The following is a 72,089-nucleotide window of genomic DNA, read 5'->3' on the forward strand; positions in this document are numbered from 1 at the left end:
GATAATGATTATGGAGATAGTGATATTGACAGTGATGGTGATGGTGGTGATAGTGATGGTGGTGATGATAATGATTATGGAGATGATGATAATGACAGTGATGGCGATGGTGGTGATAGTGATGGTGGTGATGATAATGATTATGGAGATGGTGATAATGGCAGTGATGGTGATAGTGATGTGATGATGGCGTGGTGATGGTACATGATAGTGATTACAAAGGTGGTGATAATGATAGTGGTGGTAGTGTTGATGGTGATGATGGTGGTGGTGATGATAATGATGGTGATAATGATGATTATGGTGATGATGCTTATAGATCATATTATCTGTACCTTGTAAAATCCAGAGATATCAAGAAATTTCCTGAAGTTCTCAGAGCTGGTGAATGGATGAGGTCTGGCTTAATTCAAAGTCAGTGCTCTTTCTAAACACCCTGCTGCCTTTTCCTGGTTTTCATTTCAAATGTCAACTCGCTTCTCATTCTTCTTATTCCCTCAGCAGCTTGACACAAGTCCTTCCCCGTCCATCACAATTTTATTCACTCTTCCTTTTTCGAGCATCCTTGCCTCTGACCTTCCTTACACAGCCCCGGAATAATGAGCTGCTGCAGGGGCGGAGCACCGGAGTGTGACTAGCAGAACCTCCTCACATCCTGAACATCTGGGCCTGCCACACTCTGAGGAGTTAATGAAATATGCAGAGGCGGCATGCTACAAATTGGGATTCAGAGGTCCCACCCTCCCTTTCCTTTCAACTTCCTTTTTGAGAATTTAGTTCTCCAACATCAATTTCTGTTTGTGATAAATATTTAAGCACTTTGCCTGCCAGGCTTATAGCTCAAGGATGCTCTAAGCCAGCAGGCCCCAGAGCCTATGGCCACCCCACGTGGCCATCCTGGGCCCCACCCAGGGAAGACTTCTCCAGGTTGGCTAAGCTAGGTGGCTTCTAATGTCCTCTATTCCCACAGCTGCTGTAAAGGACTCCTCCCTTTGGTCCATCCTCCATGTCTAATCAAGGACCACACCGCAGCCCTGAGTGCCTCCCAAGTAGCTCTCCACCCCTCTGGTTACTCCCTCCCCATTGCTGAGCCACTGTTCACTTTGCTAAGCTGGCTGCCCCGTCTCCTTCTCAGTTTCCATGCCTCCAGCCAACCTCCCTGCAATCCACGCTCCTTCAGGTGTCAAATCCAAATCTGACCATATCACTCCCCAGCTTGAAGCTCCTCTACAGCCCCCCTCTGCAAGAGAAAGTTTAAACTCATTAACACACTACCCAGGCCCCTGTGTGACATGTCTCATCTCCCAACTCCACACTGCCCTACCTCATTGCCCAACATTGCTGACACACACACAGGTTGCACTTCCGGGCCTTGTTCTGCCTCCTCTCCTGGGCTTGCACCACTGCTGCCAGTGCTCTGGGCTGGCCAGGGTCAGTGCCTCCAGGAGACCTCCTTGACCTGCTTCCACTGGAGATCCCTGAGGCTAGACTGAGGCCTGCCACTGCATCTTCTAGCGTAGCCTCCCCTGAATAGCACAACCCCGGCTCCATCTCCCTCACTGACTAGGCTCACCGAGGGCCCAGTGGCAGGTCATTAAGTGGTTGCCGAAGGAACCAGAGCAGGAGCACCATAGCAGCAGGCTGCAAGGCTGGAGAAGACATCCTGGGAGCCGAGCCCAGACGAGCCTGGTCTGGAGCCCAGTTTCACTCCCTCCCTGCCTCCTGATTCCTCAGGGCTGCTCAGGGCTCCCGGCCTGGGCCCACTCTACCCCAGACTTTCTCTCTACCCTTTGTAGAAGAAACGCATCCGGGATGCTTTGAATCCCCAGAAGTCTGCTCTGGGCATCACAAGGCTATAGGAGCAGAGCCCATGGCTTGTGGCTGACCATAGAAGGACATTTAACCACTGGCACAGGAAGGGCCTGCCTGCCTGCATCACCCAGTGGCTGCCCTGTCCAGAGGGATTCCGGTCAGGACTGTCTGACTCTGGACCAGGGAGCTAAAAGGCCCCTCGTCACAGCCGCACAATCCCGCAGCAGCCCATACAAAACCCAGGCCATCAAGCTTGGAGAACAGGGCTGCATTTGTCCCAAGAACAGAGCAGGGTGAAAAGGTGACAGCCCCTCTTAGAGAAGGCCATCCCGGCCACACTCACTTTGTCGGGGTGTGGGACGTCCCACCACCCAGCGGTGCCCCGCCATCAGGAGGGTCCCTAGTGAGCCTGCCCATAGGTCACCAAGGAGGTGGAGCCTGCCAGGCCCTTCCTGGGCAAGTACCCGTACTGCAAACCCTCCAGACTCTTCCTGCCAGGCTAGGTCCGCAGAGGCTCAGGCCTCAGAGCTCTCCACCCTCATTTCCTCCTCTCTGAGACAGGGCAGCCTGCAAGTGCGGCTGAGTGATGGGAAGGAAGTGGCTGCTGGAAAGGTCAGATGCCTACATGCCCTGACATGCCCTCCTGAAAAGCAGCTGCAGCTCTGCTCCACCATCAGTAGGGAAAGGAAGGCGGCCCAGCTCCCAGGAGGGCAGTGCGGGCTTGAACCCCAGCCCCCCAGCATGCCAACGGCTGAGGGAGGAGTCCCCTAACACCAGCTGCTCCCTGGTCCTCTGAAGGTCGAAGGTGGGGAAGACCAACCGGCCTCACAGGGCATGAGACGGAGATGCCAGCCCTTTGCACTCTTACTTTCCCGACAGCCATGCTGGGAAGGTCAGATGAGGCCAGAGAAGGGCCTGCAGGAAGCTGATTTTGCACATCCCACCCTGCCTCTGCTGAATTCAGGAGCGGAGACCTCTGGGATACTTATGACCCAGAGCACTTGGCTCAGGGATCCAAAAGAGAAATCCCACAGGGCAGTGACACCTGGGGACAGAGGTGTGCTGGTCCCGCTGTCCCATCCACTTTGGAGATCTGTCCATCCACATTACTATTACTGAGGGAGGTGTGTCATTATCCCATTTAATAGATAAGAATATTGAGGCCAAGGACCCCGAGCCCATGCTTGAATCTAAAAGGTGCGTGGCGGGTGGTAAGAAGCTAGGGTTGCCATTACTCGCTGTGTACGGCTGGGCCGTGGAGCTCCCACGGTCTGGACTGCATGGCTGCCATCGTAGGTGACCTCACAGGTGCCACCGAGCGCACACCACCACCCACGGGGTCTCTGCCTGGAGCTCTGGCTGTGTCGCTACATCAACATGTTCAGCAGAGCTCCATGCTGGGGACCCTGTAGGCACTGAGGATATAGCTGTTGACAAAACAAACAAAACACTGCTCACATATTCACCGTGCAGCGGGGTAGACTCAAAATGCAAATGAACCAGGAAATATAAGCCAGGCCAGCTACGAACAAGTGCAATGGAGAAAAACAATCAGGAAAAGGCAAAAAGGAGGGCTGGGGGCCATGAGCACAGGTGGGACCTGACGTGACTCGGGTGTAGCAGGTGTAATCTGACAGGTGGGAGGCCCCAAGGTCATCCAGGCGAGAAGCTGGACGCTTGGCCCATGGGTGAGTGGGGAAGGCAGGAGGGAGCAGAGGCCCAGTCCTGGCTGTATATGCTGATGGGGAGTGAGGGGAGAGGAAGGCCAAAAGGCTCCGGGCTTTGGACCTGAGCCCTTGGAAGAACGAGATGGCTTCACTGAGAGGAGATTCCTGGGACCCACCGCCAACACCCAAGATCCTGTTTTCTTCCTTCTGGAAACCTGGAGGGGCCGTCAGGTCCTACGGTCATCCGTGGGGGTCCCATGGGGCATGCCGAGAGCCCCTGGCAGAACGCAGGGCCAGGCCCTGTTGTCAGCCCGGAGTCCACCACAGCCTCCCTGTGGGACTTGGCCATGACACATCTTCTCAGTGTGTGGCTTTTGGAGCTCCTCCTGGGCCTTGGAGCCACTGACACCAGGTTTGTGTGCTGGGGGGACACAAATGGGACAATCACTTCATCTTTCTGAGCTGCCGCGGTGGGATGAGCTCCACAAGACCCTCACCGCCGACCATTCCAGGACCAGGGATCCTGGCTTCCGCCAGCCCCAGGTCCCACACCTTGTCTTACCTGAGAGGGGGCCTGAGGAGGACAGGTACCAGCCACAGCTGACCGAGTGCACGAAGACCAATGGCCTGCCTGGAAGGGGCCACCGACGGGCAGGGTCCACCAGGGACAGGGTCCACCCAGGGACCGGGTCATTGGGCTTCAGGTCACACAGTAAGATGGAGAGGGCGCTGAGTTCACATCACACTCAATCTCAGCAAATGCTTATCTCTACTGAAAATTCCACAAGAGCATTCGTGTTCTGCCCTTTCCCATAATCGGCTCAGTGTTTTGCAGCCACGGCTGAGGCGGTGAAATGCTCTGGTGATTAGCTGCATGACTGGGGTAAAAGGTGAATGACCTGTGTCTCACATCCCATAAAGCCATCGCAGTCAGGGAAAGTATAAGCCGTAGCCCACAGCTGCTCGGGTGCCCAGGACACCTTAAAGGCAGGAGCGTCACCAGCCCTGGGTGACCACTGGACTCTGTCCACAAAGTTTCCATTTACCTCCCATGCAGCTGTTCCTGGGGCTGGGTTGCTGGAGTAGAAACGAAAGGAAGGCAGCCACCGTCACAGCCAGATGTGCGGTCCTCCAGCCATGCGCTGATCGGCCGGACGTGGGCCAGGCCTGACTACAGGAGTCTGGCTCTGCGGCTGGGATTGCTCCTGCTGCTGGGGCCTTCTTCTCCAGAATCTGCCCTTCCCCCTGAGCCTGCAGAGGGCTCAGAAATCCCAGCCTGTCTCTGTAGACTAGGAGAAGCACAAACACAGGCCACGGAGCCAGTTAGGCCAGCTTCATTTTCAGGGCTTGAATCTGGGTGGGTTTTCCCTGAAAGCTAGTGTCCACTTCTCCAGTTTCCAAGCCAACCCCAATCCCTCTGCTCTGGGCACCTGGCGCCTTCAATTCCTGAGCCTTTCTGGGTTTTGTATCAATTCATAGATCTTAGCTTTCAGCTTTCTCAGGTTTGCAAAGTCCTTTACTATTTATCTTCCACTTTCAGGTTTTCAAAATTTTCTGAACTTTTTTTAACTTACATTTTAGGTTCAGGGGTACATGTGCGGGTTGGTTATTGGGTAAATGGTGTATCGTGGGGGGTTGCTGTACAGATTATTTCATCACCCAAGTAATAAACATAGTATTCAATAGGTGGCTTTTCAATTCTCACCCTCCCACCATTCTCCACCCAAGAAGCAGGCCCCAGTGTACACTGGCCTCCTCTTTGTGTCTGTATCTACTCAGTGTGAATGTTTAGCTCCGACTTATAAATGAGAACATGCAGTGTTCGGTGTTCTGGTCCTGCATTAGTTCACTTAGGACAATGGCCTCCAAATTCATCCTTTCCACCAAGGACAAGATCTTGTTCTTTTTCATGGCTGTGTAGTATTCCATCGTGTATATGTACTACATTTTCTTTATCCAGTCTACACTTGAGGGGGATTTAGGTTGATTTCACGTCTTTGCTATTGTGAATAGTGCTGCAATGAACGTATACCTCCATGTGTCTTTATGGTAGAATGATTTCTATTCCTTTGGGTATATTCTTGTGTCTAATATGTGTCCTCCCTGCTCTTTTTGTGCTTCTGAGTTTATACCCTTTTAACTCCTGCACTGTTACTTAAATGACATTTTGACAGGAGACAGGACGTGCCTATGTTCAATTCTCCGTGTGTGAAAAGAATCCTCGTCCTGCCTTTTGTTAAAGGTTTCCCCAAAGATTTTTCACTGTTGTGTTGATCCATTCATCCATTCACTGCACAGGTATTATGTGTGCACTGTGGGCCCGGCCTCGTGACACGTACAAGGGCAAATTGGGGGTAGACCAGATACAACCAGACCCAGCCTAAGAGGTAGAGTGGACAGGGACAGGTGGCTTAAAGGAAGGCAGAGGGACAGAGAGCTGCAGAGGGCACCATGCAGCACAGGGCCTGCCCCTAGCTCCACCGACTACCTAAGCCAGGCAGGAAGGGTCTGCACAACCCACTCTTCCGGGTCGGGAAACTAAGGGCAGCAGTGGCCGAGCCAGGTCCTGGCCCTGTTCTCTGGCTTCTGGCCCCTCTCTTGTTATCTCTGGGTACCCCTCATCCCCTCGCTCCCCCGGGTCCCCACACCCCCATCTCCTCCATCACTCCACTTTTCCTTCTTCCCCCAGAGCTCCCAGTGGATTCTCGTCTTGTCGACACAGCAGCAGATGCCTGTTCCTCTGAGAATCAGGGGCTTGGGCCAGACCGTCTTGTCAGCCAGGGCCCTGCTCTGTGGGGCTGCATCCCGGGGACTCCTGGGAGGCCCCCAAGCCTGCATGCCCCCCTCACCCGCCGGGGAGGCCCCAGAGGCAGGTGCTGTGAGCACAGTGCCCAGTGTCATGGAAGTGAGCCCTTGCCCACCCACCAGCAATATGGGTTCTGGTTTCTAACAGGGAATGGCACTGGCTTCAGGTCACCCTTGACTTTCATCCCAGCCTCCTCCACTGCACTCTGCCCTGCCTCACCCTTCTAAATCCATGGCTTGCCCTTCTCCCTCCTCACTCCCACGTTCTCTAAAACCAGCAGAATGCTACTCCCTCTTCCTCTGGAAGGGAAAAAAGTATCATCTGTAGGCGAGAAAGCCAGTTCCTCCAGACAGCGCAGGCAAAGTGCCTGGGCTGCCTGTCAAATCTGATTTCAAAAGACAATTCTATTTTGAGCAAAAGAATAATGAAGAGATATCCCCAGCTGTCCTGGAAAGAACTCTCTTCTCTCCTCCCATCAGCCTGCGTGGCCTGGCCCACCAGCATCTCTGCAGCCACATCCAGCATCCGCTGTGGCCACAGGTCCCTGTACCTCTCCCTGTCGTGCCCCCACTCCCCAAGCACTCACGGGGCAGCCCCCGCCTGGAATGGCTTCTCTCCTCCTTTTCCCATCTGAAGCATATCTGACTTCCAGGGACTATTAAGCCACCTCCCCTTGGTGCCCTCGCAGAGCCCCTACCCCTCCCACTCATCTCTCCATCGCAAATGAGGATGGCTGGCCACAGCCCACAGGCTCCAGCATGTCTGGCACGTGCAGTGCAGGGGCTTGCCCACTCAGAGATGGCACATCTGAGATGTTCAGCACCTATGGAATGGATGAGCCAGAGAATGGACCACCTCGTGCCAGGCCCCAGCAACAGGGGAGGAAGGCAGGATTTCCTGCTGGTAGGTAATTGAGGATGGAGGTGACAAAGCTAGTGGTGGGTGACACTGGCATCCACGCTTTGTTGCAACCAGGTTGCAGCTTTCCAGGAAACCCTGAGGAGCAGGGAGGACTCGGCATCACTGCCCCGTGGCAGGAGCTGCGATGCAGGAACACCACCAACCAGCCACGGAGCCCAAGCCCCAGCTTGTGCCTCTGAGCCTGCACCTGCCAGAGAAAGGGATTCCTTCCATCCGATGCATGCGGTGGAACCCAGGCAGGAGGCCCTTTCCTGAAGGCTGAGGAGTCTGTGTGTGACACCCTCCAGGACATTCTCCTGTGAGGAAGCCCAGGACTGCCCCCTGTCCTCCCAATCCTCCGTCCATGCCCAGCAGCACTGATGAGACAGCCCCAGAAACTCTTCCCTTCCTGGCATTGCCACTGTCTGCTCACCCTTCTCCCAGAGCCCATCTTGAGCATCCCTGTGCGGGGATTACATACCAGAAAAGGCTCCCATGCATCAGGGAGAGACCATGGGGTAACCAGGGAGGCTCGAGCCAGGGAGAGGTAGGATCCAGGTCAGTGAGGGCCCAAGGCCCCACTACATTCCCAGGCCCTCTCTGCTGTATTTTCCCCAGTACACTCACCACCTTCTGATACCAATACAACGAGGACGTGGAGTTTTCCTACCGTCCTGTCTGCCTCTAACTCCTCTAACAGCGCTCAGCTCCCTGAGGGCTGGGAGTTTTGTCTGTTTTGGTCACTGCTCCATCCCCAGGGCCTAGAACACTGTGGCTACTCAGATAAACAGCCCCTCTGTAAAGAGGGATGGGTGGAAGTGTGGATGCTTGCCTGGCCTGGTGGGAGCCAGGCGGGCCAAGGCAAGGACTCTGCTTATTGCATGGCACCCCAACTTTTTACTAGGTCTCAGTCAGCTCACGAAACACCACAGCCTGGGCGGCTTAAACAGCGGAGGTTGTTTGCGCACAGTTCTGGAGGCTGGAAGCCCACCGTCAAGATGCTGGTAGATCCGGCTCCTAGTGAGGGTCCTCTTTCCAGCTTTCAGACAGCTGACTTCTTGTTGTGGCCCCACGTGGTAGAGAGAGGGAGCAAGAGGGAGAGAGAGAGCAAGAGATGCTCTCACTCACGCCTCTTCTCATGAGGACACTAATCTCATTCATGAGGACTCCACCCTCATGACCTAATTACCTCCCACGGACCCCACCTGCAAAGACCGTTGCACTGAGGATTAAGACTTACACATTTTGGGGGGACGCACAGGCAGTCCATAACACCAGGTTTTCAAAAGGGTATGCTTGAGTCACATTCTGGACGAGCCCCAAATGATGCTGAGAATTCCTCATCAGTTGTGCGTAGCGTCTCCGTAAGGGCAGAACTCGCCACTGTGTAAGAGCAAGCACCGCATTGAGGACCAGGAGAGACAAGCCTGAAATCCAGCCTCACCCCACCAGCCCAGAACCCCAGTCAAGCCACTTTCTCTCCCCAGGCTGTGCCCACTCACCCCTCCTCCAGCCCAGCAGGGAGCTGGGGCTGCTCCATCCCTTGACTCCCTCGAGATCTTCGCTGCTCTGAAGAGCTGTGACTCCATAACCGTGCTGGGGAGGCAGACCCACCACTGGAGGAAGTGTGTTCCCTGAACATGGTGAAATGCTGCCCCAAATACTGACTATAGGATGTTGCTCCTCTATCTACCGAGTGTGCATCCACCAAGGGATTTCAGTGTATTTCAGGGGAAAAAAAAAAACAAAAAACAGATTTCCCATTGTTTGTGGCTTACTTATTTCAGCCAAAAGAAATTATATAAAATAGGAGAAAGGGGGTAGCTTCCAGTGAGGATGGGGAATGTTTCGAGAAAGGGTCATATACACAGACTGACGCCAAATGCAGAAGGATCCCGGAAACCGAAGTACAGACAGGCAAATCCAGTTTGCCGGGAGAGGAGGATTTACTGGGGAACTTATGGACAGAAGCGTGGTCTTGGGCAGCCGCAACACAGGTGGATCTCCACACTGTCACCACCCCCCAGGCCTCGGCTTCTGTAGTAAAGGAAAAGGGCTTACAGGCACTATCACGGTGACCTTCCAGGAAAAGACAAGAATGCTGTGTACGTCATAGCCAGTAACTTCCATGATAACATTAAGGTCGTTTGGGCCTAAGGGCAGCGTTTACGGTAAGCACACATGCGCTAATACAAGGAACGATAGGTAAACTGGAAATCTTAGAGGCGTTCTCAGAATTAGAGTTCATCAGAAGTCAACATGGCAGATCCGCTCCTGAGACAGAGTCACTTTAGCCTCCACCTAGCAGAAGGGAGAAGAGGGCTGTCAACACCTACTAAATGTCCCTGCACTTCACATATCTCATTTAATGCTTACTAAGTAGGGGCTGAGAGGAAAGAGAAGCTTGATTTACAGGGCTGGATTCAAGAAAGCCACTTCTGTCTTATTCAAAATTCAGTGTGCTTTTCATTCTCTTCTTCAACAGATATAAATATGAGGCACTGTGTGTGTGTGTGCCAGAAGTGAGCAGTTAAATGTATTTACAGTTTGCAAATATAACATTTACCAAAGCGATACTTTTTATTCGTGTGTGGTGAAACCACTAGTTGAAATTTGTAACGACTCATTGACAAATTAATTGCACTAAAGGTAAAAGAAAATTTGAAATCTCAGTGGAAGAATGATGTTCTGACTTCCAAGGAACGAACTAAGAGTTTAAAGGGCTTTTGAAGCTGAGCGTATATTTCTGCTGAGACAAACTGAAGAGAACGAGAGCTTGAATTTCTCAGGAAGCTCCCCTCAGTGGTGTGTATGCTTAAAACCAGGCTTTAAAATGGGCAGAACAGGGACCTCTGTTAATGCCAAGATTAGGTAATAAGGACTGCTTTACCCTTTCTCCCGAAACGAAACAACAATAAAAACTGTGCCGGGTGCGGTGGCTCATGCCTGTAATCCCAGCACTTTGGGAGGCCGAGACAGGTGGATCACCTGAGGTCAGGAGTTCGACACTAGCCTGGCCAACATGGCGAAACCCCGTCTCTACTAAAAATACAAAAATTAGCCGGGTGTGATGACAGGCACCTGTAATCCCAGCCACTCGGGGGGCTGAGGCAGGAGAATCTCTTGAACCCGGGAGGAGGAGGTTACAGTGAGCCAAGATCACGCCACTGCACTCCAGCCTGGGCGACAAGAGTGAAACTCCATCTCAAATAAATAAATAAATAAATAAAGCTGACCAAATAAATGAAACAAAGACTTGGAAGACGCCATACTTAAGGCAACTAGTACAGTCTGGACATCTGTACCCTCCAAATCTCATGTTAAAATGTGATGCCCAATGTTGGAGCGGGGGCTGAGTGGGAGACGTGCGGCTTGTGGAGGCTGGTCCCTCATAAACAGCCTGGTGCTGCCCTAGCAGCAAACTAATGAGTTCTCATTCCATTAGTTTCCAAGAGAGCTGGTTGCTAGAAAGAGCCTGGCGCCTCCTTCCCCACGTTTTTGTCTTACTTCTTTTCTCTCCATGTGACACCTGCTCCACCATGAGTGGAAACGGCTTGAGGTCCTCACCAGAAGCAGATGCTGGCTCCATGCTTCTTGTATAGCCTGCAGAACTGTCAGCCAAGTAAACCTCTTTTCTTTATAAATACCAGCCTCAGGTATTGCTTTAAAGCAACAGAAAGAGACTAAAACAGCAACAAAGGATCACGATCACTGAAAGATGGGAGAAATGAGGTGAGCCCTCAAATTGCCCCAGTTTGTTATCCTGAGGATTTCCAGGCCAAAACCCACAGACAGTACGTTCAGGAGGAGCCTGGCAGACTCCCTGTTGCAGAGATGAGCTGAGAGCCCAAGACATCTAAGGCCTCCAGAGTCCACAGAACGGAGTGCTGAGAGGGAGAGAGCTGCTTAGGAGGAAAACTCCTCAGAGAGGATCTGCCGCAAGTCTTCCGCTGAGACCTGATCAGCGCACACTTCAGAGTAAACCACGAGAGGCCAGGGACAGTAACACTCTGAAGAATCAGAGGTAACCGTTCCCATCAACAAGGTAACAAGGCTGGGAATAGTGCCTGGGCGCACCAACCCTCCTGAAAACCACAAGATTCGTGGGGCCTTAGTCATGGGAAACACCGGGCTTAAAATGATCAATGCTCCTAACAAATCTCAAAGTCAAGGCCCAAAAGGATCAAACTGTTTCCAAGTACTTAACTGTGTCCCCAAACAAAGCTCAAGACTATGTGTAGGAGTACAAAAATATCCAGCACCTAACAATGTAAAACTCACAAAAATCAGCGGGTATGCACAGAAACAAGAAAATAGAAGTGACAATGAGTAGTTCAACCAGTCACTCAAAACTGGCCCACAACTGACACAGCTGTTAGAATTAACAGGTAAGGACATACAAACCAGAGCCAGAACTAGGATGAGGCATGAGAAGCACAAGGGCACAACATTTTAAGAGGCACAGACTCTCAGGCTTGTGCAAATACAGACCATAAGTCAAAAGTGTACAGTCATGGACAGCATGAGGATGTCCCGGTCAATGATAGACCATATATATGATGGGGTCTCATAAGATTATAATGGAGCTGGGAAATTCCTATCACCTACTGATGTCTTAATAATCCCAAAGCCTAACCTGCGTAGATCTAGGCCAATGTGTGTGTTTGTGTCTTCGCTTTTAACAAAACAGTTTCAAAAGCAAAAAAAAAAAAAAAGAAAGAAAGAAAAGAAAAAAGACAATAGCTTATAGAATAAGGATATAAAGAAAAAGATATTTTTATACAGCTGTATGATGCATTTGTGTTTTAAGTAAATACATTATACATTACAAAAGCGTTAAATTAACTTTAAAATTTAATATTAAAATTAAAAAGTTTATACAGGAAAAAAGTTACAGTAAGCTAAAGTTAGTTTATTATTGGAAAAAGAAAAAACATTTTTATAAATGTAGTATAGCCTAAGTGTAGAGTGTTTATAAAACCTACAGTAGCACAGAGTAATGTCCCAGGCCTTCACATTCACTCAGCACTCACTCACTGACACACCCAGCACAACTTGTAGCTCTGGAAGCTCCGTCCATGGTCAGTCCCCTATACAGATGTATCATTTTTTATCCTTACAGTATTTTAACTGTACCTTATCTATGTTTACACCTGTTTAGATAAATGCTCACCGTTGTATTACAATTGCCTACGGTATTCAGTATAGTAACCTGCTGTACAGATTTGTGGCCTGGGAGCAATAGGCTCTACCATATAGCCTAGGGGTAGGTGTGTAGTAGATTCTCTCACCTATGTTTGTTTAAGTACACTCTATGATGTTCACACAATGATAAAATCGCCTAATGATGCATTTCTCAGAACATCTCTCTGTTGCTAAGTGATGTATGACTGTACACTATAAAACTTAAAGCAACCACAAAAATAACAAAACAAAGCCAAAATAGTAGACAACAAAATTACTTTTTAGAATATTTAATATATCCCAAAGAAGGCAGAGAAAGAGGTAAAAGAGACCAAGAATGGATGGGACCAACATAAAACAGATTTAAACTTAACAATGTCAATAATCTCATGATATATAAACGGCTTAAATACCCCCAATTAAATGGCAGATATTGTCAGATTGAATAAAAAATCAATACCTAACAATATGCTGCCTATAAGAGATATGCTTTAAGTAAAGACACAAATAAGTTAAAAGGACAGAAAAAAAGATATGCCATGCTACAGACACTAAGAAAAAGAAATCTGGAGTGACTATATTAGTATCAGATAAAATAGGTCTCAGGGCAAAAATATCTACATTACTATGGGCTAGAAAGTTTATCTTATAATAATACAGTGGTAATCTCATCACAAAAACATAAAAGTCATACCCATTTTTGCCTTCATAGCAGAGTTCCAAGTTACATAAATGAAAAACTGATAGAACTGCAAGGAGCAATAGATAAACCTACAGTTATAGTTAGACATTACAACACTCCTTTCTCAATAACTGATCAATTAAGCAGAACGAAAATTAGTAAAAACGTTGATGATTTGAACCACGCTGTCAACCAAGCTGACCCAAACGCTACTAACAGGATGCTCCATGCAAGAAAAGCAGAATACACCACATTCCACTCAAGCACACTCCAAACATTTCCTATACATATTCTTCTCAACCACACTCCGAACATTCCCTGCACACATTCCTCTCACGCACACTCCCAACATTTCCCGGATACGTTCCTCTCAAGCACATTCAGAACATTCCCTGTACACGTTCTTCTCAAACGCACTCAGATCGTTTCCTGTACACGTTCTTCTCAAGCACACTCCGAACGTTTCCTGTACACGTTCTTCTCAAACGCACTCAGATCGTTTCCTGTACACGTTCTTCTCAAACGCACTCAGATCGTTTCCTGTACACGTTCTTCTCAAACGCACTCAGATCGTTTCCTGTACACGTTCTTCTCAAGCACACTCCGAACGTTTCCTGTACACGTTCTTCTCAAACGCACTCAGATCGTTTCCTGTACACGTTCTTCTCAAACGCACTCAGATCATTCCCTGTACAGGTTCTTCTCAAGCAGGCTCCGAACATTCCCTGTACACGTTCTTCTCAAGCACGCTCCGAACATTCCCTGTACACGTTCTTCTCAAACGCACTCAGATCATTCCCTGTACACGTTCTTCTCAGACGCACTCAGATCATTCCCTGTACACGTTCTTCTCAGACGCACTCAGATCATTTCCTGTACACGTTCTTCTCAAGCACACTCCGAACATTTCCTGTACACGTTCTTCTGAAGCATACTCAGAACATTTACTCAGATAAACCGTGTTCTGGACCAGAAAACACATACACATCTGTATCAGTTTAAGAAGTTTCAAGGAATACAGTCTGTTCTCTGACCACAAATAAATCATGTTAGAAATCAAAAGCAGAAAGACATCTGAAATTATTTCAAATATCTGAAAACTAAGCAACACAATTCTAAATAACATAAAACAAAGAATAAGTCAAAAGTTAAATTAGAAATTTTCAACTGATGAAAATAAAAACAATATATCAAAATTTATGGAATGCCACTTAAGAAGTACTGACAGAAAATTTGTAGCACTTTATAAACACCCATACCAGAAAATAAGAAGAGTCTTAAATCAATGATTAGCACCTTGAGAAATTAGAACACAAAAGAAAATTAAGCCCAAAGTAAGTAGAAAAAAGGAAATAAGAGAAATACAGAAAACTATATATATATATAAATTAACAAAACCAAAATTCAGTTCTGTGGAAAGACTAATAATATTATCAAACACATAGCGGGAAGAGAGAAAGTCACAAATTACCAAAATCACGAATGAGAGAAGGGACATTATTCATAAATTAAAATGATAATAAAGGAATATTATTGTACTGTGTTAAATAAAATTCCAAAAAATTGTGTGTATCTGGAACCTGTGAGTATGACATTCTTTGTAAATAGGATCTTTGCAGATGTAATCAAGTTAATATGAGGTTATACTGGAATGGAATGAATCCTAAATCCAATGACTGGTGTCCTTATAAGACAGGAAACTTTGGACACAGAGAGACACACAGGGAAAATGCCACATGAAGATGAAAGCAGAGACTAAAGTACCTAGGAGCCACAGAAGGCTAAGGATTTCCATAAACCACCAGAAACCAGGAGAAAGGTGTGGAACAAGTTCTGCTCAGAGCCTCTGGAAGGAACAAACCCTGCCCATACCTTCATTTTGGACTTCTAACCTCCACAAACATGAGATTTCTGTTGTTTTAAGCCACTCAGTTTATGGTAATTTGCTACAGAAACCCTAGGAAAGTGGTATAATTATAAACAAATTTATGACAATACATTTGAAAATTTAAATGAGCTGGACAAATTTATTGAAAGTAACAAAAACCACCAAAACTCACACAAAAAGAAATAACCTATCTATCTCTGTATCTATTAAGAAAACAGAATTATAGTAAAATGTTTTCCACAGAGAAAACTCCAGGCCCAGAAAAATTAACTAATTCTACCAAACATTTAAGGAAGAAATAAGACAAGTTCTACTAAAAAGTTATTCCAGAAAACAAAAGAGGAAGGAATACTTCTTAACTGATTGTGTAAAGCCATTATTACCTGATTCCAAAGTCAGGAAAAGGCATTACAAAAAAAAAATAAAACTATAGATCAACATCCCTTGTGAACATAGATATAAAAATTCTTAACAAAATTTTAGTAAATCAAATCCAACAATGTATAAAAAGATCTCATGGCCAAATTTATCTGAGGAATGCAAGATTCATTTAGCATTCCCAGATCAACCAATGTAATCTCCATATTAACAAACTAAAACAGAAGAATTATATTTTCATCTCAATCGATAGAGAAAAAATGTTTGAGACAATCCAGCACCCATTCTTCACAAAGGCACTTAGCAAAGTATAAAAAGAAGGGAGCTTCTTCAACCTGATAAAGGATGTCAAAAAAAAAAAAAAACCCTACAGAAACATCATACTTAATAGTGACAGACTGAAGATATTCCCCTAAGACCAGGAGCGAGATGTCTGCTCACCACTTCTATTCTATTCAACACTGCACTGAAAGATCTCATCAGTACAATACAATAAGGCAAAAAAAAAAAAAAAAAAGAAAGAAAGAAAGAAAAGAAAAGCATTCAGGTTGGAAAGGAAGAATTAAAATTCTCTATTCACAGATGCCATGATCATCTATGTAGAAAATTCAGTGGAGATTCTTAAAATGCCTCAAACTGATAGGTGAGGGTAGCAAACTTGCAGGTTACAGAGTCCTATTAAAAAAAAAAAAAAAACATTGTATTTCTGTATGCTAGCAATAAAAATCATACATTAAAATTCTTTAAATACCGTGAAAGTAGCATCACAAAATACGAAATTATGTGATAAACCTGATGAAAGATTTGGAAACTACAAAACACTGTTGAGAGAAATAAAAGGAGACATAATCGTGTTCTTGGGTGGGAAGACTCAATAGTATTAGGATGTCAGTTCTCCCCAAATTCATCTACAGTTTCAACATAATCCCACTCAAGCAGATTTTTTTGTACATAATAACAAAATGATTATAAAATTTATATGTAAATGCAAAAGACTTTTTTTTTTTTTTTTTTTTTTTTTTGAGACGGAGTCTCACTCTGTCGCCCGGGCTGGAGTACAGTGGCCGGATCTCAGCTCACTGCAAGCTCCGCCTCCCGGGTTTACGTCATTCTCCTGCCTCAGCCTCCCGAGTAGCTGGGACTATAGGCGCCCGCCACCTCGCCCGGCTAGTTTTTTGTATTTTTTTAGTAGAGACGGGGTTTCACTGTGTCAGCCAGGATGGTCTCGATCTCCTGGCCTCGTGATCCGCCCGTCTCGGCCTCCCAAAGTGCTGGGATTACAGGCTTGAGCCACCGCGCCCGGCCATAAATGCAAAAGACTTAGAATATCTACAACAACTTTGAAAAGAAAAAGGACAAAGAGAACGAACACTCCTGATTTTAAGACTGGCTACAAAGCTCCAGTAATTATATGACAGAGTGGCACTGTCATAAAGACAGTCAAATAAGTCAAGGGAACAGAAGGGAGGTGGAGCCCCTCTACAGTAACCTTGCACAGCCCCTCCAAAAGGCTGCAGGCCAGCCCTGAAGCCCTACCTGAGCTCACCTGGGAATGGGCACCTGTGAGCTCTGCCTGCTCCAGGCAGCCTCCACACAGGTGCAGCTCAGACACCTCTGTACCCTCCTCCTGGATGGGCCTCTTCCACCCAGATCATCCCCAGTGGCCAGGGACACCAATCAAACTGCCTCCTTTCCTTATTTTGTCACCTACCCAAGGTCCTGTAGACTTGACTTTCAGTGTCATTGGCCAGCAGTTTGTCCTAAAGTCCTCTGTATTCAGAGGCCAAGAGACTAGCCTGACCCCGGTAAGGCTCCAGGGAGCTGGCCTGGCCTGGCCTGCCAGTCAGTGTTCCTGTGACAGGCACAAGGTGAGCACCCAGCCCATTCCCGCAGAACCCACCTGCTGTAGCGACACACAGGAAGAGGCAGCGAGGGACTGTGATTGAAAGCCCTGTCCACAGCTCTGTGGCTAGAGGCAGGTCACTGGCCTCACAGAGCCTATGGTGGGAGGGACACAAATGGGTCGACAGGTGCCCACATGGTTGCCAGGAACATTTCAGAGTGCAGGTGTGTGGTGCCCAGGCAGCCAAAAGGCCTCACCTGGCCAAGGTGGACCACAAGGCAGCCCAGAGGAGGTGGCTTCAAAACAAGTCCTGGAGGACAAGCAGGAGTCAGCTCTAACTCTATTTAAGTCCTCTGTGCAGAGTGTTGCTCTCTGGGGTCAATTACAAGGATGAGGATGAAGCAGAGGGGATGGGAGTGTGTGGTGGAGCCAGGTAGTCTGGTTCCAAAGTAAACAGCGTTCCCACCCCAATGCCAGGGAGATGTGGCTGTAAAAGTGGAGACCTGCCCAAAGAAAGCAGCACAGTGGCCTGCAATACTGTCCAGAGACCACTGTCATATACCCACGTCTGCTTGCTGCCCCAGCCTGGCTGCCATGCCCCACTACAGAACTATGCCTTGAACAGTTGGAATTAGCACCAAGGCTTGCATTAGGGCTTGTGTTAGGGGTGTGTGGTCTAAGGCAGTGCTCCCCTGGTCCTGTCAGGCCAGCTGGGCTTGTGGCTGGCCTGGTAAGCCTTTGGAAGTCCTCAGCCCCTCAACTGCTTGCTTGGACTTTGGGGACACCTAGCCATGTAAAGAGAGGGCTCTGCAGTAAGCCAGCCCTTTAGACTCTGGGTGCAACAGGCTCCCTGGGCAAGATGAGACCATTCCTGTGGTGGAAAGGAAAGCGTCCTGCTGTGATATGTGCCTGTCCTCACTGTCTCAATGGCTCAGACACAAAACCAGATATAACAGAGCCTCTGGCCAAGCAGTAGCAATGAGGGAATGATTAAAAAACAAACGCAGACACCTCAGCTAGGTGCAGTGGTTCACGCCTATAATCCCAGCACTTTGGGAGGCCAAGGTGGGTAGATCACCTGAGGTCAGGAGTTCAAGACCAGCCTGGCCAACTTGGCAAAACCCTGTCTCTACCAAAAGTACAAAAATCAGCCAAGTGTGGTGGCGGGCACCTGTAATCCCTGCTGAGGCAGCAGAATCGCTTGAACTCAGGAGGCGGAGGTTGCAATGAGCTGAGATCATGCCACTGTACTCCAGCCTGGGTGACAGAGTGAGATCCTGTCTCAACAACAACAACAAAAAAGCAGGTGCCTTTGCCCAGGCCATGTGGTCTACCTTACTTTATTCACAGCATGTTCCCTGGGCATGGGTGTGAGGATGGGCTGTCTCCAATGGCGTTATTGGGCAGGCACTCTGAAGTGCTTCCCCAAACCCTGTTGTCTATTTTCCTGGACTTGAGTAATGGTGCTATTAGTGGCTTTATTTGATCTTCATTAAATTTGGGAATTGTTCTCACCAACTCAGTCAGAGATAAAATATTGTTTTTCATATTTCCAAAGTTTCTTACAATAATGGTCCAGGGCTGGAGTCTGGGATTTCCTCTCTCATCCTCTCCTGATATTGGGTTTAAATTTTGAGAGAGTGAGTTATTTGTTTGTCTGCCTCAGGCATCGGACATTCTTCACTAACAGCACGAAAGATGAGAAGGCTGCTCTTCCCTAAGACCATGTTATTTGTGGTAATCACTTCTGATATCTTATTGTTTGAATATGGTAGGTTCTTTTGTGTCATATTTTATAGACAGCTTTTGTGATCAATATTTGATATCAATTGGTAGAATTATTGTTTCTCACTTTGCACAAGTGTCTAGCATAGATTATGCTTCCAATATAGATTAAAGAGCAAGTCTGGATTTTTTCTTGCCAAATTATTGCTGGCAATGAGGCACCTGGGACACCCGGATGGAGGTGGAATCCACTCACCCTCTCCCTACACGGCAGCACAAAGAGGCTTGGAACAGGGTGCGCATCTGGTACCGGCTCTTCCTTGAGGCCCTGTGGCTGGAACAGAGAAACTCCCGCCCTGGTCTTGGCCCCATGGACCAAGCACCTGGGAACCAGCATCCACCAGACTATTCTTGCCTGGACCCCATTGCTGAGTCCTAGGGAAAGGAACTGAGTGGAAATAAATTGGTGGGACATGGAATGTGATTGAAAAGGGGCAATTCTTACTCAGTCAGGAGAGAGGCAGTTACAATTCCAGATTTGCAGGGTGGGCAGTTGGGCGATGGGGACCCTGGACTCATACCGATTAAGGAAGAAGACAATGACATCACTTTTGGACGCGTTGGGGCTGGCTTGCTTGCTCGTGGCACATCCCAGCGATGCCAACTAGCACATAAGCTGTCAACCTCAAATAATGAGGTTCAGAAAATATGATTAACTATAGCTTATTTGAACACAAAGCTTGCAGACGGCCACCCGGGAGACCCCAACTTCGAACGAATGAGGTCAGTGTCCCAAAGTGAAGTTAAGGTTTCACTTACCTAAACAGAGGCAGGGAAATCTTAGCAGGAACAACATTTTCCATACAAGACAAACATACAGGGTGCGGGAATTGATTGGTTACAGACTGCTGCTTGAGGAGGGGCAGTGACTTGAGGGCTACTTGGTCTGGTCTTTATTATTTACAGGGGAAAAAAGGTAGAAGTTGCAGCCGTGTGACTCGGGCTGCATAGCCACATTCCTCTCAAGGCTCAGAACAATTTAAAAGTCCAACAGCTTTAAGTTTGAATTCTTCAATTTCACAGAGCCAAAGAGGTCAGATGTAACAATACAGATTTCAGAGTCATTAGTGCTCATCTGGCTCACTCCCCAGGCAAACATTGATTGAGGGCCATCTGGGCATAGGACAAGAATAGGAACTTCTTGAATAAGAAACCATAGTCGGCCGGGGTCCAGGCGTTGGGGGCAGCTCAGAAGGCAGAGGTTGGAGGGCTGGCAGGCTGGAAGAACTGTGGAGCTCTGGAGAGCGTGGTGGGGGTAGTGAAGGGCCAGCCATGGACAGTGAGGGATGGATTCCTAGGGCTAAGGAGTCCAGCAGTACCACAGCCAACTTTGGGGGAATTGTGGGTCTACAGCTTGGGAGCTGCTGGCAGTGTTAGGAGGTGATCAGGCAAAGGCTTAGTGAATCAGGAGGAGGGGAGACCACCCACGGGTGGGGAGCCTCAGAGGAAGGAAACCTGCAGGTGGCATAGGGGCCGTGCCCATCCCCAGGCAGCACTGTCCTCTGCTCTGTGTGTGCGCTGTCGACAACCAGGAGAAACAGCTCGGGGACAGGGTCCAGCAGGAGCAGGGCAGGTGGGAGGACGGCCACTAGGGCGGGGCCAGAGCTCTGCCCAGGGTCTTCCGGCCACCTGGATCTTCGGGTGACTGTGGAACATGAGGTGATGGAGAGGAGATGGAGGGACTCACTTTACACCTCACTGCCTCCAGCAACTGGAAGCCACACAGCAATTTAAGGAGGGTTATTCTGCCGTGGAGTTTCTCTAGAGTGGAGGGGAGGGAGGGAGAAAGGAAGCAAACTCACTTTGCCCTTCCCCGCCTCCAGCATGCATAGACAAGAGGTCGATTCTCTAGCTGACCGAATGTCTTGCTTTTTATATGATGTTGTCATGTCCAGTTAGCACAGTCTTCATCTGTTATCCAAGATTCCTAAGAGAGATTTATTCCTTTGTTTTTAATAAGTGGTCAAAAAGCCTTCAGGTCATTAGATAATATGAAACTGTTTTCTGGGTGTCTGACTCAGCCTGGCCTGCTGCAACAAAATGCCGTGAGCGGGGTGGCTCATAAACAATAGACTTTTATTTCTCACAGCTGAAGAGACTGGGTGCCAGCATGGCCGGGTTCCGGGAAGAGCCCTCCTCAGAGTTGCAAGCTTTCAGCTTCTCACTGTACCCTCACATGGTAGAGAGACAGAAGCGGCGAGGTCTCTGGGGTACCTTGTAAAGCCCTCTACCTCAAGACCCACTCACCTTCCAAAGGCCCCACCTCTTAACACCATCACACTGGGGGTTAGGTTTCAACATAGCAGTTTGGGGAGGACACAAATATTCAGACCATAATGCTGGGTCCAGAGTAAGGGAAAATATTTATTAGTATCTCAGGGCAAGACGACATACCTTATTAAGCTAGAAGGTCTTTTTCCCACTTATCCTTAATTGCAAAAACGAACTGACTCCGCACGCATGTGCTGCCTGTGGGAAGAGACAGGGCCCTGGGGAAGATGCTGCAAAGCCTTGATACTCAGACCAGCAGCGTCAGGTGAGCCGTGCCTGGAGGTAGAGGATCTCAAAACGCAGGATCTCCGGCCCCACCCAGAACTACGGATCCCAGTCTCCATTTTGATGAGACCCTCCAGGACATGACAGAGCACTTCGTAGTTTAAAAGCTTTGGACCAGACTCTGTGTACATCCCTGAACAGAATGCCTGTAGCTCCAAGGCTTCCAGGAGAAAACTAGTCCGGAAGCGCAAACTTAATCCTCAACAGTTCTCAGTCATAACCCTAATTACCATCAACAGTGTTGATGGCTGTTGATACACCTACATTTGGTAATCCTCCCAACCCTAGGAGCTGACTATATTATTATGGTCCCCTGGTCCAGGTGGAAATTCGGAGGCTCCTAGAAGTAAGGGAACTTGTTAAGGTCACCCAGTTTGTAAGAGGCAAACCTGGTCAGCCTGAATCCCCAGATGCCACAGATTTCCGGGAATGTAAAGGTATTCACGGGGTCCATGATACAGGACAGCTCAGTGACGCTCCTGAGCAACGCTGGACCATGCAGTTAATGGTTTGCTGCAATCATATAATGGAATGATATTCCATATGCAACAACGATGTTTTTAAAACCACCAGTGATACAGAGGAATCCTCATTTTGAAATAGTTCTTGAAAAAATATAACGTAAAAACATATACAATACATACACACATACAGAGACAGAGAAAGAGAGAGAGAGACCAGTCCAGTAACTCAAAATGTCCACACTAACTGAAGATGTGACTCCCGTGTGACTGAATGATTCTACCCCTCTGGGGAGAGGTTCAAGGTTACACTAGAGACATACGCATGAAGAGTCCTCATGTGCACCATTTTAACAGCAAAATATTGGAATAAACTCAAATGTCCAGTACTCACAGAATGGATGAATAAAACATGGAATATTTTCAGTCAGTGAAAGACTATCCAGCATGTTAATAAAAACCAGATCTGGCCAGGCGCGGTGACTCATGCCTGTAATTCTAGCGCTTTGGGAGGCTGAGGCAGGCAGATCACCTGAGGTCTGGAGTTCGAGACCAGCCTGGCTAACATGGCGAAACCCCGTCTCTACTAAAATTACCAAAAATTAGCCGGGTGTAGTGGCAGGCCCCTGTAATCCCAGCTACTCAGGAGGCTGAGACAGGAGAATTGCTTGAACCCGGGAGGCGGAGGTTGCAATGAGCCAAGATCTTGCCACTGCACTCCAGCCTGGGCAACAAGAGTGAAACTCCATCTTAAAAAAACAAACAAACAAAAACTAGATCTTTATGAAAGAGATCTTCTTTTTTTGAAAAGAAGTATCAAAATATCAATGGTGCGCACCTGTCATCCCAGCTACTCAGGAGACTGAGGCAGGAGAATCACTTGAACCCGGGAGGCAAAGGTTGCAGTGAGCCATTATTGTGCCATTGCACTCCAGTCTCGGCAAAAAGAGCAAAACTCCATCTCAAAATATAAAAAAAAAAAGAGAGAAGAAATCAAAATCACTGAAAAATCAATGGTGCACACCATTGATATTTCTCAAAAAAAGAATGTTTAATCAAAAAGGTGTGCTGAATAAAACTTTTAGTATAATATCATTTATATGCATTCTTAGAAGCATAAAAAACAATCTTCCAAATCACTCATTGTTACACCCATATAGACTGAAGAGGCTGAAACAGACTGAGAAGATACACATTGAATGACTGGCTGTTGCGACGGGCCTGGGGCAGGAGTGGCGGGCATCCAGGGGGCCTCAAATCTATACTATGTTTTAATTCCTTAGAAAGCAAAAAAGATTTGCGAGAGATGTAATCGATATTAACAGTTGTTAGAACTTCTATGTGGTAGATATACAAGTGCTTGTTATATCTGTAGTTTTCTGCAATTTTAAGATTTCTATATTTGAATTTATATATCCCATTGAAAAGTTTGGAAGAAAGTACATAATGTATTAACGATGTTGTCCTCTGGGTGATTTTGATTTCTTCTCTTTTTTTTTTTTTATTTTGAGATGGAGTTTTGCTCTTTGCCGAGGCTGGAATGCAATGGCACAATATTGGCTCACTGCAACCTTTACCTCCCGGGTTCAAGTGATTCTCCTGCCTCAGACTCCTGAGTAGCTGGGATTACAGGTGCTCACCATCACGCCTGGCTGATTTTGTATTTTTAGTAGAGACAGGGTTTCACCATGTTGGCCAGGCTGGTCTCGAACTCCTGACCTCAGGTGATCTGCCTGCCTCGTCCTCCCAAAGTGCAGGGATTACAGGCGTGAGCCACAGCACCGGCCTCTTCTTTAAATTTTTCCGTATTTTCCAAATTTTCTGTTAGAATCTGTAACTTTCATAATCAGTAGATAAATAGATCCACCTCCCAATTTTCCAAGAACAAACGCACTTCCCGTCTCTGGGCTTTTGATACAAAGCAGAGCATACTGTTGAAGCCAAGCATAGTGGAAAATCAACAAATGAACAGTGCTGGTATCTGACAGCACATTTTCTTAAAGAAAACAACTAGAAATTCAGGAGGTGCAAACTGTTGAGATGAAAGAATTTTAGCGCAGCTTCTCTATCCCTATTCGATTCTATCTCATGCCTATTCTGTGGCAAAACAAAGGCAGGGACTACTTCCTAGACATCTGGGTGCTTCTTGCATGCAGTTCATTTTTACCTCTGAATGCTAGAACTGGGCCACGCATTAGAGGTTATCTAGTGACGCCCATCATTGTACCATCAGGGAAACTGAGGCTGAGAACGACGAACAGGCTTGTAGGAGGTCAGACTGCGGCGGGAAGCTGAGTCTGACTCTTGTTACACTGCCGCACTGAGTGCTGCTCAGCATACCGTGGACAACGGGGGTGAAATCACACTCGCGCCTAAATATGAGAAATAAGATAAATGTCAACCAAGCAATGAATTCACATTCTCTTAAAAAGAAGTAAACATAAATTGCGTTGCAGGGCAAAACTAACATAGCTCTCTTCATTAGGCCCAGATTCCTATTTCTGTCCTCAAAGTCTAATTGCCGGCTTGAGTAGGAGTCTCCTCCTTTACTGAATTCACTTGGTCCTGGATGATGCATTTGGATTTCAGCAGGTGCAGGTAAATTGCACAGCTGCCTTTCCACCAAGCTTTCACTCGCGCCATGCAGGACTTCCAGAAAGTGACCTGCATCAAAGCAGAGGGTCTCACTGAGCGACAGTCAGGGAAGGAGGACCCTTCACCACTTCTGCTCATTCCACGCAGGATGCCCGGGCGGCTGCTCTTCACGTTTCCATAGGCGCCTCGGAGAGTTTTAAAGAAATAAAATAATGCAGCGACGGTTGAGGTTTGCCCTGTACCCCTCCCCTGTCCCACTCCCTTCCCAGCAAGCAAAGTCCTCTCCTGAAGTTAGCATGCATTCCTCCCGTCCTGAGAAAATACTTTAATCTGGTTGTGCATCTAAAGAGTGCAGAGTGATGCTTTCTTATTACTATTTACACCAAGTCACACTGAATTTATAACACGGAAACATGCTTTCTTCATTCACCATTGTTGCTCTAAGTGCTCTTGGAGTGGAGACATGTAAATCTAGTTCATTTATTTTCATTGCTGTTAGAATGTGTGCATAGGAATATACCATAATTTATTTAGCTAATTCCCCCCAGTGGGCATTGAGATATTTCCCTACTGTAAACAGGGCTCCTGAAACCTGTTCCTATCTTCCCCTCTCATGGAGGTGCTGCCCTGGGGAGGGTGCCTGGTGATAGACCCTCCAGTAGTACTTATTCAGCCTCATCAGGGCTCACCTGGCTGTTCTCCAAGGCCGGCTGAGGTCCTCTCCTCCCAGCAGCACAGCCTGTGCTAGCCCAGCCCACGTCCCTCTTGTCACTGCTGCAACCTGTCCAGGGGTGTCCCGTGGCTATATGAATGGGCACTCCCCAGCCCCAGCTGGGGTAAGCGAGCATATTTTTCCATGCGTATTAGCCACTAGGTATTTTTCTTCTGTGAAATGTGTGATCATGTCCTGTGACCATTTTTCTGGAGGATCATTTGTCTTTCTTCTGTCCTTGGGTGACAGGCTCATACCTGAGCCTAGGACTGAGGGTTTTTTAATCTTTTTAAAATCTTTCTTTAACAGGCCCCACTGTGAGATCCACACAGCTCATCATACCAAAGCAATGTCCTAAGCGGGCTGGGTGGGAACGCTGTCCCCTCAGGACAGAGGCAGACGGCAGTGTGATCAAGGGCTTGTGTCTTGCATTTGGAGCTCTGTGGCTGACTCCGCTGTCCCTGGCTCTTCAGATAAAGGAGGGATAGTGAGCAGCCCAGCCCATCCGAGGAGCCCTGAGGCGCTGGGATAGCGGAGGTGAGCCAGAGACTTGACCCAGGCTTGCTAACTGCAGCCATTGTGAATAGCTTGTGTCACATCTGATCAGTATTAAGTGAATACAACTTGGCTCGACTTATTATGAAGTAGAGATACCCTCAACATAAATTTCAGAAAGTAATGATGAAAAACAGGGAGAGCTGAAGTGAGATGGAGTCATCACAGTGAGGCTCGGCGCAGTTCTGTGTAGCTCCCTACAGACCCACAGTGGGAAACAGACCCGCAGAGAGGGCAGGGGGAGCCCTCCAAAACACCTAGAGTGGAGGGGGGTGGACACTGAAGACAGCATGCCTGCAGAGGAGCCGTGGGAGAGGAGGACTCTGATTTGAATTAAAGTCCTCCAGCAGAAGAGAACCCTAGTGGAAACAACTTCCCAATGAAATAGCAGGGCAGAGGTATTCTTGGATCCAGATTGGATCTAAGAGTGGGCTGACCACAGCCCAGCACCCCCACCTCCCTCCGCACAAGCCCCATATCCAGCTACAGGAAACCATGACATGCCTAGCCCTCAAAGTGAAACTCTGAGGGGAAGAAAAAATAACATCCAATAAGATGCAAAGCGAAGCCAGGAGGCATTTCCCACACCATGTTGAAACCAATGGGAAGTCTTTTTGCGTGTGTGTGAGGAGTCTCACTCTGTCGCCCAAGCTGGAATGCAGCGGCACGATCTCGGTTCACTGCAACCTCCACCTCCCGGGTTCAAGTGATTCTCCTGCCTCAGCCTCCCAAGTAGCTGGGATTACAGGCACCCACCACAACGCCTAGCTAATTTTTATATTTTTTAGTAGAGATGAAGTTTCACCCTGTTGGCCAGGGTGGTCTCAAACACCTGACCTCAGGTGATCCACCCATCTCAGCCTCCCAAAGTGCTGGGATTACAGGTGTAAGCCACCGTGCCCAGCCAACCAATGGGAAGCCTTGATGGAGCTACGTACATTAAAATGAAAAGAGATGGCATAGCTATGGAGGGGTCCTCAAAAAGTTGATGGACAATGTGTATTATTTAAAAAAAAAAAAAAAAACTATGCAGGGATTTCAAATTCTTTTGTGCCAAAATAAACTTGTACTAACTTGTTATAACATGTCTGAACAGAATCTAGTTTGGGGAACTAGGAAAGATAAGACAACAATTTCAAGAGTCTCCATCAGAGCAATATGAATCTGCTAAAATTGAAGCAAGAACAAACAGCAAATTTCCAGTGAAACTTGGGTGGAAGAATAACAAAATCATGGAAGCTTTAGGAAAAGCTTATGAGGACAATGCTCCAAAGGAATCAGCAGTTCACAAATCAATAACTCTTTTTAAGAAGGAATGAGATGATGTTGAAGATGAAGCCCACAGCACCAGACCATCTACATCGACATGCCAGGAAAAAGTTAATCTTGTTTGTGCCCTAATTGAAGAGGGCTGGTGATTAACAGCTCAGATAGCCAACACCATAGACCTCTCAATCAGTTCACAATTCTAACTGAAAACTGAAGGTTGAGCAAACTTTCCACTTAATGGATGCCAAAACTGTTGCACCAAGATCAGCTGCAGACAAGAGCAGGGTTGCCAACGGAAATCTTAAACAAGTGGGATCGAGATCCTGAAGCGTTTCTTCTAAGAATTGCAACAGATGAAATATGGCTCTGCCAGTATGATCCTGAAGACAAAACACAATCAAAACAGTGGCTACCAAGAAGTGGAAAGGGTCCAGTCAAAGCCAAAGTGGACTTGTCAAGAGCAAAGAACTTGGAAACAGTTCTTTAGGATGCTCGAGGCATTTTGCATGTTGACTTGTAGAAAGCCAAATAACAATAACATCTGCTTATTACGAGAGTGTTTTGAGAAAGCCAAAGCTTTAGCAGAAACACCTGGGAAAGCTTCATGAGAGAGTCCTCCACCACAACAATGCTCTTGTTCATTCTTCTCATCCAACAATGGCAATTTTGTGAGTGTTTCAGTGGGAAATCACTAGGCAGCCACTTTGTAGTCCTGATTTGACTTCGTCTGTCTGCTTTTTGCTTCCTAACCTGAAAATTTATTTAAAGGCACCCATTTTTCTTCAGTTAACAATGTAAAAAAGTCTGTACTGATATGGTTAAATTCCCAGGATCCTCAGTTCTTTACCGATTAACTAAATAGCTGGTATCATCACTTACAAAAATGCCTTGAACTTGATGAAACTCACGTTGAGAAATAAATTTTATATATTTTAATCTTTTAGTTCTATCTTTCTCCCAACTTTTTGAAGTCAACTCATATAAGATCACAAAAATAAATAGATAAAATATTAAAACATTCTAGGAAAGAAAAAAAAAGATGAATAATCAACCCTTGCATGGAGAGGGAAGGAACAAAAAAATGGTAGAAAATTCCAAGAGTGCTTCATGTTAAAGAAAATCTTCCACAGAACAGAAAGGCAATGAAAGAACTCAAAAACAGATGATTCTGCTAGCGTATCTGGAGGAAGCATACTGATGTCTGCAACTTTGAAATGCAAGGGATTGAAGAATGGAAAGAAAGAGATTTAGAAAGAAAGAGAAATAGTAAAGCAAGTGTAATAAAATATTGGTTGTAGAATTTAGGTGTTAAGAAGATGGGAGTTCACTGTAAAATTCTGTCATCTTTCCTGTATGTGAAAAGTTTCTATAGTAAAATACTGAGGCAAGAAGATAATATCTATTCTTTAAAATTGTCATAAGGATTACATGAGATAAATGTGGAAGGGCTCTGTACACTATGGCAGATTTACAGATTTTAAAGATGATTAAAATGGTAGAATGACATAACAAGGGGAGATGAAGGAGCTAAGGAAACAAAGAGCCTTTACAGAACTAATAAGTAAATTAGAAACAGAAGAGAAAAGACATGACTGATTACCAAGTTTCTGGCATAGAGGAAATACTGAATATAATCAAAATTAATGCAGAATGAAAAGATAACATGATTAAAGTAATTAAACAGATATCAGCGGACATGAAAAGCAAACAACTAGTATCCAACTTATGGATAAATGGTATCCCTAAATGAGGGAACCTACCAAATGGAAATTAAAATATCCAATGCAAATGAGAAAAAAAATTACTGAAAAAAAGGAAGAATTTATAACTAAAGTTGAATGGACACACATATTTCAGAAGATAATGATACAGGAAAATCAACATCAAATCATTTGCTAGGACAAAGAAGAAATTCTTTAGGCATCCAGGCCCCCCACTCCACCCCCCCACACACACACAAAAAAGTTCCTTACCTAGAGAGAAATCAGGCTGCCTTTAGGTTTCTCCTAATACCACCAGATTCCAGAAAACCACAGAAATCGGTTTTTGAAATTCACAGAAGTAAGCTATGACCAAAAACTTCCTAGTAAGTCACGTTCAGCAATGGGCAATCTTAAACATACAAACATTCAGAATATTGGCTACTGAAAAAAAAAAGACAATAAGTGTTGGCAAGGGTTTGGAGAAAAGGAAACCCTTCTACATTGTTGGTGAGAATGAAAATTGGTACAGCCATTGTGGAAAACAGTATGGAGATTCTTCAAAAAATTAAAAATAGAACTACCTTATCATCCAGCAATCCCACTTCTGGGTATTTATTCAAAGGAAAGGAAATCAGTATCTCAAGAGATATCTGGACTTCCATGTTCATTGAAGCATTATTTACAATACCAAGATATGGAATCGACTAAATATTGGTCAATGGATGAACGGTCAAAGAAAATGTAACACACACACACGTGCATAACTATATGAAGTGATGAATATACTAACTAGCTTGATTGTGGCGTATATTTCACAATGTATACATACATCAAATCATCAAATTGTATGCCTTAAATGCATCCAATTTTTAATTATCAAGTATACCTCAATAACGTTAGGGGAAAAATCCCTCAGTATAACGTAATATTAAAAAGATGATAGAAGACCAGACTTTCTTGATATATCAACAAGTATGATTGAATAAACTCACATTTTAAAGATTACATTTTAAAAATTTGTTTGCTGAAAACAAAGAGATCCATCTTCAGCAAAGTCACTGAGAACCTGAATGTGAATGGCTGGGCAAAGCCAGACAGAGTGAAGCCAGGGCTGTGATGGGGGGTCATCAGTCAAGGCAATCCGAGGGAAGGCACTGTGGAAAGGAGAAAAGCGCTTCCGAATGATAAAGACTATAATACACAATGAAGTTCCAACTGTCAGGAAAATATATATGCCCAATAATAGGGCACCAAATTATAAAAGGAAAAACTACAGTAAATACAAAGAAAATAGAAATTCAACAGTAGCAAACAGATTGGACTCGCCTCCCTCTGCCTATGACCAATCAATCCTATAAACAACTACAATGACAAGAGATTAAGGATGGGGGTCCATGTAACAAATTGAATAATTACATCTCACATTATGCCCGGCGAACAGAATGCCACCTGCTTTTCGATATCTATGGGACATTTACAAATGCTGGGCCTCAACCTTGATGGCCGACCTGCTTACAGAATGGTGGGCAGGGTGAAGGGAACCAGGGAGTGAACCTGAGGCACCCAGAGAGCAGCAGCGGCCACAAGCCCTCCCCACTCTAGGAATGAAGAAGCAAGAAACCTGGTGAGGGCAGGAAATTCCAGCAGAGCGACAGGCAGGGTGATCTGGAAGGAGCCCCTCCTCCTGCCCTCTGCTCCCCTCCCCCATCCTGCCTGGAGCCCACCTGGAAGCCAGCCAGCAGCAAGGTTGCTCAGGTGACACAGCCACAAACACCAGCCTCTTGGGGCCCAGAACGGGGCAGAAAAAGGAGAAAAACAGATTGGAGAGGGGCAAATGGAGAATTCAAAGCACATCATTCCAATTGAATCAGAAAAAAAAATTGTAAAACATAATAGAAGCATATTTTGCTCAAATCTATGCAATGCACATAAAACCTGGAAGAAATGAATTACTTTTCAGGAACATACGAGTTATGCAATTCGAATATAAGAAAAAGTATGTAGAATGTAGAAAAATAGTAGATAAGTTACCATAGGAAAATATCTCAATTCCATTATTTTTGTTGAATCCCCTTGTTTTACCAGTAAGTTTTCACTAAATTCTACTTTTTTCAGGTATACAATTAAGCCACCTGAAAATAATGATAATTTTGCTCCCTCCATCCCAGCTTTTATATCTCATTCTTTTTAAATTTTCTAGCTGTACTAGTTAGTCCTTCCCACACAAGCTCAAATAATAGTGGTGGAAATAGTAGTAGAAATACTATTATACACTATAGAAACAGTAATGGAAATAGCCTTATTTCTGCCTTTAATGGCATATTCTCAGCATTTCCCTATTCAATAGGAAGCTGGTATCTTGTTTGAGTTTGTTTCTCCTGATACGTTAAGGAAGTATTTAGCTATTCCTGTTTTAGGTATGACTAAACACTTTTATCAGATACCATTTTGGCTTTAATGGAGATCGTCATGGGTTTTTTCCCCCTCTAAGGACTCCTTAATATGGGAAATTATTTCCTAGGTTTGGGGGGGTTTTTTGAGACAGGGTCTCACTCTGTCACCCACACTGGAGTGCAGTGGTGTGATCTCAGCTCACTGCAGCCTTGACCTCTGGGGCTCAAGCAGTCCTCCCACCTCAGACTCCTGAGTAGCTGGGACTACAGGTGTGAGCCACCATGCCCAGCTAATTTTTGTGCTTTTTGTAGAGACAGAGTTTTGCCACGTTGCCCAGACAGGTCTTGAACTCCTGGGCTCAAGTGATCACCTACGCCTCCCAAAGTGCTGGGTTTACAGGGGTGAGTCACTACGCCTGGTCCCCAATCTTTTTTTAGTACTAATTATTTCCAAATAGTAAAACACTTTTGCATTTTTGAAATAAGCCTCTCCTGATTGCATTGCATTGTTTCTCAATTTTATTTATAGATTTGATTAGCTAACATTGCATTTCAAGTTTTTGCATTAATTGATATGAGTTTTTATTTCTGTGTTCTTTTTGTCTGGTTTTGGTGTGAATTTTGTGCTGACTCCATCAAATAATTCTGAAGTTTTCCTTTTCTCTCTAAATTCTTGGAGAGCTTAAACGTGCATTCAAATTCTATCCTTTGATGATATAGAATTCAATCTGGGTCTGGTGGTTTGATATACAAATTGGGAAGAAGAAAGCAAAATTATTATCATTCATATACCTGGAGGAACCAGAAGAATCAATTGAAAAACTATTTGAAAACTAAGAAAATTCAGTAAAGTGCCTGAACATGGAATTGATATTCAAAAATAATATCCATGTAGCTAACTATTATTTTTTAAATACAATGGAAAGAAAACAAAAGCCTTTCCCCAAGTAACCTCTTCCCACCTCCACCTTACTCACCACTCAAGGCAACCAGGACAAGCAAAAGCACACATCACAGGTACACGCTCTTATGCATACATGAGAGATTATTGTGGGCTTCTCTATTAATATGTGATAACATCTAACACTATAACATAGAACACTATGAACACTATGCACAATTATCTAAAGATCTGTTTATTTTAAAATCTATTTTAAATTATATATAATATATTATATATATATATTTATATATATTTTTTTTTTTTTTTTTTTTTTTGAGACGAAGTCTCACTCTGTCACTCAGGCTGGAGGTCAATGGTGCCATCTTGGCTCACTACAACCTCCACCCTCCAGGTTCAAGCAATTCTCCTGCCTCAGCCTCCCGAGTGGCTGGGATTATAGGTGCCTACCACTGCACTGTCTAATTTTTGTATTTTTAGTAGAGACGGGGTTTCATCATGTTGGCCAGGCTGGTCTTGAACTCCTGACCTCAGGTGATCTGTTCGCCTCAGCCTCCCAAATAAAAATTATATTTTTAAAATGTATTAGTGATGCAAATGCATAAAATCTAAGTAGCTCAGCAGTGTTCCCATACCATCATGTGGACGCAAAGACGCCCCGGGAGAACAATGCCCATTCCAGTACTTCCTATCACATCTGCTTTCATTAGTAGTAGTATCATTAATCTGCAGTTTACGGGCAGAAACATTTTAAGGTGATTGTTGATTTTATGAGGAAAGTTTAGACATAGTTCAAATCATCTGTAAATTCATTTAACTGGGCACACAGGTCTGCCAAACAGATCAGAACACGGAACTCCACACTGCCTGGAGAAATCTGCCCTGCAGACAGGCCAGGTAACAGTGCCTATGTCAATTTTTCTAGAAATTACCACTAAATATCATGTAGCCCATGTGCACAGTCTGGGTGCGTGTGGCCCAGCACACCGCAGCAGCTGAAGTGGGTAGCATCAGGCAGGGTTTGGTGAGGAAAATGGAAACCACTTGAGATCTCCATTGTGAACGGAAATGGTTTTAACAGGTGGAATTCAAAGCTTTCACCTGTTGGAAGGCTGGGGTGCAAGGGTCAACGAGGCCACCAGAAATTATCTCAGCTGCTCATAGCACCAAACAGGGGATCCTCAAAAGCTGCCATCAGCTGCCACTGGCTTCCCTTTCTCCTTCATCTTCCAAATCTCATATGAGTGCCCCTCCTTGGCTGACTCTACCCAGACCTTGAGGAAGGAGATTACAGGAAGTGGCAGTTACAGGCTCCTCGCCGGCAGCCATGCAGAAAAGAATGTGGGGCAGTGAAGCCGAGTCACCAACAGGCAATCTGGCACAGCCAACACCTTTGCCACCTCAGATCCCTACACCTGTACCAAACCTCCAAACAGCCAGAGCAGCAGTGTGCTGTGTCTTGCACAATGCAGCCATCCCTCACGCCATAAGTATAAATTCAATCCCTCCTCAAAAAGGGAAGGTAGGTATCCCCCTCGGTCAACTAGGTATCCCCCTCGGGAGAACATTCATCTCATTTCCAGCTGAGTCATGACCCCCGTTGGAGATCCTGTAACGTGTGCTTCATATTAGAAAGGAGTGGACAGAGAGATAAGAGAGAACCGAGTAAATATATACAAATACACGATAAAGCAAGGACGACTTCACACAGAGCTCTTACAGCCCTGGTGGGCCTTGACAACCTTCTTTTCATGTCCCTCACCACAGCCCACACCTTGGCTGATCATGGTTCATTACCTGGCAGGGTGACCCAAACCTTCGTTCCTGAAGGAGCTAAACCATGACCTATACTGGATTGCTGTATCCTTCCACTCGTTTTTACCATGTACTAGCACAAAGAGGCACCCCGTGTTCCAGACACGTTCTTCTCCGGGTCCAAGCACCCAGCCAATGTGGAAGTTCTCTGCTTTGCTCACTGGACAGTGACGTCATGGATCCAAAGCAGCCCAGTGCCATTCACGAATTAACTTCCATGAGGCAATTGTCATATTTCTTCCTTAGGAACCAAGACTTTGATGAAAACAAGCAGGGACCATGACTGTGGAACCAGAAGCAGACATTGCAAGAAGGGCCTTAGCAATCACAGAAAGGAGCCCTCCACGCAGCCACCTCTTGGTTCTCAGACCCAGGTGTCCTGGCCCTAGGAGAAACTGCATCCAATCATGGTCATGTTCAAGCCATACATGGATCCTGAAGGCAGGACTCCAGACCCTTAGCTAGTGCTGTTCCCAAGGCTTGACGGGCCTTCTCAAGTTCTCTCGAGCCAGCGGCTCTGGGTGGGGGGCACAGTGAGATCCATGTGTGTCATGAGAATGAGCCGGCTTCTGTTTCTTGTCAGATCACTGCTAAGTGAGAAAGCACTTAAAACACCCATGCATGGTGGCGCTAAGAAATAGCAAACAGGGAAGGCCAATTGTATTCAGAAAGATGTCCAGCCGGGTGTGGTGGCTCAGGTCTGTACTCCCAGCACTTTGGGAGGTCAAGGCAGGTGGGTCACCTGAGGTCAGGAGTTCGAGACCAGCCTGGCCAACATGGCAAAACCCCATCTCTACTAAAAATACAAAAATCAGCCGGGTGTGGTAACACCCTCCTGTAGTCCCACCTACTCAGAAGTCTGAGGCAGGAGAATCACTTGAACCTGGAAGGCAGAGGTTGCAGTGAGCCGAGATTATGCCACTGCACTCCAGCCCTCCAGCTCAGGTGACAGAGTGAGACTCATCTCAAAGAAAAAAAAAAAAATGTCTGTTGCAGGGCAGATAGTCACTGTGCTTTCTGCACTTTCCATGACATAAGGAGGCGGGTGGCTGAGTGGTCTTTCAGGGGCCCAGTGTCTACTGGAGCAGGCTGGGCCCCCGTCACAGGGCAGCGGGATCAGCTTCAAGAGAGAATTCCTGTTGTCAGCCCCTCTGACTCAGCTTCCACAGCTCTTGCTCCAGGAAGTCCTTCTGGCCTGGCCTGAGGTCCCACTCCGGGTGAGACTCCACACCCCCGCTTGGTACTCCAAAGCTCCCTGGGCTGGCTAGCTCATTCATTCCTTTGTTGTTAGTTAATTTAGTCAAGGGAGATCCAGCTCCAGCCTTGGAGGAGCTCCCAGCCCGGGCCCATCCCACGCTGTAGCGTTCTCACTGCCAAGCCGTGAGCTCCTTGCTGCAAGGGGCTGAAGCTAATTTCCTCTATCGCCCCGTGAAGGGAACAGTGCCCAGCACAAGCTGCCAAATGGAGGACGTGCTCCTCCCCTGGCCCCTGGTGTAGGCAACAGCCTGCCACAGAGGGACCAAGGCAGTGTCACCAGTGTCCATAGCGGAGTTCCCTGTGTTCTGCACCCCCTCCTCACCACTCAGGATCCCAGCAAACAGCAGAGGCAAAATCCTTCTCTACATTTCTGCCTCTGGGCCTAGAATGTTCTAGAATGTTCTTCCCTCTGCTTCCTGTCTTCTTCCCCCATGCAGAGCCAAAGGTCTTCCTGGCCTACTGGGTTTCTGACTGCAAACAAGCAGACATTTCAAGACAATGCCCTGGGCTGGTGGCCTGGTGGTGGCATGAAGCGTAGGGGCTCACGGGGGAAGACCCGGCTTTACAGCCTCCTTAGTTGTGTTGGATTTGAAAATGTCTGGTCCACCCTCAGAGGAGCTTGGTCTCCAAGTTAATATTAGGTCACTCCCACCCCAGACCCACCGTCCCCCAGACCCCACCAGAGGCCACTCTTAACGCACAGACGTTTGGCTCTGTCCAGAGGTTCCTGCAGAGTTGTGTTCATGCAAGCATATGCACAAGAAACTACCATCCTGCCAGTTTTTCAAGGAGAGAGCATGTTGTGTATAGTTTGGGCCCTTTGACTTCCTTATCAGCCTATCTTGGAGATTGTTCATATCGCCATATTTGGAGCTGACTCATCTTTTTTCCCATGGCTATACAACATTCTGTTGTGTAGGAATACTATGATTTAATTTAATTAACAGTTCTTCTCTTGATGGATAATTAGGCTTTTTTGGTCTTGGGCTACCACACAAATTCTGCAGGGAACATCCCGATAAATGAGTTTTTCTTCCCAATGGCATACCTGTAGAATAAATTCCCAGGAAATGAATCACTGATTGAAATGTTCTGTGCATTTTAGATTTTAGATCAGCCAAATCGCTTTACCCAGAATTTGCGCCAAATGTCCTCCCAATGGTAGAATATAAGTACTTTTCTCCCACACACTAAAAATGCTACACATCATCAAAGTTTTGCCTTTCCTAACCTGATAGATTAAAACTCCGATACACTTGTTTTAATTTGCATTTTTTAGATTAGTGAATGAGGTAGAATAACTTTTCACACATTTACTGGCTATTTGTGTTGCCTTTTCTGTGACCTGACTCTACATGTTTGTCTCTTTTCCTGTTAGGATTTTGATTTGTTTCCTATTATCAAGTAAATTATCCCTTTATTCATCGTAGTACTGCAGTCGTTCCTTCAAATTTTGATCTTTTATTATTTTGTTTGATGTTTAAACTATCTGCTTGAGCGGGGTTTCAAAACTTTATTTTGTAGTGGAGATGGTCAAACCTTTAAAGCTTCTGGATTTTGTGTCTTGCTTTAAAAGCCCTTCCTCAATGTAAAGTTAAATTTTTAGGCATCTGGTGTTTCTTTTCATGTTTTTAGAGAGGGTTTTTTTTGGTTTGTTTGTTTTTTTGTTTTTTCTTTTTTTTTTTTTTTTTTTTTTTTTGCACTAAAGGTCTGATCCATATGTAACTTGCTTTGGTTTTGAGGTGAGCTAGGGATCCAGGTTTACTTATTTATTTGTTTATTTTATTTTTCTGCATGGCCACTGAGTTGAATAAGTCTCTTCTTCCATGGGTTTGATACGCCACCTACTTCAAGCCCTATATTTTTATATATACTTGGATTCTTTTCCAGACATTTATTTGTTTATGTTCTTTTTTTTTGTTTATCCTTGTGCCAGACACACACTTCTAACTACTGTAACCTTTCTATTTGTAGAGTAGGGTTAGTTCTCCCTTATTATATTCCTTTTAAGACATTTTCTGGCTGTTTTTACATGTTCCCTCCCGTCCCCAAGTGAACTTTAGAATTAGCTCAGAACTTTAGAATGACGTTCATTAGAACCTTGGGATTGCATTGGAGTCATAGATTCATAGAGAGAGACCTGATGTCTTCATTGTAAGAGTCTTCCGGCCGGGCGCAGTGGCTCACGCCTATAATCCCAGCACTTTGGGAGGTCAAGGCAGGCGAAATCACCTGAGGTCGGGAGTTCCAGACCAGCCTGACCAACATGGAGAAACCCTGTCTCTACTAAAAATACAAAATTAGCCGGGTGTGGTGGCGCATGCCTGTAGTCTCAGCTACTCAGGAGGCTGAGGCAGGAGAATCGCTTGAGCCCAGGAGGCAGAGGTGTGGTAAGCCGAGATGGCACCATTGCACTCCAGCCTGGGCAACAAGAGTGACACTCCATCTCAAAAAAAAAAAAAAAAAGTCTTGCATCCAATATGATATGCTTTTTATTATTCAGGTCTTTGACCTTCAGATGTTAAAGTCTTCTTCCTTTAAACTCATATGCAGATAATTTTTGTGGCTTTTATCAAGTGATTCATGTATTGGCAGCATGCTATGGGTTGAAGCCTCAGGACACAGGGAGCGGTGCTTGCCCCAACAGAGCCTCTATTCTATTGTGGAAGAGAGACCATAGATAAATACATAATATAGTAACAGGAAGTGATAACCACTATGGGGAAAAACACAATCGAGGAAGGCGATAGATAGTCTCAGGACTGTTTCAGAGAGTGGGCCTCTCTGAGGGAGATCTTGCAGGGTCTAGGCTGTTCCAGAAGAAAGGACAATGCATGCAGAGGTCCTGGGTCCTGTCAGTATGGCTGGAGTGCAGTGAGAGAGGACAGTCTGGTAGAAAACGGGGTTGGGGGGTAGTGAGGGCTGAGCCCTGCAGGGCCCTGTTGGCCATCCTCTGGCTGTTGAATGTTTTTCTAAGAGAAATGGGAAGATTTGGAGTGGTTTTTCACAAGAGAATGTCATCATCTGATGTACATTTTTAAAATATTCCTTCGGCTGCTCCATGGGGAATGAACTGCAAGGAGGCCACCTTAGGCCCTCCTTGCACATTGCCCTACACAGGAGACCAAAGCCCAGTGGAGATGAAGCCCAGCTCCCCCCATGCCCCTGCAGTACCTGCGCAACAGCCAAATACACACAGCCAAAGACAGGCAAACCCCAGCAACTGGCCACCCGCTCAGTTCATGGCAGTGGGCTTCCCCCGAGCCCCTGAAGCTCCACGGTGCCTGCCTTCATCCACACAGACAGATGGTTGAGGTTGAGTCTCACCTGCCCATCTCTCCCCATCCTCACTCTCAGCAGTGATGGTCCTGCTTCACCAAGGACACAGAGGAGATAGAAGAGAGTTTCCACAGGCTGCGTGCATCCACCAGCCTCGCCCACAGCCTGCCTGCTCACCTGTGACCACTCCTGTAGGTCCGGTGGGCACCGTCAGCCCTGCATGCCCAAGCCTCGCTGCTGGTCCTTCCACCTCTCGTCCAAAACCCACGCCTCCCACGGCCTTGCCATTCCCCTCAATGACCAGCGCCTGGGCTTCCAATTACTCACCTCAATATCTTGGAGTCAACTTTAACTCCTCTGAGACCCCACGACCTGGAAATTCTGCCGGCTCTCCCTCCAAACTACATCCAGGATCCAGCCACTTACCATCACCCTCACAGCTCACACTCCCATCGCCCTCAGCATTGTCCTCCCAGCTGTCTTCCCACTCTGTTCCTCCAATCCCAGCAAGGCTCCTGCCTGTCTCAGAGAGAAAGCCCAAGTCCTCACAAAGGCTCGCAGGGCCCAGGCACGACCCTGTCCCTCCATGGTGACCTCCATTCGCCACGTCACTGTGTCCCACTCTGCCCTAGGGCCCTTGCACTCGCTGCCGCCTCTGCCTGGAACATTCTCTCCATAGACACGTGTGTGCCAATGCCCCCAGCTCTTTCAAGGCTGCACTGGAATATCTCCTGCTCATTGAGGCTTACCTCGGTCACCCTATATAAAATGACAGTTGGCACTCCAATCTGCTTAGGCTGTTTTACTTCGTCTTCATCACCTTCCACCACACTGCATAAATTACAAACGCGTCATGGTGATTGTTTAATTTCTCCCCATCCCGCAAGAATGTACACTCCTCTGAGCGGGAATCCCAAGCACCTAGAACAGGCCTTGCTCTTAGGAGGGGCTCCATAACTATTTGCTGAATGAGGAAACAAGTGAATCATCATTACAGTTTACAAAGAGTCAACACCAGGAAAGAAACAGGGTTATCAGGTGTGGCTTCTGCTCTCAAGAAGCTCACAGTTCACATAGGAAGAGGATCTTGGCCATGAGGATACGGCATGCCTTTGCAGAGTGACTCTGTTGGGCCTCAGGAGATCCCATTAGCCAGAGCCCGACTCGCCGCTGCCAATGGCAATGGGTCCCCGATGGGACAGAGGTGGACCATGAAGAGTGGGCTGGAGCAGAAAGGAGGCCACCTGTCACCTGCCCACTGCCTCCACGTCCTCAAAGCTTCCCTTAGCTCCTATAGCTGCCCAGCTTTTCCTTGGAAAATGGCTCAAAGCCTATATATAGAAGAGAGGAGTCACGGGCAATGGGTTCTCAAAGGTATAAAATAGGGACTTTATAAGCATCTCAAGCATCTCAAGCCCAGGTCAGGCCATCTTGGGCTTAAGCATGAGTAGATGGTGATGTAGTCATTGGTGAGGGAGGAGCTGAAAGATCCCATATGGACCAATGGAAGACTGCGCCTCAAAATATCACCCAGAGCCTCCTCACCTCCCTCAGTGGTCATCCACTCACTCATGTCCTCTCAGGAAGCCCACTCACTAGTGGGTGGGGAGAAACCACTGAGCCACCGTTTACAGCATCGTGTGAGATGTGCTGCAATTTGGGGAGGTTAACAGGAGACAGAAAATGAGTTTACATTTTCCGCGCCAGCTTATTTTGATTAGCAATGACTTCCTGGGGTAAAGCACTGCAAAGGCTTCAGAGGGGGTCTCCAGGTCTAGCAGGAAAATCATGCTGGGTTGATTGAAAAGTCTGTCCTGGACACAGGAAGGGGGTGGGGATATGGAAAACTTGGAACATTTTAAAAGGAAGATTTTTTTTAAAAAAATAACTCCTCAAAGTGACTGAGCAGAAACATATTAAAATCTAAAAGGCAATTCAATGGAAAATTATCTGACATTATGTTGGCAATGGATCTTTTAAAATGAGATCTATTACAAATAACAGGCTTAACAGCCAAATATGACCTGCCTAATCTGCCTGAAGAGGAGTTTTATTCTTCCTATTCCAACAGACCACGTGCTCCCTTAATAGAGGCTGAAGGTCCCCCAGGGGCCGCCTTCACGGAGAGATGGGCTGACTCCACGTTCTGTCTGCCCCAATTTAATTTGGAGGGTCATTTCATAACTGAGGACTTCTAGCGTCCCTTTAAGGTCAAATATTAACTCACAAGGGCAGGAAGATGAGTTAGCACGAGTTTTCAGGGAAGCAATTTGGCAATTTGTATCAAGAGCCTTTGTTATAACCCACTGATATTGCTTCTGCAAAATCCCACAGAGGCGTGGGTAAAGACGTACACACTAAAATATTCGTCAAGCATTCTTGTCATAGCATGAAACTGAAACAATCCAGATGTGGGAAATGGTGAAATAATAAATTTGCATATTGATGGCATATTATGAAATGATGAAAAATGTTTACAAAAAGCTGTTTTAAAGGTGCGCAGAAGTGTTTCCAATATAACACTGAACTAAAATCAGAATGCAAAATTGTATTTAAAGTATGGCTCAGTTAAGAAAAGCAAGAAAGCAAGTTTTAAAATACTGGAAAGAAAATCTTGGTAGTATTAACGGTGAATGGAAGAATCGTGGGTGAGTTTTCTGCAGTTACACTTTTGATTTTTCTAACGTATTACAATGAGCACAGTATCAGATAAAACAATTAAAAACTTGTTTTAAGAAATGAAAAAGCAGAAAGGGTGTTTCTACTCTTCAGAAGTGGGAGCCCACACTATAAAGGGAAACCAAGGCAGCCCCCAATTTTTTTTTTTTTTGAGACGGAGTCTCACTCTGTCGCCCAGGCTGGAGTGCCGTGGCCGGATCTCGGCTCACTGCAAGCTCCGCCTCCCGGGTTCACGCCATTCTCCTGCCTCAGCCTCCCGAGTAGCTGGGACTATAGGCGCCGCCACCTCGCCCGGCTAGTTTTTTGTATTTTTTTTTTTTTAGTAGAGACGGGGTTTCACCGTGTTAGCCAGGATGGTCTCGATCTCCTGACCTCGTGATCCGCCCGTCTCGGCCTCCCAAAGTGCTGGGATTACAGGCTTGAGCCACCGTGCCCGGCCAGCCCCCAATTCTTTACCTGGACATCAGCCTAGTTCCCTGGGCTCCACAAAGCCAGGTGTAAAGGAAACGGGCGGCTCCAGCCTGAGGGGCAGCCACTGGGAGTGTGCCCCAGCCCTCACTGGCCCTGCAGCTTGGCATAATGAGCCAGGGCCTGGAGAGGGAAGCAATGGTCCAGAGACGCTCAGCTGGGCACAGCAGAGCACAGAAAACCATGCAGCTCCCGCCCCTCCCAGGCCCCACGGCACCCCGACTTACAGAGGCAATCCAGAGTGGGGGCAGGAGCTGGTTTGGATCGCCAGGTCAGCTTTGAACGTGCTTTGCCACCCTCCATCCCTGGCACCTTGGACCGGTTAATCAAACGTCTCTGTACCTCAATACCATCATCTGCATTTTGGGAATGATAATAGTTCCTAACTCAGGGGGTTGCAGAGACCTTGCACATAGTAAGTGCTCAGTTAACATTAGCTTTACTTTTAGTCAGCAAGGTCACTAGCTGAGGGAGTGGAGGTGACACCGTCAAACACCACTAACGTCATATTTGTCCAAGTTCAGCCTGCTGGGGCATTCGTCCATCCTGGCTAGAGACCTCAAGCGTCCATCTGCGGGCTGTGCTGGGCTGGTGGCCCCAGAGTCACCTGGGAACCTTCTAAAAGCTGTAATGTCCCATCCCCTTGCCCAGAGGCTTCAGTTCAGGAGTTCTGAGAGGACCTGGGAATCTGCATTGCAATAACACTCCCATGTGATTCTAGCTTGCATCCTGCCTTGACTAAGTCCTGCCTTAGTCCATTTTGGTTCCTACAACAAACTGCCATAGACTGGGTGGCTTAGAAACAACAAAAATGTGTTTCTCACAGCTCTGGAGGCTGGGGAGTCCAAGATCCAGACACCAGCAGATGGTGTGTGGTGAGGGCCCACTTTCTGGTTGATAGAAAGCACCTTCTAGCTGTAATGGCAGAAGGAGCGAGGGGTGTCTCTGTGGCCTCTTTCATAAGGGCACTAATCCCATTCATGAAGCCTCCACCCTAATGCCTTAATCACTTCCCAAAGGCCCCACCTCCTGATACCATCACACTGGGGTTAGGACTCAACATATGGATTTTTTAGGGACACAAACATCCAGGCCATAGCAGGGGACACTGACTTCCAGGGTATCCGCCCTTCTTGGAACAGAAGGCCATGTTAGGATGAGCTTTAAGCACTGGGTTCCAGTGAGCAGCTGCCGTTTCTGTTACAGGCATCCCTCTCCTTCCCTCTCCTTCCCCATCCTGCAGTGCCTGCAGTCCTGAGTCCAAGGTATGCCTTCTCTGCCTCGTGCAGAGAAGTAACCCGTCATTGTCAGCAGGTCCCAGGGTTCACTGTGTTCCATTGTTCAACACAGTGAAAGAAACACACCCACAACACTTCACTTCATCAAGAAGGAGCCAAGCCTTCCTGCGTGTCTGCTGTCTGAGTGCATCCATCCGAAGATCACCATAAGAACTACTAACAGGATCAACAAACAAGGGTTCTGGTGCACTCCAGCCCAGGAACCCTCCACCCTCATCGCGTATCACCTCCCCACTTCAGTTGGCTTCCCATGATATTTCCACACTGCTCACAGAGCAAGTTCCCTCCGTGGGAGCCGCTGATTCCTCTGCATAGGACGAGTACCAGGCACGGCATCTTACTAAACTGCCTATGTTGTCACTCAGTCAAACCCTGCATTTGCCCCTCCATCAAGGTTAGAAGGTTAGCGTTCCTATCAGAAGGCTTGAAAAGTCATTCGACCCAGGAGATTTTGAGACACTAAAACCATCTGTCCTCAGAAGATCAGGCGGCAGTTATTAAGCCTCATGCACTATCCATGTACAGAGTGCCTGATTCCAAGTACGGGGCACCGCAGCTGCCCTCCTTGGGCGGGGCTGGAGGGGAGGGAGACACCTAAACAAAAGCCTCTGGGGGCAGCCACTCAGGAAGTGTGGGGGGTGCTCCGACCCCACCCCACTGATCCTGAAGTCCCTCCCCTCTGCGTGGTGTGCAGAGTGGCCTCAGCCTGCTGCATCCCTGCCTGCCCAGATCCCGTCTCCCTGCTGGGCCTGGCACAGCTTGCTCCTTGCTCTCAGGAGTCCCTGGGTCTCCCTGACTGATACCCTGGCAGCGCAGAGTAGGATGGGGCTGTCTGGATTTAAGCCTCACAAGTGAAAAGATCAGTGTGCAAGTTCAGGGTGAGTGGGGGCTGGCCAGGCAGAAGTCCAGGGAAAGGCCTGGGAAGGTTTGGGGTCATCTTGGTTTCTGGTTTGTACCCATTTGTTTTGGGCACCAGCAGCATATAGGCATTGGTTCAAACACTGGGTGACTATTTCTTGTGCACCCGCCACAGGGTCTAGTGTATAGTACCTGGGGATCCTCACGTGGGCAGAGCAAACTCCCAGCCTGGGGGTGCGGTCAGCTTTGTCCTGAGAGCTGTACTCTCTGCACCCCACCACACTGCCCACTCCGGGTCAAACCAAGCTGGGGTAAGAATAATAGATTTTGTGAAATTTCAGCCCCAATACAAAAGGCCCTGCTACCAATAAGGAAGAAGCTGGGCCCTGACCCAGACGCTGGCGTCTAGAGGCGTAGGACATCTTACTGCTCCTGGGGGAGGCGCTTTTATTATCCCAATGTTTGAGTCAGGAAAGCTGAGGTGACACAGGGAGTAGCTGCTCAAGCCTCAGGCCACCAAGCGGTCCTGACTCCTGGGGGTCTGTCCGTCTAAACCACATATAGACGGCGTCTCGACGGCTCACCCACCCCGGGGGGCTTGCGGGTTCCCGTCTGAGGCCTCCTGGAAGAGATCACATCACAAGCACTGGAGAAGGGTGCTGAATTGTGCCGTTGCCAACGAGGCCTGACCGCTGGGGGCCCTGATGCTGGGCCACCCACTTCACCCCACAGCCATGGAATTGAAGCCTCTCCAGCCAAGTAGACCCAGGCTCAGATGGCAGGGACCAGACTCTGAGGAGGGCAGTGGGGGCTGGAGAGCCAGCCAAGCCGGGTTCCCAGAGAAGACCAAGGCATCTCCATCCTGAGAACACACACAGGCAGATGCATTCCACACCTGGGGAAACTGAGGCCTGGAGGAAGAATAGTCCAAAGCCAGCCAGCATGAGCTGGGCCTGAAACCTAGGCCACTGACCTGAGAACAACAGGGTGCTGACAGGGAACCACAGTGATGGTGGCAGGTGGCCCAGGGCAGTCTCCTCAGCCAGTCATGGACTACCGGTCCCCAAGACACTGCCCTCGCAGCTGAGGAAAGAGAAGGAGGTCCTTGCTGAACCCTAGAAGAAACAACAATAATATCCAGACGTTAAAGGCAAAATCACTTCCTCTGAAGAGAAATGGTGTTTTTAAGAGACAGATGGCGGAGCACAATGCCAGCCCAGCCCCAGCAGAGGGCCCAGCAGGGTCAGCCAGAGCCCCGCGGGAGACATGCTCCAGGAAAGGTGTGGCTCCCCTGACGTCTGTGCACCCCACAGCGGCCAAGGAGGGGCTCCTCGTGTCCACACTGGGCTCGGTTCAAGGTTGAACATTACCAGGCCCAGCGGCCACGCTGCCCGGCCCAGGCCAGCCACACATCCAGGGCTGGGAGAGAGCCTGCCACCAGCCAATCCCAGCCCCCAAGACTAAAGGCCATTGTGGATGTGCAGTTGCTGGGCAGCCCCCCACCAATATGGAGGTGCTGATTCAGCAGGCCTGGGGTAGGTCTGGATTCCTACGCAGGTGTCCGGGAATCAGAGGCTTCCCATCTCCACCCAGGACATCTGCAGGCACGTGGCTCCCAGCTGAACAAACTCCAGGATAGGGAAGCTCCCAACCTGCAGCCAGCACCTGCACGCGCACAGCTCCTGTAGGCATGCCTCCTTTTCATCAGGGGAACCTGGTGGAAGGCGAGGAGCTGCCTGTCCCTCAGAGTGGGAGCCCACGCAAAGGAGCCTGCGACGCCTGGTCCAGCCTGTACCCCAGCAATTAGAAGAAAGAGAAAATAACTAACAAATGCTCAGAAAATCTCCCTCCCCATACCCTGAGTACTAGTGATCCAGAATTTTCCCTGCCATCACTTTGAGGAGGAGGGAATAACAAGTGATAAGGTCCTACCAGAGGTCCTGGGGTGGGTCTGATGCCACCTCCTCCCCCTGTGGCCAGAGGCCCAGGCAGTGGCCACCGGGCTGTATTCAAAAGTCTGGAGAGCATCCTATTAGTGGATGCAGAGGCAAGAAAGGGCCTTGGGAACCAGGGAAATGTCTCTAACAAGGAAGAAGCCGAAATAGTTTGGGGACATTCCTGGTTAATCAGGAAATCCAGAGCCCTAAATGGCCCTTTCTCCCCAATCCTGGTCCAGCTGTGTTTAGTTGACATGTGATATTCTGAACTTCCTTCTGGATTGCCAGTCGTTGAGAACCTGAACCTGGACTGCTGGCCTGACTACAGCCTGAGACTCGCCACCCTGGGGCTGGGTGGGTCTGCAGGAACTGAACTCTCAGGGACTGAGCCCTCCCTGGTCAGGCCTGTTCAACCTAGCAGGGAGGGTCCCTTCACCCAGCATTCACCCCTCAGCCTGGCTCTCCTGGCCCCTACTCTGTTCCAGGTCCTCTGGTCCCTGAGTGGCTGGGACCCCACTCTAACCAGCTGGCTCTGCCCTCTTCCAGGCCCGGTCGCCACATCTGCTTTCCGAAGGCACCCACATCCGCCAGCAGGTATGAGCCCAGTCACAGCCTTAAGCTCATCCCAGCACCTCCGATCTATGGCAGCTCCTGTGCCAGCATAGATGCCTGGCCCTGCCCCTGCACACCTCAGCTGTTTGGATGCTGGCATGGCAGGAGCAGAGCTAAGGGGAATAGCTTCTCTGATTGAGAATCGGACCCATGAGAACACTCAGGGAAATGCTGGCAGGCACAGCAGAGGAGCCCTCATCCCTCATGGAGGCCGCACCTCCAAAGGCCCAGGCAAGTAACTGCCAAAGAGGTCCCAAAAGACCCTGGCACGCTGGAACCATGCACAGCCTACAGTATTCTTCCAAGAGAGAGGCCCAGGCCTGCTTCCAGGGCACTTCAGACCAGCTCCGTGGTGCTCTACTTACCAGCAAAGTGGGGCAGCCCAGACCAAACAGTGCCCACTACAGCCCAGCCAGCATGCTCTCATCAGCACCCACAATAGCCCCCACACCCTGTAGGACCCAGAATGTTCTACGGCCCTCCCTCCCCCACCCCCCACCGCTGCCCCTGCCACACACACACACACTCCTGTGACCTTGGAGCTCCCAGGCCTGGGTTCTGCAGGAGGGGGCTTTCATGAGCGCAGAGTTCCCTCTCTGTGAAGAACAGGGGCTGCCTCACTGCTCTCTACCAATTGTGAGGAACACAAACCCACCCAGGGAAGAAACCAGGCAGCAAAAGGCCCTTCTTCCCTTCTTTGCACAGGCCGAAAGGGAGCTCAGCTCTTCCCCCACTGTCAGCAGTTACTGAAGAAATCTGTTCTCACCAATTTAACTACTGTCCAGCTTTGTTGATCTTTGGCTCCACCTCAGACATCAGATGACCCTGCTATGCCAAAAGGAAGGTGCTCGTGAGGAGCTCCAGAGAGACGCGTGAGTTAAGGTGACATCACAGTTTCATTGAGCACCATCGGTGTGCTGGGCATTTTTGTGTGCACGGATGTGAACGTGCCCAGGCCCCACATCCACTAAGAGGAAGAATTGGGAATATAAACCATGTCCCTCTGACGCCAAAACCTCCAAGTTTTCAGCCAGAACCAAGTGGCAATGTGTAAGAAACCCACAAATGTTAGGTGTAGCCATGTCAGGAACTGAGACACTTCGCAGGGGCAAAATCCCAGGGTTCACTCTCGTAGAGAATTTCAAGGTTCTTAAAGAGTAATCCAGACCCTTACATGAGAAAGAGGGAAGGAGGAGGAAGGCAGAGGGAGGAGGAGGGGAAGACGAAAGGGAGTGGGAAGGGAGGGCAAGCCTGGATGTCCAAGCGACTGTCCCCTGCCCTCTTCCTTCCTCAGTCCCTCTTCAGCCTTTCCCAAAAGGAAGCTGTGGGATGGAGGACCACTCAGAAACTGATTTCCACTCTAATTTCAGGAGGATACACGTCTCCAAGCAGACAGCCTCACTGCTGAGCTTCTGTCTGCAGGGAGTTTCTCTGTGAATTTATGAGACGCTGTAGAAATGCTGACGGTGTGGTTTTTGCCACGCCAGCAGGCAGCCCAGTGCCCTCATTAGACTGGCTTCCTGCAGGCGACAGGGACGGATAGGGAAGGCTATGGGGGGGAGGAGGTGAATGGCTGACACAGGATAGGTGCCGGTGCATGGGGGCTGCCCAGCAGCCCAGACTCCTGGCAGGCAGGAGGGACATGGCTTCTGCACACCCACCACTCACTGCAGTCCCTAAGTTGCTGAACGAGGTCACGCCAGCCCCGGGGTGGGGTGGGTGCAAGGTCCGAGGACCGCAGGGAGCACTGGGACAGGCCACAGGGCAGCGGGGACTTCCACAGGGCAGCTGGACTACTGAGCAGTGCTTGTCCTAAGAATCCCTCTGGTCTCTCTCCTGAAGCTCATTTGCTCCTTTGACCCCAAAGGCAGGACAAGAGATTCCACATGGAAGAAAAGGGCCCTTCCCCTCAGGATCCCAGTTTCCCTAAATTCCTTTCTGATTCGTAAAGTATTCACGTTTCCTCAATCCTGCAACGTCCACATGTTTTCATGTCTTTTTTTAAATGCATAATAATCACCACCAGTTATGGAGGGCTCAGCATGCGGCCGGCCTGTAGTGAGGCATGAGCCTGTGGACTCACAGTGAAACGTACTCCCTCCCCTCCTGAGAGCAGCCCCTTGGAGGAAGTGTTACAGACAAGGAACCCCAAGCCCGGAGAGACTGAGCAACCTGCCCCAAGTCCCACAGCACGGAAACTGGGCTGAGGCCGGGGAAGTGCTGAGTGCATGTGTGGGAACGTAGCACAGTGTTTTCACGTCCGTTCCCTCACATGATTCCGGTGCCTGGAGAAGTAACCAGGGCAAGAATCACCCCGGTTAACAGATGAGAAAACTGAGACCAGAGAGGGTCCCGCCAGGAATGGCGGAGCCTGGGGAGAGAAAGCAAGTTCGAGCCTAAACATTCCATGTTCTGGTCCCCAAGTTGTTCTACCCTGCCGGGTAAACTTTTCTTTGAAAGCAATTTTAAAAGATTAAAAATTAATAGGGATAATGCGATATCATGACTGGATCAAGCCTGGGGCAGAGGAGAAACCACTGGGGAGGGGTAAGGACAGTGAGGGGCTGAGCCTGGTCAAAGGACAGCAGGGAGCAGCCAAGTGGACGAGGAGGCCCCTCGGAGTGAGGAGAGGAGCTAGCATGCTGCAGGCTGGGCGGCTGCCTGTACAGGTGGCTGGACAGTGACCACCTCTCCAGACACATTGTGGACATCCTTTCAGGCTGGCCCACTCACGCCTCAACTCCAAGAGGATGGTAGCCCTGATCCTCACACAGGCAGAGGCAGGTGCCATGCCCAGAGTCTCTCCTGAGAACACAGAGCCTCTCCCTGTGATCTCCCCAAGCCCAGGAGGCTTTCTGGGGCCAGATCACTGTGTGTGTGCATGCGTGTGTCTGTGCTCCTGCCCCAGCACTGTGGGGTCTGAGGGGTGGAGGCAGGAGATCCATCCGGCACAGCCGCCCTGACGCAAGCCTGGCACCATCCACTCAGCATCTCACCGCCTTTTACTAGGAGAATGATCCTGCAGCTGGGTTCTGCCCACAGATTTTGATACTAAGTGGTATTTCCAGGAAAAGTCTTGTAAACTGATCTGTAGGAAAGGCGGGTGATGGAGAAAAATGAGGAGCTGCAGACATTGAATTCAATACCAAATAATCTAATAAGCCCAATTTCATTTTCTTCTCCTACCTTTGATGTTTGCAAATCATTGGCACTTTGGTTTGCACATATATCTCAATGCAAAATGGTGGAGTGGCAATAAATAAATGCATTATCCAGATAAATGGCTGCTGGTCAGGGTGAAACAGCAAAGAACGGTCGGTGCTCTCAGGTGATTTACAAGCAGGAAATTCACTTATTCTCCCCTGACCCTTGGCTGTTTCTGGCTCTCACAATTCTAGAAAAGGGAAAGTGGGCAGAGAAAGGCACAGAGAGCAGGAGGAGGAAGATTCAAGGGCCCCCAGGCCTGGGGAATAATCAGGCAATAATGATGTTTTGGCCTCCAGGGTCGCAGTGCTTCCCAGAGCCTCAGACTGATCTCTGCTTTCACCTTTGGAATATTCAACCAATCCTACACATCTTTGATCTTGCCCCGTGGCCCTCCTTGACCTTTCCCCTTCTGCTTCCCAGGCCACGTCATCCCTCCTGGAGGCTACTGAAACACACTGCCAGCCATTGAGCCTCTCATGGCTCTTCTCCAATTGAGCCTGCCCAGAGCTGCTAATGACAGGGTCCTAACCCTCAAATCTTGCCATGGCACTTCCTGCTTAACTCCTCAGTGGCTGTCCTTTTCCACAATCCGCTTGACTCCAGAAACCTCCCACTACAATGCCCTCTCTCTTTCCTTTGTTTTCCCCACTCTAATGCATGAATAGGCTATGAGCTCTTTAAAAGCAGGGGTTGTGTCTGATTCATGTGCCAGCTCTCCAGCACCTAGTACAGTGCCTGGGACGCTGGACAGGAGGATGGTGGAACAGGTGGGTGAGTGGGTGAGTGGGTGAATGGACGGATGGGTGGGTGAGTGGATGGATGAGTGGGTGAGTGGATGGATGGGTGTGTGGGTGGGTGAGTGGATGGATGAGTGGGTGGGTGGGTGAATGGATGGATGAGTGGGTGGGTGGGTGAATGGATGGATGAGTGGGTGGGTGGGTGAATGGATGGATAGATGAATGGGTGCATAGATAGGTGGGTGGATGGATAGATAGATGTGTGGATGGATGGATGGATGGATGGATGGATGGATGGATGGATGGATGGATAATGGGTGAATGGATGAATGGGTGGATAATGGATGAATGAATGGGTGCATAGATAGGTGGACGGATGGATGGGTGGGTGTGTGGATGGATGGGCAGATGGATGGATGGATGGATGGGTGGGTGGATAATAGGTGAATGGATGAATGGGGGGATAATGGATATATGGGTGGATGAAAGGATGGAGGCATGGATGGATAATGGGTAGATGAATGGGTAGGTAAATGGATGGATGGGTGAATGGATGGTTGGGTGGATTGACAGATGGATAGTTGGATGGATGGGTGGCGGGTGGATCAGTGGGTGCATTGATGGGGTAGATGGGTAAATGGCAGTGGGGACATGGATGAGTGGGCTGGTAGGAAAGTGAGTGAGGAATGACTATGAAAGAAAAAGATTCAGCCTAGGCTTTTTGGATTAACTTCTCTGGGGCCCTGAGCAGCCTGTCTGTAGTCTAAGTACCATAAACCTCTGAGAAAGCTTACATTTCACATCATACCCGCTGTGTCTGAGCTCCATGGCAAACCCAGCTCATCCTCCCTGTGGGCACAACAGACCTACTCTGTGCCGTCAAGGCCTCACCTTCCTGGTCTGGTCACCATTCAGGTAGCTGTTCATTCAGCAATGCATGTCTCTCTCCCAGCTTGTTTTTCCATCCGTCTGCCATGATGTAGGCCATTGACTAAAATGAACTGTCACAGTCACAGACAGAGCCCTGCAGCCATGGTACAGAAAATGCGTCTGAATCCAATGTGGCTCCTCGCCCAAGCTGTGGGTGCAGAAGCCTGGCCTACTTTGGGTCGATCTAATTGCGGTCGCCCTGCCATGTGGTGCCCTGTTCCTGTTTTTTCCACGGCAACATAATTAGAAATGTTGTCCAGAGTTTTTCAGAACTCACAGTATACTTTATTTAAGAGCGCTGGGTCTTAAGGCTCAGCATAACTGCCCAGGGAAACTGAATGTCATGAAACCATGGCTTGTTTTTAATGAGCCCCTGCAGGCCTCCAGGAATCACTGTATTCTTTACAAACTTGTTCCCCTCTCTGAGTGTTTCTTTTGCCAAAGAATAAATGCTCACCACAGGGATGTACAAAGGGAAGTTGGGCAACGTGTTTAAAATCATACAGATAACTCAACAATTGTCTAAAACCCCAATCCCATACACCCACCCTGGGACTGTCATGCTTCTGCCTCCAGGTTGTCCCCAAGCGCATCAAGGAGGCCTTCGAGGAGCTGGGCATGCATCCCTCCCCAGCTTCTAGCTCTGTAGATGCTCCTGCCTAGGCCTGTACCGCCTCATTTTAAAAGGGGAGTAACAGTAACAGCCTCAGGTTGTGGTGAGAAACGGCAAGTCAGGAGAACAAGCATGTGCCAGGTACGAGGCGCCACACAGACACCAATTAATGCATGAGGACAGTGGCCCACGAGCACAGGGCGCCATCCCTCTGATCTTCTCCAGTCCCCCTCCCCAGAACCCTCTCAACCATTCCTACTCTTTGGAGCATCCTCTCGCCCCTCCCTCCCCTAGGCTGGATGGACCCTTCCACACAGGCCAGTCAGTCTCGTGGCTCCCGGCACAGGGTGCATGCACTTTCACCGCCCCACAGGTCCAGCGGTGTCCACACCTGCTTGGCTTACAGAGCAGGAGCCGCTGAGTTGAGTTCCGCCACTCCACAGACACAGGGCACGGCCCCACTTGCTCCCCCAGGAACTACATGGCCTCTGAAGGACAAGGAGACAAAGGGCTACTGGCTTCAGATGGCTAATTGAGCATGCACCCCTGATTTCACCTCCTCCCAATGCCCCACTCCAAAATAATCAACACAGTAAGGACATTTTTTAAAAGCCATAAATCCACAAGAACAAGGAAAACAGGAGAGATGCAATAGCAAACACTGGGAAAGGTGGGAAGTAAACTGAAAGAAGGAATTCCTGAGTCAGCAGTGAAGGAATCGAAGAATCAGCGCAATTCACCCGGCAGACCCCTCAGATTGCCCAGAACCAGCAGCACCAGCAGCTCCTGTAACCAAGGCCAGGGGGTGAAGATAAGATCTAGAGACTGCTGGAGAAGTAGTGAGACCACCGAGAGTCCCCCTTCCACTCCGCAACTGGCAAGGGAAGCGCCCCTACCCTTACCACCACCCTCCCCTCCCCGCACCCGCTGGAGATGACTGGAGGCTCCCCTTTGAAGACTGGTAAGCAGAGGGTGTGAGGCGGATAGGCACAGAGAGCACCCAGAGCCCTTCCCTGCACGGGGCCATGTGCTGTCTGCATGCATGCCTCCCCTTCCTGGCTCCCAGAACACGGCAGCCAGACCTTTTACCCCTCAGGTAGGAGACGAAAAAGGAACTCAAGACCTAAAGATAAAGACACAGGGTCTTCATAAGAGCCTCTCCCCTCCAGATCGCTCCACACGCCCCACCTGCCCACTCGCAGCACCCAGCCAATGGTTTCACTCCTGCTCTTGAGTCAAGAGGAATCAGACATTCGAGGAAAGCGTCCATCAACAGAGATAGAACTAACAACTTGGAGGGAACCCACACAGAAAGAGAGATGCAAACAAAACCACTAACCATAGCCTCCAAGAGACACAGAAAGTATTACAGCCAGGAAATAAGAAAGGGCGGTCTAAAAAAGAATGTTCAGAAAACAAAAGAACTCCTGGAAATTAAAAACTGAATAATAAAAAGATTAAATTAATAAAGGCAATGGCATAATAAAAAGTTGAGGATATTTCACAGAAAGGAGAGAAAGAGCCAGAAAGCAGGATAGAAAACCGTGTTTTGAACAGAGGACCCGTCTGCGAAGTGAGGCTGTGTAGCCAGCATCATCACTGACCTATCTGGATGCCCACACTCGTCTGCGACTTTTTCTCCCCTCTCCCAGCGTTGGGGTGCTCTGTTCTCAGCTCTGCAGCTGCACCTTCCTGCAGGACTCCTCTCCAGCCACCAGAGCCACTTGGCCTGTATCCACTGGGACTAGAAGGGCTGGAAGCCTAGATCCCCCTGGATGGCCTTAGGCAGTAACAGCCAGCTGCAGGAATGTAAAAGCCAGCTCCCTTGCCTTAGGGCAGGAAGACGCTGAACTGTATATAGCTTCAGCTTTCACACTCCAGTTCCCTGCTGGACCAACCGAAGGCCCTTCCACGGGACTTTGCCTGAAATCTCACCTCTTCCCTCCCCTGCTTCCCGACTCCCTCACCCATTGCCCTCAAAGTCACTGCACACAAACCTCATCTAAGGGTCTGCTTCTGGGAACCTGACCCAAGACAGTGTGCATATTCAAATAATAACTGGAAAAAAAGTTCTGAAAAAAAAAAAAACACAGAAGACAGAATAAAGGAAATCAATAAACAAGAAAAACCCCTGCACCGAAGATTCCCACACTGGGGGGTCTGCTGAGTACCCAGCGAAATGCATGAAGACGGAGCCAGCCTAAGTCACCTCACTGAGACAGGTTAGATCACGGAGATAAAATCAGATTCTACGAGTTTTCAGCAAGGAGAAAAGCAGGTCCCATACACTGGAGTGAGACTGAGCAACGCCTTTGGACTTTTCAGAAACACACAGAAGCTAGAAAACCAGGGAGCAATACCTTCTTAGAGAATAATTACTTCCCACCAGAGTTCCATGCCCAGGCACCTATTTATTATCTGTGAGAGTAGGATGAAGATAGCTTCAGATAAGTAAAGTCCTAAAACATTTATCTCATGCTTCCTTTATCAGAAGATACTGGAGAATGTGTGCCAACCAAGAAACAGGCAGGCCCAGGATTCAGGACACCAGAGACCCTTCGTGGGAGAAATATAAAGGGAACCTCCAGGACCAAGGACAAGGAAGACCCCACAGGACAACCCTGGAAGCCAGAGGGCAACCGGTCCACACTGAAGTAGGGTGGCTCTAAGGACAGATTCGGCAAGGGCTGCCATCCATCACCCGCCTCTGATATTCTACCCCCATCAACCTTAGTGGAACTACAGAGGAGATATCCAACCAAGGGAATACATCAAGGAAGAGGGACCTACGGTCTGGGATACAGGGGCTCCATCCCAGCAGTCCAGGGATGGGAGTAAAGGAACTCACCATAAGAGAGTCGCACAGTGGGCCTGGAGAATAATCAGCCCAGAAAGAAGGCTGGAGACCTCCAGGATATAACTTAGGACTATTAGACCACCCAATATAATTGACCTTGTGGAAACTGTCATGGAAAGGTAATGGAAAAGTATAAAAAGAATAAGTACAGAGAAAACTAAGCAAATGAAAAATAAAGATAAACCAGTTACTAATTTCAGTGAAAAATATGTATACAACTATAGTATATTATATGACTCTGCTTTGAATAATATTTGCATCATCATATAATATAATCTGTAAACAAGAAAATTCATTGAGAAAACATGGCGATAACTATAGTAGGCCCACCTTATCCACCGAGTGTACATTGCAAGACCCCCAGTGGATGCCTGAAACTGCAGATGATACTGAACCCTATATATTCTGGTTTTTTTGTGTACATATATACCTACGATAAACTTTAATTTATAAATTAGGCACAATAAGTGATTGACAATGTCAACCTAAGCCAGACACAGTGACTCAAGGGCTGGGCACAGTGGCTCACGCCTGTAATCCCAGCACTTTGGGAGGCCGAGGCATGTGGATCACTTGAGGTCAGGAGTTCGAGACCAGCCTGCCAACACGGTGAAACCCCATCTCTACTAAAAATACAAAAATTAGCCAGATGTGGTGGTGCATGCCTGTAATCCCAGCTACTCAGGAGGCCGAGGCAGGAGAGTCGCTTAAACCCGGGAAGTGGAGGTTGCAGTGAGAAGAGATCCGGCCACTGCACTTCAGCCTGGGTGACAGAGCGAGACTCAGTCTAAAAAAAAGAAAAAAGAAAAAAATACCAATATCAACCTAAAGGAAGAAACTGAGGTAAAGTTAAAATAAGTAGAGACCTTTTTTTGGAATAGGTTTGGGGACTGCAACTCAGGAGACAGATTCGAGTTGCCCTGAATATATGCTCCAACTGGCAGCAGTTACAAGTGGGATTTTAAAGAGAAAAAGAAATGGCAATTCCTAAGTTGAACAAAGGCTATTGATTAGCTACACATTGTTCTTTGTATCACAAATTCCGGGAACATGAAGACAGTGACAGGAGATCACATTGTGCAAGTTGTGGTAACATAATAGATAATTTCTCAGCTAGTCTGGAAACTACAGGGGAGAAAAAATCAAAATGCATATTAAAAATTAGCCCCGGGGATGGGTGCAGGACTAAAATCTCACGCTCATGTCTCTCTGGGCCTGATACATTTTGCAGACCTCACATTCTTTAGACTGCTCTGAGTCATTTTTCTTCCTCATTTTCCCCTTTTGACTGAGATCTTTCTCTTACAAAAGCATTGATGGCGTCTGGGCGTAGTGGCTCACGCCTGTAATCCCAGCACTTTCGGAGGCCAAGGCGGGCAGATCACAAGGTCAAGAGTTCAAGACCATCTTAGCCAACATGGTGAAACTCCATCTCTACTAAAACCTCAAAATGCATTTTAAAAATTAGCCCTGGGGATGGGTGCAAAATTACAAATATTACAACATATTACAATTACAAATAATACAAAAATTAGCTGGGTGTGGTGGCACGCACCTATAGTCCCAGCTACTTGGGAGGCTGAAGCAAGAGAGTTGCTTAAACCCAAGAGGCAGAGGTTGCAGTGAGCCAAGAGAGCACCACTGTTCTCCAGCCTGGTGACAGAGCAAGACTCCATCTCAAAAGAAACAGCACTGATGACCAACATTTAAATGTAAGTTTGTCCCATGTCACTGAGGAGGCTCATTCCCAAGTAATTTAATCCTGTGTCGGAGGGAAACAGGAGAGGTACTATAGCTTAAGAACTTAGTGAGGCCTCAAGGCCAAGTTGATTGTCAACACAATGGGACAGAGCAGTGAGATCTCAGTCAGGCCATCGAATACAAAGGAGCAGCGGTGTGTTGGATCATTTCTAAGCATCCAGCCATCATGATTTTAGTTTTTGTTGTTGCCTTTAGACATCTAGAAATACAAGGCATGATCAATTTAAGGATCAAAAATACACAACTAAGAACAAATATTAACAAAACCATTTGAAATCCAGACTTGCAAGAGTTCTTTTTCATGAAGGTAATCAGTCAAATGCTGTAAGTGATCTGTTTTTCCAACATCTTGCAGCCACCTTGCCCTTTGAGTGATTTTTTCTAACCAAGTTTCCACTTCTCATCCTGCTCTGAAGCACAAGGCACCTGGCCATGGGCCAGCTTCAGTTAGAGATCTTGATGATGGAAGATGTCCACTTAGGCAGAGCTGCCCTTTTAAAATGAGGAATGTGAACTTGTGAGTCCATGCCATTGAACTGCACAAGGATTGATTAACAATACCTGATATGGTACCTTCCAAAATGGTTGAAAGAAGTTCTTTATTTCATGGCGTTTCCGATACATAAAATTGGAATAAAATTGGAAGCCATGATCTTTGATGACTTCGTCTCTGGGGAGCTCGTTGTTAAAATAATCCTTAATTAATTTAGAAGTTTTCGTCAGAAGCTTTATAAGGCCTTGGCAATAATGAAGAATGTCACCTTTAAGGAGAACTCATTCCACTCCTTCATCTAGGTGGGTGGGTTTTCCTGTTATTATCCCAAAGACAGAAAGCTGACACTTTCCAAATGGGGAAGCATGTAAGTTAAGTGACACCAACAGAAGACCCTTAGGCCAGGGAATGTTAAAAGTCCCTGTAAGCCTTGCCAACTAATTTTTTTTTTTTTTTTAACGGAATCTCACTCTGTCTTCCATGCTGGAGTGCGATCTCAGCTCACTGCAACCTCCACCTCCCAGGTTCCAGCGATTCTCCTGCCTCAGCCTCCCGAGTAGCTGGGATTACAGGCATGCACCACCAGGCCTGGCTAATATTTGTATTTTTAGTGGAGATGGGGTTTCATCATGTTGGCCAGGTTGGTCTCGAACCCCTGACCTCAGGTGATCTGCTCATCTCAGCCTCCCAAAGTGCTGGGATTACAGGCATGTGCCACCAGGCCTGGCTAATTTTTGTATTTCTAGTAGAGACGTAGAGACGGGATTTCACCATATTGGCCAGGCTGGTCTCGAACTCCCGACCTCGGGTGATCTGCTCATCTCAGCCTCCCGTGCCAACTGATTTTTATCATCTAGTTTGTGTATCCCACCAGGCTAGAAGACTGAGGGTGTCATGCACAACAGAAATGCTGAAAAATAGGCCATAAATGACAAGTAGCATGAAAGATTTGACACTGAAATGGGTTCCCAGGCTGCTGTGAAGCTCAAAAGAACCTCCCCCAGAAGAAATAGAACTTAACGTGGCCCTGGTTAAAGATGCAATTGGCAAAGAAATTTGGTCTTTTTGTTTTCAGTTTACTCGAAAGGTATATAAAAATCTTTTACTATCTCTTATTAATACTACAAAAGAATCTTATTCAAAAGAAAAATAAACTCAACCTTTGTATTAATGTATTAGTAATATTAAACCTAATTTTAATAAAACCTTACAAACAGATCTATCTAATCAGCTTTGACCACAAAATAAGATTTCCATAAATCTTCCATTTAAAACAACCTTTAAATAACTAGGCAAAATTACCTTTTCTTTAACAAAGTAACACATTCTCTGTCTTTCTTATCATTTTCTGTCTTTCTTATAATTTTCCTTACCAAAACCATATCCTACTTTTCTGTTTTTTGTTTTTTGGTTGTTGGGTGCTTGTTTGTTTGTTTTTTTGAGATGGAGTCTCACCCTGTCTCCAGGCTGGAATGCAGTGGCGTGATCTCAGTTCACTGCAACCTCTGCCTCCTGGGATCAAGCCATTCTTCTGCATCAGCCTCCCAAGTAGCTGGGATTACAGGCACCCACCACCACACCCAGCTAATTTTTGTGTTTTTAGTGGAGACAGGGTTTCACCATGTTGGCCACGATGGTTTCGATCTCCTGACCTCGTGATCCGCCCCCTCGGCCTCCTAAAGTGCTGGGATTACAGGTGTGAGCCACCGCGCTCGGCCTCCTACTTTTCATATACATTCTGCTTATAGAATTGTTTTTCTTACATCTAATAGTTTTAATTATATATATATTAGCTACAGTCTTAACCCTTGGCAACTGTAATTTCTGGTGAAAAACCAAGAAAGTAAGTAATTTTAATTGTTATGTATCAGGTACAGAGCCCAGGACAGAGGACGGAGCTGTGAAGACCATGCCTACAGGACGTGATCCCTCCCAGCATGACCACGGGGCAGAAGCCAGCAAGGATGTGTTGGGCTTGGCTCTGCCACACAGCTGGTGACCTAGACACTGTGGACATCCATATGACTTCGGTTCTCACCACGGCCACCTCCTAAACCGCAGAATCTAAAGGCTCAACACCAAAGATGTCAGCGCACAGTAAGATGTGCACAATACTCCAGGGAAGCCCAGCCGCCTGCCCTCACAGCTTTAGCTCCCAGAAAAAATCACAGAAGCATAAAAAGTATCACAGAAGCTACAGTTTTACAACCTTAAAACATCTAGCTGAGACAGTATCTATTTGTTCACCAGTAGACTTGGGCAAAAAAAATGTCTACAATTCTGAAGACATTTCTATTTTGCTTTACCAACAATGTTTAAGCTAGCTTTATTTACCGAAGATTGCTAAAGTCATGTAAACTTGAAAGCATTTGGGCATGTGATATGTGAGTACTCATGCACTTATAAGTCAGTTTGGTACCATGCAGGCAACATACACACAGACATGTACACATGTAAACATAAAAACAGAGATAGGCACAAAAATTGTACGGCTTTGACTTTAAAATTTTAGCCATGAGGCAAGTAAAACTCTCTAGTTTAAAAGGACACTTGGATTAAACTGTGCCTCTGTAAATGGAACAAATTAAAATTTATCTGTCCCACATGGCTGAAGCCCTTACTGGGTTTTGGAGAAAACAGGGTAACAAATTAACATCTTGAAACACAGAGAAAGAATTTACATTTTCAAGAAGGGTTTTGGTTTTGTCAGAGAAAGATTAAGAATAAATCCCACAGGAACACAAAACCATAAGAATTCACCACAGGATTGATAAGGAGACCAATTTCATTTAGATAGGTAGCTTCTAATTCGGTCTTTGTTTTCCAACTGGGCCACTGAGCTCAGGGTAGAGCTCATTAATGAACAGAGCCCACAAAGCATGTGTGGCTCCCAGGGCCTAATACTTACAAATGTGAAAAGCAGGCCCAGCTGAAAGGCAGAGCATCTAGATCTTCCGAAATCAAGGATCCCACTTTACATTGAATCCCATGTCCCCCAGATGAGGAAAACCTGATGGGACCAGGTCCTGCAACACTTCCGCAGAGATCCTCCCTACAAGACATTCGCCCGAGACTGCTGGGCGATCCAACACCAACCAGCCCCCTCTGCCGTCAGCCCAGCCCCCGGGGGAGTCCTATCCCTCGGTGGTGAGTGTTCCCACAGCGTCCAAGTATCCAAACCACACTTTTCTTATCTAAACACACAAAGAAACAAGTAATCCTTGTCGTAAATACATTCACTGCAACTGCTGCAACCACCTCCAAAACTGCAGCTCTCACAGCTCACTCACCAGCCGTCACACACACAAAGGCCGCGTTCCCTCTCGCAATTCAATGGAACCCCTGGTGCCCACAAAGCCAAAGAGATCGGGTAACTCAAAGCAAAAGAGGGCAGACTTTTAGCCCTCAGAGGGACATACCCACTGCTCTTGGGACTCCACGAGGAAAGCAAAAGGCCTCGCAAATGGCCTGTGGTGACTTTTCCTGTGTTCCTCAGGAGGGCTCAGGGCTGTTGGAAATCTCCTCCAGATTTCTTCATGTGGTATCTAATATGGCAAAAGGAAGGAGGAGCAGAAATGGAAGGAAATAGACCAAGTCCTAGAGGAGCCAATTTGGGGAGATTTTAAGGTTTCTAAAAGGCCAATGTTGGCAGGCTAAGATGGGCAAATCACCTGAGGTCAGAAGTTCGAGACCAGCCTGGCCAACATGGTGAAACCCCATCTCTACTAAAAGTACAAAAATTAGCCAGGCATGGTGGCGGGTGCCTGTAATCCCAGCTACTTGGGAGGCTGAGCATAAGAATTGCTGGAACCTGGGAGGCGGAGGTTGCAGTGAGCCAAGATCGAGCCATTGCCCTTCAACCTGGGCAACAGAGGGAGACTCTGTCTCAAGATAAATAAATAAATAAAATTAAAAGCCAATGAAGTTTTACATTTTTGTCAGCAAAAATCATGCCAACAAGAAAGGAAGCAAACAGAGGGACCAAACATATTTGAAAAGCAGATTCCGTGGACTAAAAAGCAATTCCCAGAAACAGTATCCAAAAGAGAAAAGGAAGAAAGGAAAAAATTATAGTTTGAAAATCAGCTTTTAATTAAGCCTGCTCTTACCATACAGCTCATTAGAAAATCCTTTCAAATCTCTTATTACCAGATTGCAGTCAGGGCAATCAGAAAGTAGGCTTCCCATTCATTCGTCTGGTTCTAAAACCTGCATTTTCCCATTGTGCGTGCACATATATTAATTTAGAAATGTCGAAAGACCCCCAATTTGGCCATTGCTACTTGGGGTGAGCTTGAGTTGCGTGGGTCCAAGGTGGAGCTCCACAGGTGTTCTACACAAATACAGCTGGTGTCTCCGAGGGCCGGGGGATGATCCTTAAGGGAAAACTCAGCTTTGACAATCAGCTTTGACATCATTTTAGAAATTTCCTTTCAAAAGTGACCAAGGCTGGAACAATGTACTGGGCTGAAGTGTGCTGCTCTGTGAGTGCCATTCCTCAAAGTCGTGATTCATTCTTTTTTTTTTTTTTTTTTTTTGAGACAGAGTCTTGCTCTGTTGCCCAGGCTAGAGTGCAGTGGTGCGATGTCAGCACACCGCAACCTCTCCCTCCCGGTTCAAGCGATTCTCCTGCCTCAGCCTCCCAAGCAGCTAGGACTACAGACACATGCTACCACACCCAACTGATTTTTTTGTATTTTTAGTAGAGATGGGGTCTCACCATGTTAGCCAGGATGGATTCACTCTTTTTACATGTCTCGGAATCTCTCATCACTTTTCGGCAGCAGAGCACTCAAGGTGCCAGGTGACCAGCCCTTTTATGTGCACCTTCTGGCTAAGCCAAAAGTCCCTGCAGATATTTTTCTCGAAGGGAGGTCCTATAAGGCTGCTACGTATCATGGACAAACATTTCAACACCTCCATAAAGTCTCTAGTCACCTAGAGTCCCCAGTCAGTATGGAGGGAGGGAGTGTCTCTTAACTTGGGAGTGGGAGAACTCACTCTCATGTTGTTTTCCGTTTAAAACCAGCAGGAATTGATTAAATTAAAACACAAGCCCACATTACAAATAATGGGAAGCAGCTGCAATTTTTAAAGGGTGCTATGCAATTTTAGGCCAAAAAATACAATGAAAGAACTTACGCTAGACTACCAATGCTGTAACCCAAACCTTTTGCCATGAGGTAGAGGCAGAAAAGGCAGAAGTTCTCTGCAGAGGTTTTTACCCAAATCTCCTGTCCAGAGACAGAAGTGAAAGCCCTCACTTTTAAAAGAAAGAGAGAGTTTGAAAACAAAATCTAGACCTCAACTCAAAGGAAGTGAGGTCTGGATTCAAGAGGACTCACTCTTTGTGCCCAGGGAAACCTCTGGAGTCAAAGGAACTCAATCGGTTCATCCTGGTACTGAGTGCCACATCCAAGAGTGCCCAGTGGCAAGGGGGCGTCACTGTGAAATGTCGACCCAAAGGAAGAAACGGAGGCAAAATTAATATGAGTAGAGAGTTAATTTGGGACAAGTTTGAGGACTGCCACCCAGAGGACATAGACTCAAGTTTCCCTGAATATATGCTCTGATAGCAGCAGTTACAGTGGGGTTTTAAAGGAAAAAAGATGGGACAGGCAGTTCTTTAGTTGACGTAACCTATTGATTGGCTCTATGCTGCTTTTTGTATCACAAATTCCAGGAACATGAAGATAATGGGCGAGGGCTACATTGTGCAACTGGTAACATTTTCAGTAATTTACCAGCCAGTCTGGAAACTACAGGGAAGAAAACAGAGAAACTAGAATGACTTTAAACAATTAACCCTGGGTTTGGGTGCAGGGGTTGTGCCTGAAATCTCATGCTTATGCCTCCCTGGGCCTGATCAGTTTTACAGACCTTACTTTTTTTTTTTTTTTTTTTTTTTTTTTGAGACTCAGTCTTGCTCTATCGCCCAGGCTGGAGTCCAGTGGCGTGATCTCCTCTCACTACAACCTCCCCCTCCTAGGTTTAAGCGATTCTCCTGCCTCAGCCCCCCCCGAGGAGCTGGGATTACAGGCGTGTGCTACCGCACCTAGCTAATTTTTGTATTTTTAGTAGAGACAGGGTTTCACCATGTTGGCCAGGCTGGTCTTGAACTCCTGACCTCAGGCGATCCACCCACCTCCGCTTCCCAAAGTGCTGGGATTACAGGCATGAGCCGCCGCGCCCGGCAGACCTTACATTCTTTAGACTGCTCTGAGTCACCTTTCTTCGTCAACAACAATAACTGATGATAAAATCGAGAAGTCATAACAATCGACTGTGATAAAAGTTATGTGAATGTGCTCTCCTTCTCTCTCCCTCCAAATATCTTCCTGTACTATGCTAACCGTTCTTGTGATCGTGTGAGATGATAAAATGCCTACATGATGAATTGAAGTGAGGTGAATGACATAGGTATTGTCACATAAATGGAAAATCCCAGAGGTAAACAGTGTGTGAGTTTTAAACTGCACAGCATTCTGAGTAGCACCCAGGACATGAATCCTCCCTATGCCCAGCACATCCATGCTGCAGACGCTGCCCACCCATTAAGTCACTTAGTAGCCATCTTGCTTATCAGATGGGCTGTTATGGTATTTCAGTGCTTGCCTTCAAGTAATCCTTATTTTACTTAATAATGACCTAAAGCACAAGAGTAGCAACAGAATATGTTCACACCACAGTTGACCACTGATAAAATGAAACCTCAGACACAAAGCCATTGATAAGGGAAGGACTCCTGTACTAGGGAAAACAGGGAGGGTGTGGATGAAAGAGAGTGGAGGTGTAAGAGAGCTCAAATCCTCAACTTCTGCCAGAATAAGTCTACAGATAAAGCCTAAACTGATCAAATATGTTTGTGTATAGCAGTATAGGAACATTATTGAGGAAGAGAGAGATGTGGAAATATTAGCAAAATGAAAGAAGCTAAAAGGTTATAAATGTAATTGCCTCTGGATTTAGGAAGTCTGATGACAAATTTAACACATCCTTTGTAGAAGCCGAGTAGAAACTGCCCCTTCATTCTCTGAAGGTTCTCTTAAAGGAAACTAACAAACGGCATATTAATAGGAGAAAAGGCACACAAATTTATTAACATGCATGGGAGTCACACAAAATACAAGAACTCAAAGAAATGGCCACATGGTTGATGCTTTTATACCATCTTGAGGTTACAGAAAGAATGGGGGCCCCAGCCACGGCCAAGAACAGGTAATGGAAGTGGGAGAAGAGGAGGCCTGGCTACCAGAGGTGGTCTTGTTGTGTAGATGCGACCTCACAGGCTGCAGCCCTCCTCAGAGAGAATAGATGGTAAATGTTTATTTAAGACCTTTAAGGGTGTCAAACTCCTGGTTAACCATTCCTAGACAGGACAAAGGAAGAGCTCAGATAAAGTCAGCTGTATCAATACAGGTTTTCTGTAGAGATGCAAATCTCCCCACAAAAGACAACTTTGCAGGGCTACTTCTGTCTGCAGGCCCTCTCTGAATGCCCATCTCAAGATATACCAAAGAAGTGTATTTTGGGGTGAAGTATCTTGGTATCCTTCACTACACCCCTGTGAAATACCACCATCACAATCAAGACAATGAACACAACCATTGTCCCCAAAAGCTTCCACATGCCCCTGGCTCTTACCTCCTCCCAGTCCCCAGGCAACCCCTGAGCTGCTTTCTATCACTATACCTTACTTTGCATTTTCTACAACTGTATATAAATTAAACCATACAGCAATTGTTCTTTTTATTCTGTGGCACAGCAAAATTTTTTTAGTTATCTTCCTTCTTTTAGTGAAAACATTTAAGATCTACTCTCAGCAAATTTCAAGAGACAAGGTCCCCACATGAGCCATGAAACAGAAGGTACCACCTCACCTGCTCTTTCCCCAACAGAGAGCAGATGGGACCCGGGGCTAAGGTGGAGGAGGGCAGGGAGGGGAGCCACAGAGCTTTGGTCACTGAAGACCTCCTGTCCCTCAGCCCTCCACCCCAGCTCCGCTGCAAAAGTAGGCATGACTCAACCACCAGACAAGCTCAGGGCACCCCAGAGCTGTGAGAACATTTCCTGTAGAGACCCCAGGAGGCAGCAGAGAAGGCCTGAGTCAGCCTCCTCAGTGCCTTGTGCCTAGAGGAGCAACAGCATGGCCAGGTGCATGCTTGTGGTCTCAGGGTCCCATACAGAGGGTCCCATGCAGAGAGGACACAGAGTATGTGTCAAGTGCCAGGGCACCACAGACCAAGGCAGGACCTGGATGTCTCATCAGATGCCAGCAGGAGACAGCAATCACCAGGACCTAGCCTGGGCCATACACACTTAGCAGGAGAGGCCCCATGACTCTCTCCTGCCAGCTCTGAAGCCCTGCCTCGGTTTCCGAGAGCCGCAGTTCTCCACAGCCTAGACGGAGCCAGGGGAGAAAAGTTTGGTGGTTGGAGTGGGAGGCAGCAAACTTAAACCAAAAATACTTGGGATAGAAAAGATTGACATCAATACATTTCCTTTTTTTTTTTTTTTTTTTTTTTTTTTTTTTTTTTTTTTTGAGATGGGGTATCACTCTGTCACCCACGCTGGAGTGCAGTGGCATGATCATGGCTCCCTGAGGCCTTGCACTCCTGGGCTTAAATAATCCTCCCGCCTCAGCCTCCTGTGCAGCTGGGACTACAAAGGGCTACACACCATGCCTGGCTAATGTTTTGATTTTTTGTAAAGACAAGGCCTTGCTATGTTGCCTGAGCTGCTCTCGAACTTCTGGGCTCAAGTGATCTCCTGCCTCAGACTCCCAAAGTGCTGGGATTACAGATGCGAGCCACTGCGCCCAGCCACATTTCAAACTTCAGAGCACTGAAGACAAACAGAAAATCCTATGAGCTTTCAGGAGAGACATAAAAATAAGTTGACCCGCCGGGCGTGATGGCTCAAGCCTGTAATCCCAGCACTTTGGGAGGCCGAGATGGGCAGATCATGAGGTCAGGAGATCGAGACCATCATGGCTAACCCGGTGAAACTCCGTCTCTACAAAAAGTACAAAAAACTAGCCGGGCGAGGTGGCGGCGCCTGTAGTCCCAGCTACTCGGGAGGCTGAGGCAGGAGAATGGCGTGAACCCGGGAGGCGGAGCTTGCAGTGAGCTGAGATCCGGCCACTGCACTCCAGCCTGGGTGACAGAGTGAGACTCGGTCTCAAAAAAAATAAGTAAATAAATAAATAAGTTGACCTGGGTTAGATATAATAATCCAGGAATCACAATGCCAGAGAGTCTTGTTAGTAATTCTAAAATCTGTTTTAAGAAAACCTATATATATACATACAGCAATACCTTCAAAATTCTATTAAAAAAATCATTTTGATCAGAGAATTCTATATCAGCTGTATAAGTTTGCCGGGGCTGCTGTAACAAAGTGTTGCAGACTGGCTTAAACAGAAATTTATTTTCTCGGCCGGGCGCGGTGGCTCAAGCCTGTAATCCCAGCACTTTGGGAGGCCGAGGCGGGCGGATCACAAGGTCAGGAGATCGAGACCACAGTGAAACCCCGTCTCTACTAAAAATACAAAAAAATTAGCCGGGCGCGGTGGCGGGCGCCTGTAGTCCCAGCTACTCAGGAGGCTGAGGCAGGAGAATGGCGGGAACCCGGGAGGCGGAGCTTGCAGTGAGCCGAGATCGCGCCACTGTACTCCAGCCTGGGCGACAGCGTGAGACTCCGTCTCAAAAAAAAAAAAAAAAAAAAACCGAAATTTATTTTCTCACAATTCTGGAGGATGGACATCTGAGATCCAGGTGTTGGCAGGTTTGGTTTCTCCTGAAGCCTCTCCCCTTGGCTTATAGAGGGGCCACCTTCCCCCTGTGTCCCCAGGAGGTCATGCCTCTGTATGGCCTGTGTCCTAATCTTCTCTTCGTATAAGGACACCAGTCAGACAGGATTAGGACCCACCATAATAGCCTCATCTTACCTTAATTACCCCTCCAAAGGCCCCATCTCTAAATACAGTCACATTCAGAGGTACTGGAGTTAGGACTTCAACATGCAAGTTTGGGAGGCAGGGGGACACAATTCAGCTTGTACCACCAGCCAAACAATTCTGACATTTTCAGACATGCAGGCCCTCGGATTGCCCTCCCATGCACCCTTCCTTCCAGCCCTTCAGGAAATGAGCTTTTCCAAATCAACGGCATGACGTCATCAAGGCTGGCATCATCCTGCCAGGGCTGCAGGGGACAGAAGTCCAGTGGGACAGAGAGCTGAGGACAGTCTCCAGTCCAGCAATGAACATAGACTCCACGATGGCTGAGCCGCAGGGCCAGAACGGCCAGGGCAGCTGGGAGATCAGGGGCTCCCAGGGAGACTTTGCAGGACAGTGCAATTGACGGAACAGCTAATGTACTGGAACACCATGAGAGGAAATTTACTCCAACAGGAAGGGGTGCCAGCAACAGGAGAGGAGTTTGGGGATCAATTAACGACAAGCACAACAAAGATAAATGTAAAATATACAGATGATTATTCACTCTGAATAAAACAAAAACGTTATGCAAGAAAGAAAAATAAAATGAAGTAAACGAAAAATAGAAAGCAATCATCAACTGCAGGTAAAACCAAAAAGTTATGCAGGAATGGGCTTGGCTGTGAAAGGCCCTAACATAGTCACAAAGTCACAATATAAGCACTGGGTGTTAATCTTGTCAACGATGATGGGACCACCCTCAACTCCAAAATAAAAAGCAGAGCTCAACTCATTGCCATCTCAGGCAAGGGAAAGCACGGCTGCTCAGGCAGCCTCCCGGAGGAAGCAGAGCTGGGAGTGCAGGAATCAGTGGACCACCGGGTGGGAGATGATGCCATCACCCATCCCTTGAAGGTTATTGGGTGAAAGAGAATGTGGATGATTGGCTGGCCCTCCTGGGTTTAGTCAAGTAGTTCATTCCCTGACTGGCTGAGTTTCAGTGAGATACTGACACTGATTGGTTGGCTATAAAACATGTTTCCTAAGGCTTTTGAAAGAGTTTTAAACCGGTTCTGCTGCTGCTTGTTGCCATGGCTATAGAATAATGGGTCTTTTCCTAGGAGTGTGGGAACGCTAGTATTCTCAAGCCGCCCAGAATTAGGATGTAACTGTGTTGTTGATAAAGGGGGATTGGAAGTGTGGGGAATCTGTGTGCGGTATTGCCTACTTTCCCACCTTCCAGGGAGGGGAGTAAAAGGGTAACACCAGAAACCGGAAAGTCAAAGTTAGCCATGCAAGCACTTTACTTAGAGCTATGAACACATCATCAAAAGAACGGCTGAGGCTGGAGTCCTCCAGGGAGCCAGAAACTGCGAGGTGGGACAAGGGACTGCCGCCTTGCCTGACAAACCTTGTGGGACTTTTCCACACCTTCAACCTCATAGACGCGTAACTTTAATAAATATTTGTTTAACTGAGTAAAATAAAATAATAAAATATTTGTTTAACTAAATTTTCACCTGTAAGTTATTAAAATGTTTTTGTAAAAAAATAAGAGTCCCACCCCTGGCACACTGTGGCAGGGAAGCAGACGTCTGCCCTGGGTGCTCAGTCTCTGCATTGACAGAGGGCCTCCCTTGCTGACCTCCCTCACTCACTGTAGCCTCTGAGGAGGTGGAGAAGTCTCAGGTGCCAGCCCAGACGCACCTCCCTGGGCCCATACCACATATACACTGTGTGGCTCCTTCAGCCAGAAGCTGGAGGGTAAACTTCTCCCCCAGCTCAACAGGGAGTCCCTAAATCAAGTGGAACAAAAACCAGGCACAAAACTAAAGTAGGAGATGAAAAGGTGATTGAAGAGGGCATCAATAAAGAACTCTTAAAAATCCATATTAAAAAAAAAAAAACTCAAGAAAAATGAGCAAAACACACAAACAGCACAAGCAGGCATTTCACAGAAGAAATATGCATAAGAAAAGTTATCGTTCTTCATTAGTGGTCAGAGAAACGCAAATCAAAAGCCCAGTGAAATTCCATTTTACACTCATTTGGCAGAAACTGATGGGTCAAAAGAGAAGTGGTGCTAGGGAGAGGATGCAGGTGTGGACCTCGGCTGCACGGCTAGTGGGAGTGCACACGGGTACGGCTATGTTGGAAAATAATTGGCATATCAATGTGCACCAGACACATAAACTAAGGCCCAGCAGTGCCACCCCTAGGTATATATCCCGGGGAAACTCTGGCACGTGTGTACCAGTATGTGTGGACAATAATGTTCATGGCGGCATTCACAGAACAAAACTGGAAACATCCCAGGTGCCACACAGAAGAGAATGCGGCTCATTCACTCGGCGGAATTCCACACATCAGTCAGCACAACTGCACCGAAGGGACAGTCGACGGTGTGGGTGATCTGGGAAGCATCTTGTTAGGGAAAAACTGCATTCCACGAGAGCACACGTGGCATTAAACCCCGTTTAGGAGGAGCATCAAGCTGAGCTTTACACACAATGATAGACCTAGGATTCAAAGAAGTGTACTAAATAATTCCTTAATCCAGGCATCATTAAATGACAACTTTTCCCCCTGGGAATCTAGAACTTGCTGTGCAACTGCTCCAGACCCGTGGCAGAGGAGCTGCTCTCCCTGGAGGCTGCACAGCTGCCTTCCGGTCTATTAGAAGCCATTAAATCCTGAGACACACACCCTCCCCTTCTCCCCCTGCAGCACTCCAGGGTCAGGGGGCACCAAGGGCCTGACCATGGGCCTAATTGACACCATCCCTGGAGCCCTCATCCTGATCTCATCAGGAAGATCAAAAGTGGGGGGTGGAGGATGGACCCATAGCCAGGGCAGAAGGGATGTTCACGGCTGTAGCTAGCCTGGTGGCAGGTGTGTGGACAATTGTGCAGAGTTGCGGGGAGCAGACCGTGCTAGGGTGACAGAACTTCAGAGCTAAGCCTGGGACAGGCAGGCTGAGATGCTTGTCACCCACATGGCCCTCCAAGGGCCCAACCCCAGAGGGCTTCACCGCATCACCATGGCCTGGATCTGATGTCTCTCCAGGCTCCTCAGGGACAGGCCATCATCATCTTCAAGTATCAGTCAAGGGGACCTCAGAACTATTTAGGTTCTCCGTTGAGACCCCCCATTCTTATGAGCACCCCATCACCAGCAAGAGAGAATCTCTTCACTTCTAATGGAATTAGATTCCCAAAGGGAATTCTGGCCTTCTCTGTCCCATCCGTCAGGCTCTGACGTTAATAAAAGGAGTCCCTTATCTCATAGGATTTTAAAGACCTACAGCCCTGGACACATTGAACACGCATGGCAGCCTTCATGAAAGGCGCTTTGACCACAAGCTCTGTCGGGCATAGACAGGCTGCCCTTGAAATGAAGGTCCCTTGCACCCGCAGGAGGGTGGTCCCTTCCTGGGGAGGGGAGAGCCAGCAGAGAGGAGGCTCCTGCCTCCCTTCATGAGGCTGACTAGAGCTGGGCTGTATTCAGGTCCTTAAGGGGAAATGGCCGTGTGGTCAGCGAGCAGCCCTGTCACTTGGGGTCCTCAGAGCCCCAGCACTGTCACTGGCCTCGAGGCATCAGGCACAGCAGCTGTCAGGAAGGAGGAGGTGGCCGTGCCAGGTTCCTGTGGTCTTTTCAGTCATCCGGTCTCCGACAGCCAGGACCCCAGGCCTGGAGACGCCCACTTGCCTCCTCTGTTTGTCATCGCTGCTGTTGCCGCTGTTTTTGTAGACAGTGCCATCCCCAGATTGACTCAGCACAGACCACAGGATAGGAGTTTCGCGCGCACCATCCTTGACCCTCCCCTGTACCTGCCCGGCCGGTATGCCCCTCCCCAGGTGACAGCTGAGGCTCAGAAGGAAAGAACTCGCCTTCTTCACCTGCAGAAGGACCCCACGCGTCTGACTCCAAAGCCCTTCTCAGGAACCCTGAAATGACGCTTTGAAAGTGCCTGCCTTTTCAAAGGGCCTATCCAGACCACTGGCAATTCAGCATGGCCTGGGCTTAAAGGTCAGGCCCCTCCTGGGAGAAGTGTGGTCTCCGTAAGGAGGACGCATAGGAAAAGGCCAGGGACGGGGAAAGAAACTGAGGCTGCTGATGTAATCCCGTGGGGTGCCTGGCTGGGGCCGGGTGTTGAAGTGTGTCTGGTGACTCGGCAAAGGCTGTGCACTCTGCCCCGCCCTGTGTGCCCCAAGGTGAAGTGGGCAGTGACTTAGGCCTGCCCCTCTCCCACCCAAAGCCTTTCTTCTGTCTAGATTTCAGGTATACCTGGCTGATCCCAGCTACGTGCCAACTGAGCTGGTTCCTTCCAGCCTCTGTTTGGCGTGAAGATTCCATCTTCTCCTGTGTCCCGATGTCTGCACAGGTGGGGTAACTTCTAGAAACTTTCACTAACCCCATATCCTTGCCACAGCCCCTCAAGTTTCTCCACTTTTCTTCTCCAAAATCCCATCTCACTTCCTATGGGAAGAGCCAGGCCTTGGGGAGCTAGGTCTGCAATCTGGCTGTCTTTGTAAATCTGCTCCGAGGCCCTGGGGATGGAGGCTAATGTGCCTCCAGGCTACCCCCTACCCTCAAGAGTGGGGCAGGGCTGGCATCCTCAGTGATCCTGGGAGAGTCACTGTCCCCGCACCACGCCCTGCTCCGCTCTGTGCTCAGCCCTGGTCCAGGTGCTGAGACCCGACGGCACACACAGGATGCTCACAAAGCATGTGAGAACGAGACTCCATGCAGTAAGTAGGAAGGGGACAGCCAGGGCCATGGGACGTGCTGGGTAGGGGGTGTGAACTCTAAGGCCTCACTGAGGGGTGGCTTTGGGACAAAGAAGTCCGTGAGGGAGCTGGCTATGTGGACATCAAGGAACCGGCATTCCCGCTGAGGAACCAGCAAAGACAGAGGCCCAGCCATGGGAGGGCCTGTGTGTTTGAGGAGCATGGCAGACCTGGGGCCCAGGAGCAGGCTAGCGGCCAGAGTGGAGCAAGTGGGGCCTGTGGCTCCTGCCAGGGCACTGCGGACCCCTGGAGGGGTCTGCAGAAGCGGGCTGTGGTTGGAGCCGAGAAGCACGGTGCTGCTGTGGTGAGGAAGGACTGGTGGGAGGCAGGGGAGGCTGGGGAACCTCCTAGGTGATGCACTGGCCAGCTCAGGACCCTGCAGCAAATGCCACCAGCTGACAGAGACTCCTGTCATTCTGTTCTGGAGCCTGAGAGCCAGAGAGCAAGGTGTCAGCTGGGCTGGTTCCT

At 47.7% G+C, this 72,089-nt stretch overlaps 1 long non-coding RNA gene across 2 annotated transcripts; it reads right to left on the reverse strand.

Annotated features, from left to right (window-relative positions):
* Positions 1–2,290: 2,290 nt before the first annotated feature.
* Positions 2,291–59,926, reverse strand: LOC139357051 (uncharacterized). Of its 2 annotated transcripts, none has more exons than XR_011609645.1 (5): positions 59,800–59,926; positions 44,718–44,859; positions 8,426–8,568; positions 4,042–4,761; positions 2,291–3,900 (listed from the first exon to the last, which is right to left on the reverse strand). It is a non-coding gene; the product is annotated as an uncharacterized lncRNA (long non-coding RNA). The 2 variants fall into 2 exon arrangements; XR_011609646.1 differs by lacking the exons at positions 44,718–44,859; positions 59,800–59,926 and adding exons at positions 8,688–9,486; positions 19,142–20,575.
* Positions 59,927–72,089: the final 12,163 nt, after the last annotated feature.

Source organism: Macaca nemestrina, chromosome 11 (assembly GCF_043159975.1).
Source record: "Macaca nemestrina isolate mMacNem1 chromosome 11, mMacNem.hap1, whole genome shotgun sequence".
In the NCBI taxonomy this organism is placed as follows: domain Eukaryota; kingdom Metazoa; phylum Chordata; class Mammalia; order Primates; family Cercopithecidae; genus Macaca; species Macaca nemestrina.